This window comes from Ictidomys tridecemlineatus, chromosome 2 (assembly GCF_052094955.1).
Source record: "Ictidomys tridecemlineatus isolate mIctTri1 chromosome 2, mIctTri1.hap1, whole genome shotgun sequence".
Taxonomy (NCBI): Eukaryota; Metazoa; Chordata; class Mammalia; order Rodentia; family Sciuridae; genus Ictidomys; species Ictidomys tridecemlineatus.
The window spans coordinates 197,662,494-197,723,441 of NC_135478.1; the positions used below are offsets into that span (position 1 = coordinate 197,662,494).

The following is a 60,948-nucleotide window of genomic DNA, read 5'->3' on the forward strand; positions in this document are numbered from 1 at the left end:
TTTATTTATTTTTAGTTTTCGGTGGACAGAATCTTTTATTTTTAGGTGGTGTTGAGGACCAAACCCAGCGCCCCGCACATGCCAGGCAAACACGCTACCACCTGAGCCACCTCCCCAGCCCAGGATATATAATCTCTTGATATGCTTGTAGCCTGGCCTGAACTAGGACCACCTCATATGTCCCTCCTGATATGGACACTGATCATCCCAGGTTTTTAGTACCCTACCCTGTCCCAATGCTCACTTCTTTGTCTGCACCCCCAAGACACTTCTTGTGTCCTCCAGATATGGATACCGTATACTGAAACCACTCATTTCCCGAGGCTCAATATTCCAGAGACCACGGTTCAAATACTTTGCCACCAGTCTCAGCCTGGCTATACTACACAGGACTGTTTCTTAAGGCACTCCAGATGCGCACACTGCAAACACTTGTCTGCAACTTTCTCTGTAAGCCTATCTGCTAGTATCACTGTATCTGCCAGAGAGCAGCTTCCTGCCTTCTCGGCAGGGAGAAGAGCAGCAGCCTGGACAACAGGACAAATGTCTCTGCTATCCAACAGGCTACAGCTACCACACCAACCTCCTCCAGAGCTCTGAATCTCAGCCTTGAAAAGCACTCTTCCTTCCAACTTTGTTCATCCTTGGGTACTCTCTCAGAACTATCTCCTTGGATATCCTGTATCTGGGTATGGTGGCACACATCTATAACCTCAGGGCCTTGGGAGGTTGAGGCAGGGAATCCCAAGTTCAAGGCCAGCCTCAGTAATGGGACTCAAAAATATAAAGGGTAAAGCACCTCTGGATCCAATCCCCAGTAATCCCCCCCACCCCGCCCAAAAGATATCTCTTTATTTACATCTTTATAGTTACTCCCCATATTAAGTACTACCTTTATATTAAACTTTCCTCATTCCAATTAATCAGTTTTGTCTCTAGAATGAACCCTGATACACTGTTTTCAGGCATTATTTTATTCAAATATTTATTGAGTTCCTATGATGTGCTTGGCACTATTACAAATAATGATGAAACAACAGTGAACAAAATTCCTGCCCTGATGGAACATGTATTTTTGATAAGAAAACTGAGATTGGGAAGCAGTTAAAATAATGTGAGATGTCTCTTTTGACTACAGTAGACAGAAGGTACCCCCTCACATGTCAGAAGGCTAAGCTTTAAGATCGATCAAACATTTTTTCTGTTCTAGAAAAGTTGGTTTAAAATATCAATTAATTTGGGGCTGGGGTCGTAGCTCAGCGGTAGAGTGCTTGCTTGCCTAGCACATGCAAGGCGCTGGATTTGATCCTCAGCAACACATAAAAGTATATAAATAAAATAAAAGTATTGTGTCCAACTACAACTAACAAAAAATATATTAAAAATAAAATATCAATTAATTCAAAACCAGTTCAGACATTTTTACCCATAACCTTTTTAGTCATACTTTTTAAATCAAATTGCTTTTGCATGAACTTATCTTACATGTAAAATGTATATCATAATGAACTTGTAAAGTTTTACTATTCTTGTGGCCTAGTGCTTAATTCTCCTTCCAGTTATATAATTTGAGTGTCAGCATCCACTGGATATGCCATTACTCTGCAGATAGTTATTTTCTTAAAGTTGCTTAGCAACAATTATTCAACATTTAGCTCCTTTCAGCTTTTGCACTAATTGAAAACCTGAAATGGGTATACTATTTCAAATTGAATGCTATTGTTTCTTTGCTAAAACAGCACAAGTTAATGTTATAATTTATATAAAATTAAAACACTTCCTAAAGCCCATAACTGCCAATTCATCTCAGTATTTCTGCATATTTCTATAGGTCAGTTTTGGAGATGTCCAAACATAAAATCAGTTGGAGTAAGTGAATCTGTGTTCCAAATTCACCGATCTTGAGATAGATGAGGGGGTAGGTGAAAAATGTGGTTAGCCTAAATGAATTTATCAGCCTCTTTAATTCAATACTTTTATGAAAATCTAATTATATTATAAAGTTCTTAAAAGTATTTCCTTTATCAGGTCTCCCACCAAAAGAATCAATTAGGTACCAAAGGGAAAATGCAAACAATCCTTAAGAGTTGTTCACTGAAGAAAGGTTTTCGAAACACAACATAAAACAGTGCCAAAGGCTAGAAAATAGTTTTGTGCTTGTTTATCTTATTTTTTAAAATAAAAGTAAACATAATTGTTTTCCCTCTTAAAATAGACTATTTTTACAAATTGTATATTAAACAAGCTTATGAATAATTTCAAAATTGGGGTGTTGGATTATGTTTTTAAAGAAGATAATTAATTATGGTAAATGAAAACAAATCTTGTAGTTTCTCCTTACTTGAAATAAAATAATTTCTACTTTATTAGTTTTATTCAGTCAAGATTTGTTGTTTGGTTAGTGTTTTTTGTTTTTTTGTTTTTTGTTTTTTAATACAACAGTAGAATTCAAGCCCAGAAACTCCTCAGAATTTCCCAGAAAGCTTTTTTAAACTAAAAATGCCTAGGCCCTAGGCCACATAGAATCTTTAAGATTGGGTGCCTGGTACTTAAATCTAACGTATCTAGTGTTGGACCACTCCTCTTTAATAAACCGCAGAGTACCTCACACTGGGAGGGAGCAGTAGTTCCCTATCAGACCCATTCTTACCTCCCTAAAGCCCTGTGCACGGTCCATTTAGAGATTACTCTCTTTCTCTCCATGCCCTTATTTTAAACAAATTCTTTCCCACTCCACAAATATTTACTAGCTTAAAAATGTTGGTCAAACGAGTTAGTTGCACATATAATTTGAAGAATGACACTCATAAATATCACCCAGTATGAAATATAAAACATTGCCACCCAGGACCCCAGAAGATTCCATACACCCATTTCCAGTCACAACCTTGCTCACCCCTCTGGAGTTAACCACTCTTCTAATTTTTGTGACTGTCATTTACCTTTCTTTATAGTTTTACCACTAATATCTGCATTGCTCACAAGTTTTTTTATTTTTATTTTTTTGCCTGATGTTCTACTTGGTACAATTGGATTCATTTACTGTATTTATATTCAGCATCTTTCAGTCAGTATTGTATTTATGAAACTAATAGTTCATTAAGACTCACTGCTATATGACCATACCACAACTTGATCTCCTGTTGAGAAATATTAGTATTGCTTATGGTGTAGAGTTGCTAAAACAATTCTTATATGAACCTTCTTGTATAGAATGTTCTCCACACCTGCACAAGATTGTTTAGGACTGGTTTTGTGGGTTGCAAAGTAATATTAATAACAATGATACTGAACGCTTTATAGTATTTATTATGTTCTAAGTATTGTTCTGAATATTTCACATGGATTAATTAATTAATCTTAACAACACTAGAAGGGCAAAAACTGGTTCTTGAAGGAGAGGAAAACCAAGACAAAACTTTACTTTTTATATATCAAGTCACACGTGAAAGGTCAGAACTCACATGAACTTGACCGCAGTATCTGTACTCAAACACAATAATGAAATAATATTAATGCATTAATACTATAATAATATTCAGTGTAAGCATCTTTAAATTTACTAAGGAATGTCAAACTTTTCCAAAAGAGTTATGATTTATATTTGCATATGTTTATTTCAATTGAGGCCAAAGATACTTTTTCTATTTACTGATTACATGAATTTCCTTATTTGCAAATTTTTTATTCAAGATTTTTGCCAATTTTCTATTGAATTTTAATGGTAGGTAGAAGTTCCTCAGACATTCTGTATACTATGCCCATGGGCCATTGTATGTATTGCAACTCTTTATACTCAGAGGCTTATGTTTGTATTCTTTTGCAAACTTAACTGCTTTTGACGAAAGAAGTACCATGTTACTGTATTCATATCTTTTTTTTCTTTATATGTAGTTTTATTTTGTCTGAAGTCCCTTCCTACTCCTATATTTTGAAGATATTCCTTATCTTATTTTCTTGAAGGGTTATAATTTTGTCTTTCGGGGCTGGGGTTGTGGCTCAGCGGTAGAGTGCTGGTCTCGAACGTGCAAGGACCTGGGTTGGATCCTCAGCACTAACTAAAAAATAAATAAATAAAATGATATAAAAAATTTGCCTTTCATATTTTTATCTTTCAGAAACCACAATTCTATGGGTCTAGGGTTGTGGCTCAGTGGTAGAGTGCTTGCCTAGCATGTGTGAGGCACTGGGTTCAATTCTCAGCACCACATATAAATAAATGAATAAAATCAAGGCATAACAACATCTAAAAAATTAAAAACAAAAACAGAAACCAAACAATTCTAAACACAAAAGTTTTTTCTTTTTTTTCTCTTAAAAAAAAGTCAACTGTCAAGGAACCAGAACCATTTACTGACAAGCAGTCCTTGCTCCATGGAATATAACACATGACTGCCAGAAATCAAGTCCCTGTGTGATGAAATGCCACACTATTTTACTAACTAAAGCGATACTATTTGGATGTCTTGTATGGTAAGATCTTTCAAAATATTGTTCTTAAAAATGCCTTGGTTATTCTTGACTCTTGGCACTGCATACTAAAAAATGCTTGTCAATTAAAAAAAATATTTGGAATTTTGATGAACATTGTATTGCAACGACAGACCTTTTGAGGACAATTAAGATATTCACAATATTAAATCTTTCAATCTTTGAGCATAAAGTGCCTTTAAGTTTCTTTAGCATCCTGAAAGTAAAATTTTACAATTTCCTTCTGAGAATTTTGAACATCTTTTAGTAAACTGGTTTGTAAGTATTTAATATTTGTTGACAAAATATCTTTGAAAATTTTCATGCTGTTACCATTATGCAGGCGCACAACTGATTTTGATTTTGTGTAGCAATGTTTGCATCTAGAAAACTATTAAATTCTTATTTTCATAATTTGTAGGCTCTTTTAGATCTTCCACATACACAATAATATTATTTTAGAATATTAGTTTTGACTCAAAGAAGTACTGACAGACATCCTTTCCTTTTTCCCAGTCTCAAAGAGAAAGCTTTCAACAACTCATGTTTGCTGCACATGTTTGGTAGAAATCCTCTAATTAGACTGAAGTACCCTTCATACCTAGTTCAAGAGCATTTTCATCATGAATAGATGTTGAATGTTTAGCAAACACTTTTTCTTCACCTCTTGAGATAATCACTACTAAATCTCCTTTAATTTGATTATGTGGTAGACGATAGTAACTGATTTTCTAAAGTAAAAGAACTTTGGATTCCTGGCATAAACATGACCAGATCACAATGAATCATCATTTGCTGGATTTGCCTTACTAATATTAAGTTTAGGATTTTATATCTATGTTCCTAAATAAAATTGGTCAGTAATTTTCCTTTTCCACTTCATTTCATAGGTATTTGTTGGTCTCATAAAAATGGATTAGGGAGTATCCCTCTTTTTCTATCTGGAAAGGCTTAAGTTTGGGATTATATATTTCATACTATTTGGCAGTACTCATCAAAGGTGTTATTTAGGCTTGAAATTTTCTTTCTGGGAATTATTTTAAACCATTGATTCAATAATTTCATGGCTCCTGAAACATTCTTTTGATTATTTTTGTCAGCTTCCTCTTCTAAAAAATTTGTCCATTTTGCCAGGCTCAGTAGTACAACACCTGTAATCCCAGTGGTTTAGGAGGCTGAGGCAGGAGAACCGAGGTAATAGAAGGATGAGAGTTCACATCCAGCCTCAGCAATGTCAAGGAGCTAAGCAACTCAGTGAGACCCTGTCTCTAAATATACAAAATAGGGTGGGGGATGTGGCTTAGTGGTCGAGTGTCGCCAAGTTCAATCCCTGGTACCAAAAAAAATGAAAATTAAAAAAAAAAAAGTTGTCCATTTCTTCCACAGGTTATATATACATTCATTGGCTTTAAGTTGTTCATGTATCTATTTAATGATACAAAAGAAAGTTTTGTCCTATTTTGTTCTTTATAGAGGTTATGTGTGCCTGGTTTTTCTTGATTAACTTTGCTGGGAGGTCTCTGAATCTTTTTCAAATAATAAATTTTGATCTTTAAAACTTTTCTGCTCTAATTTTTATTTCCTTCTATTTTCTTTGAACATATTGTGTTATTCTTTTATTAAGATAGCTCTTCTCAGTAATACTCAGCCTTTCTTTGCTTCTGCTAGACTCACTAAAGTCTATCAACTTCATTCAAGGGCTCTTTTCGATGCAACCCATAATTTCATTTTGCATTTTCATCACTGTCTAGTTGTGCTTATATCCCAGAGTCCACTAGGGTTTCTTCTTTCACTCATGGGTTATTTAGAATCATGTTAATTTCTCCAAATATGAGGCTGCTTAACCATTTACTTACAGGTAAATGCCAATTTAGCATTCTCTTCCTAATAAATTGAACCTTTCATTATATGAACCAATTCTTTTTATCCCTAGCAATAAATGTTTCTGCTTTAACAATTTTTTCAGATGCTAATATTATCTATATTGACTTTCTTTTGGTTTGTATAACTTTAGTCATCATTTTACTTTAAAACTTTCTATGTATTGTTCTTTAGGTGTCATCTTTTGTAATGGCATATAATTGGTTTCATGTTTTAACCAGGTAACAATTTGTCTTTAACAAAATAACTTAGTCCATTTACATTTCATGTAATTACTGGGTTACATCTGTAAGACTATTTAGTACTACTATAATAATATGTCACAGATTGGTTAAGTAATAGAGGTTTATTTTGGCTCAATTCTGGTCAAAGGCTGGGGCTGCATACAGTGATGGCCTTGTGAGAACAGTCCCAAGCCAGAAAAGTCCAAGTCACCTCCCAAAGGCCTCTCCTTTAAACACTGTAGTCAGATTGTTTTCCACTCTCTCTTAATAACTCAGAGCAGGATGAAAGTCCAACAGTTTCAGAAAAGGCAAACCACTATCTACCACCTGGTTTTTTCCCCTATTCCTGCCCCTTCCTTCTTTTTCTATTTTATGATTATTTTCCTATTTTTACCTTCTATTACCTCAGAAACAATATACTAATTTCTGTGTAACCATCATTTTAAGTGGTTATACTAGAAATCATATTTATACTTCAGGTTAAAGCTAACCAGTACCCTTATTCTCTCAGACCATACAAATTTAGAGGACTTATTCCAGTCACTACCCTATCAACTTATATATTTCAATTGAAAGGTATTTTAAACATAATTTTTGAACTCCATGAAACAGCATTATTATTTCATATAGCAAATGCTTTTTTAGATTCATCCATTATTCACAACCTTTGGTCTTTTAGTCCATCTTCAATCACCTTCCTACAATATAAAGCATACCTTTTAGAATTTAAGAATACTTAGGTGGCAAACTTGCTCATTTTGTTGTCTGAAACTGTCTTTATTCAGCCATCATTCCTGAAATATATTTTTGAGGTACAGAATTTTAAGTCAGATGTTATTTTTCTCTTAGTCATACAACTGGTTTCTGGTTTCCATTATTGATCTTTAGAAGTCAAAGATCTAACTGTACGGAAGATTTATTGTGTACTGGTTACCACTTCAGCCCTCTGCATTTTGCACTACAATTTCTATTATTTCTATTTTTTTTCAATATTTATTTTTTAGTTGTAGTCAGACACAATACCTTTATTTTATTTATTGTATGTGGTGCTGAGGATCGAACCCAGGGCTCCGCATGTGCTAGGCGAGCACTCTACCACTGAGCCACAACCCCAGTCCACAATTTCTATTTCTAAAAGTGATGAGACAGAACATTCACACATCACATGAAGTATGTCTGTTACTTAGAGATAGGCGGCAAGGACAACAGTAGCCTAGAATTCATGACAAGCCTTTCCTCCAAGGGTCAGGAAAGCTGTCCAGGCCAGGAGTCTCATCTGCACATGCCCCAACTACACTGCAACTGAGGGTCCCTGGAAGGCACTCCACTTGGATTTTACATCCTGGTGGTGACCTCATATGCCCAGTTATAGTGTTGAAGGTCATGCCAGTGTAAGAGGGATAGAAACACAAACCACAGTGTTCTAGACATTACCTCTTTATCTCATGATCTTGCATTACCAACATATTCTGAGCACTTTTTTTTTTCTAGGAATTACCAACAAGAAAGCTGGGAAGAGCTGGGTCACCAAGACTACTAGGGACTTGTCCTGCTCTAGGTGATTTCCTTTGAAGGTTAATTGTGACTACTGTTTTGGCTACTTTAACCAGTTTTTGTCTTTGGCATTCTATCTTTTACTATGATGTGTGTAAGTGAGGACTTCATATCTATTCTGCTGAGGATAAATCTGTGGACTGGTGTTTTTTATTTGAAAGTTTCTCAGCAATTAATTCTTCAAATATTGCTTCTGTCCCCATTAGCTATTTGAGACTATCAGTTATATATTTGATTTTTATTATTTTATTATTTTTCCTGTATTCTCACATTTTCAAGCTGCTCTTCCACTCAGCATCCTGCACAATTTCTTCTATTACAGTCACTAATTCTCTTTTCAGTTCCATTTAATCTGTTAAACCTGTTCATTGAAATTTATTTTTTTTAGTTATTCTATTTTCCACTTGGAAAAGTTGTTTTTTCTTTTCTCAAATATGATAGTCATCTTTTATAGTAAATGCCCTGTTTCCTGGAGACCTTTTAAACAATCTTTCTTCTTAGCACATGTGTAATATTGTTTTAGTCAGCTTTTTTTGCAGCTGTGACTGAAAGATGGGACAAGAACAATTAGAGGAAGAAAGTTTATTTGGGGACTTAGGGTTTCAGAAGTCCTAGTCCATTAACAGCTGACTCCATTCTTTGGGGTGTAAGGTGAGGAAGAACATCATGAAAGAAGGGTATGGTAGAGGAAAGCAGCTGGGAACATCACCAGGAAGCAGACAGAGACTCTCCTCACCGCAGACAAAATATATACTCAAAGATACGCCCCCAGGGACTCGCCTCCTTAAGCCACACTGTACCTGCTTACGGTTAGCATCCAGTTAATCCTTATCAGGGGATTAATGCACAGATTAGGTTAAGATTCTCATAACCCTGTCTGGGGATGTGGCTCAAGTGGTAGCGTGCTCGACTGGCATGTGTGCGGCCCGGGTTCGATCCTCAACACCACATACAAACAAAGATGTTGTGTCCGCCGAAAAACTAAAAAATATTAAAATTTTTCTCTCTCTCTCTCTCTTTTAAAAAAAAAAAACTCATAACCCAATCATTTTACCTCTAAGCTTTTTTGCATCATTTCACATGAGCTTTTGAGGGACACCTAATATTTAAACCATAACAATTATAAAACATGTTTAGTTCTAATTTCTGAGTTTTCTGGTGGCCTATCTCTATTGCCTTAGTTGCTGTGCTAATTTTCCTTGTGGAGTTTATTTAAACTTGAGGAAACTGTGATCCTAGTATCCTCCATTGTTTAAATCTTTCAGGTACCTATTCTGGGACCATTTTATATAAATTCATAACTTGTTGTTTGAGTACATAGATGACTTGATTTGGGATGCTCTGAAACTCTGGACAAATACTGAAGCAGGTTTGCTTTTGGCGTTCTCTGATGGTATTCCTTAGGGTCCTGGCTTTGTGGGAAAACTGTACTTTATGAATCTCTATTTCAACTGGGCTCTAAGCTCTGTTTTTTTGCCAGTGTTCCTAAGGACAATCAAAACCAAACCTGAAATTCACCCTCAGGGCAAAAGGGTTGCAGCAGTTTCATTTAGTAATATTGGCCTCAGAATTACTTAATCTTTTAGAACAGTGCCAACTCCTAGATGCATCTAAAAATGCTTTTTCTATTTTACCTAAAAGTTTTTAGTTTTAGCACTGCTCAGATGAACATAGTCTGCCACCTTACTAAAAAAGAAATCTAGCATTTTGTAAAAATTCTACATATTACATATTCTCACTTATCAATATTAGAAAATTTCCAATGTCCTTTAAAATTCCTTATAAACCTAAGTTTATCTGGGTTCACTCAAGTGTCTGCTGTTGGCTGAGAGCCAGCTGATCCAGTATTGCTTTGGGTAGTGTAATTTACTATGCTTCCCAAAACCTGATCTGATCCTCTGGAGGGTCAGCTCAGGCTTAACATGGCAGTAGGGCAGGTTTCCAATAGTGCCAGTGGAGCTATGCCAGCTCTGAGGCCTAGACACTAAATTTGCATAATATCACCACACCATTCTTTTGAGCAAATCCATGGCATGGGAGTAGACTTTCTGTCTTTGATAACTACTGTATCCCCTGAATATCAAATGATCTTGGCATATGCAAGATTTTAATGTGTCTTTTTTTAAATTTATAAATCAATCTAACTATGAGAAAAATTTGTGTTTTTATACTCCCAAACATTAGGCAATAAATGACTCTCAAAGTAACTACGAATTATTTGAAGGACCATTTGTTATAAATACTGTAGAAACATTATTATATTTTGTACAATCTACTATGCAAATGATAATATAATACTGAATATTAAAGTTTCTCTTTAACATTTCATTGTGAATAAACAATGAGTCAGAAGGAGACATGCAGAATAATCATGTATGCAATTATTAAAGTGAAAATGATACTTTCAGAATGACAATCTAATAAACTTGTTGAAATTCTACATTTGTCATTATGATATACTTAACTGATATAGCAAAAGAAAATCTCTAATGCTTGAACATTAGCATTTAAAACAAACTTGTATACAAAAAATTCTCAATATTTCATTTTGGAGGCTTTCTTATTTAATGCACAAAATCAAACTCCATTCAGTAAATACTGCTATTCCAACAATGTCCTAAAGTTTTCCAGTTGTCTGCTGGTAATCCTGGTCCACATACTGTATTCATAAAAGCCAAAAATAAAATAATACGTAAGGATGAAATAATAACTTTTAAAAACCAATGGTAGTTAAAAGGTTCTAAATTTTATATTTTGTCAAACTTTACTGTATTTACTAAAATTTTGGTTTTGTAGACTCCGTGATACTAAATTGCCTGTTGGGTTTAGTAGTTTCTCGCATCAGTTCCTGTAACTGTCCAATTTGCTCATCACGAAAGTCATTAAGTTTTTCTTCTGGGAGGGAGGTGCCAAAACATGCTCTTTCAGTTGAATTTTGTCTGTATTCATTAGCTTGTTCCCATAACACTGATGCATATACCTAAGAAGAAGAAAAAGAAAAATGATTGATGTTCACTTATTTAATCATGGAGGACTTAATGAATTCTAATTCCAAGTTACCTATTTTTCTCTATCACTAAATTTTCTGCATTTGCCTAAAAAGATATAAACAATATAGTCATAGCTTTATTATTCAGTGATAATTTCAAATATAGCTTATTTTCAGCACAGGCTTTTAGAAAAATTCTTCAATTATAAATTAATGGTGCATGTGTGTTGGATAAGATCCCATGGATGGGCATTAGAAGCATATGTGTACCAGCCAAAACCATAAACTGTAGATACACAAGTATGACATACTTCTAGGACCATAGCTTTCATGAGAATTTCAAAGAGGGTCCATGAATCTTATAGGCTTAAAAGTAGGTCCCAAAATTGTCTATTTACCTACCTTCAATTAAAAATTTAAAATGTTAGAGAAAGAAACTTTTTATCCTTTCAGCCTTGAATATTTAACAACCATCTATGTCAGGAAAAGAAATCTGTATTTTTCATGTTGTCATTTTGGTCTTAACATATTCAACCTAATATTCCAACTACCATTGTTTTCAGTATCTCGTTTGAAACAGACACTTGCTCAAAATTAACCTTTTAATTGGGCAGGAAGTACCCATGCATTTCATTAGGTTAAAGATTATATGCATATGCTGAGATTATTCTGAATAATGCTACTACCCAGTCTGGTTTAAGACATCTAAATTGTTTACAAACACTAGATTGCTAGTATCATTGAAGCAGTTTTAATTCTAATTCCAAACTTGCTTGTATGGAAAGTCATATTTTCTTCATGCTTTCCAGAAATCCACTTCATAAAATAACAATATTGCATATAAGGTTTACCAATTCCTCTTCCAAGAATATGCTTCAGAGGAGCATGTCTTAATCTTGGCACTACTACCATTTTTGGATAATTTGGATATTCTTTGTTGTGGAGTGGGTAGGAGCTTTTTCTTTCATACTGTATTTCACAGGATCTCTGTTCTCTAACAGCTAGATGACAGTAGCATCCCTCCCCTTAATCTTTATCATGAGAAAGGCCCCAAACATTGCCAATGTTCCTTGGCAGGCAAAATCACCCCTGATTTGAGAACTATACTAAAGCGGTTTTCAAATTTGTGAACAAGTGCCATGCATAAAAATGTTCAATGGAGCATTGTTTATTAAAGCAAAATACTAGAAACAATCTATCCATACTTCAAGAGGACAAAGGACACATACCCTGAAGTTTACTCAAATAATGGACTACCAAGAAATAACAGCAACTGAAATAAATATCTTCATATCAACATGGATGAATCTTAGAAAACTTTAAGTTATTCATTTATAGAAATAAGGTCAATTCTCAAATTCACAAATATAAAAGGGGCTAGACAAAACAATCTTTAACAAAAACAAAATTGAAAGAGTCACACTTTGCAATTTCAAAACAGTGTGGAATGGGCATTAGGGTAGACATACAACAAACACCAAGGGAACTGAGCCAAGAATCCAGAAATAAACCTATAAAATATATAGCTCCATTGATTTTTAACAAGGGTGTCAAGGCTACTTAACAGGGGGAAATACAGTCTCTTTAACAAGTGGTAACAGAAAAATTGCATTTCCTCATACAAAAGGGTGAATGAAGTTGAATTCTTTCCCCCATATAAAAAAATTAAGTCAAAATAGATCAAAGGCCTAAATATGAGGTAAAATTATAAAACTTCTAGGAAAAATAGTACTGGTAAATATTTGTGATGTTTGATTTAGCAACTGATTCTAACAAATGACAGAAAGTCTGAGCAACATAACAATAAGTAAAGTATTTGTCATCAAAATTAAAAAATTTTGTGCAAAGATATCAATGTAAAAAAACAAAGAATGAAAATGTAATTTTCAAATTTTATATTTCTTAAGTTTTATATTCAGAATACATAAACAATTGTAACTCATCAACAAGATAACCCAATTACAAATGGCAAAGAACTACCATAAATATTTTTTCAGATATCCAACATTATTTGTAATCAAGGAAACACAAATCAAAACTACAATGAGATACAACTTTGCATCCACTAGGAGGGCTAGTATAACAATCCAGAAAAAAAGTGTTAGCATGGTGAGAATATGAAATGATATAGCCACTGCAGCAGAGTATGGAGGTTCTCCAAAAGTAAAGCAAATGGACTCAGATAAATTCCCCAAATTTCTGAAAGTCGAAATTCAAACAGGTATTCATATAACCCATGTCAGAACAGCATTGTTCACAAAGAGCCAATATGTAGAAACAAGGCAATTGCCTATCAACAGATAAAAGGTGGACAGACATGGAATATTCTAAAGGAATAAAGTTCTATACAAGCTAAAATATGGATGAACCTTAAAATCATTGTTAAGTGAAATAAGCCAGATACAAAAAGACAGTATTATCATTCCAATTATATGAAATATCTAGAATAGGCAAAAATTCATAGAAACAAAGAAAAACAAAGATTATCCGGTGCTGGGAAGAGATGGAATGGGGTGTTATTGCTTAATAGGCACAGTGTTTCTCTTTGGGTGAGGAAAAAGTTTGCATTCTAACCATTTTTATGTTTTTGCAATAGAAAAAGGAAATGTAAGGAGTTCCATTTCTGTTAAGGATAGATTTTGCTTTCATCAGACTCCTCTTGCAGATAACATTATAAACTCTGGTACACAGTACATAATAAACCAATAATCCAAAGACACAAGTTGAACAGAAATTAGAAAGGAATCAACTCTTTGAAGGACAGCAGAGGACATTAGGTTAGATTCTCATTTTTCTGTTTTGTCTGAAGGAAGATCCCATTTGGTGCTGAGAGGAGACTAGAACTTGGATAGTGGCCTGCAGTATCACTAAGGAGCAATCAGAGGACAGTTTGGAATACCCACAGCAGTTGGAAAATGAAAACGGAAAATGCAACTGTGGGTAAATGACAGAAAGATCAATAGGGGAAAGGGAGCAGGAGGTAGGGAAAGAGAAGGTAAAGGAGAGGTATATGATATATTCCATGCTTTTATGATTACATCAAAATGGATTCTACTGTCCTATATAACTAAAAAGAACCAATAAAAGGGGGCGGGTGCCAGGGAAGAAAGCTACTGAAGAGGAGCCTCAAATTCTGCAAATAAACTCTGCAAAAATCTCTGGCTATCTCCTAAACTACGCATGCTCCAGATGGAGTCAAGCTGCTTGAATCTATCAGAATGTGATTTTTAACGTACATAAAAGACAAAAACTGTCAGTTTAATAGTTAAATTATTTTAGAAAATAATTACTTAAATTATCAATTTAAACTTTATTTGGAAAAATCATTAGCAAACTAATTTCTGTTGTATAAATTTTAAGAATAAAAGTTTTTTTAGCATTTGTAATTAATAAAACTAAACCATTTCAATGAATAACATAAAAAGAGAAACAACCACATATTATGTGAATCCTGAATGAAGTATATTTTACCTATACCAAAAATAAACCTGCACCTAGTGAGCATCTACTCCGTTAATTAACAGGAAATACAGAAGGCAAAATAAAGTACTATACATAACTGTGGCAGTGTAACTAGCAAAATTCAGATTATGGAAAACTAAGTTTCAAAGGAAATTTTTAAAACTATATAAGTAATAAAGGAAAAATAGCAATATTATAATGAAAAAACCTAAAGGCTACACCTCAATCAGATGATCAAGCTAAATATCACCATTAGTAAGTGATATTGCCATCATAAGCCCCTGATCATTAGGCACTGAAAAGGGTGTATCACCTCTGTGGTTTAAGTAACTTTCTCAGTTTAGAGCAAACAAAGGTAATTTGACTACTAAACATGATATGGGATATTGGATTAACCTGGAACAAGCAAAAGAACATAGTGCAAAACTGTTGAAACTAAATATATTTTCTAGTTTAAAGTAATGTATCAATGTTAATTTCTTAGTTTTGATCATCATACTATAGTTCTATAAAGTTTTAACCAGGGGAGAAGCTGGCAAAGAGTATGTAAATTCTGTACCATCTTTGCCACTCCAAGTCTAAAATTAACTCAAAAGTCTAAAAATGAAAATTTTAAAGAGATTTGAGAGTTCAATGAATTACAATGTATCAATTTAATTTTTATTCAATCAAAAACTTTAAGAATTATTATTAGGCTGTGTGCAGATCAATGGAAGAGAACTTGCCTTAGAGGTGGCAAGATTCTGGGTTCAATCCCCAGTACTGCCAAAAACAAAAGAAATTAATTTTGAAGTCATAATACATACTAAGCATCCCCAACCTGAAAATCCAAAATGCTCAAAAGTTTCAGGTCTTAGAGCATTTTAAAATTCAAGTTAGGGATGCTCAACCAGCAAAGTCTATGCAAACCAAACATGATAAAAAAAAATGAAACACTTTTGGGCTCAAGTATTTCAGATAAGGGATACTTGACCTGTAATGGTATTATAGTTAACTTTTTAAAAGAGTCTCTGTTAGGGAAAGATACTGAAGCATCTGTAAATAAAACTATGTTTCTGATTTGCTTTAAAATAATCTGGAGTGGTATATATACACAATGCAATATTACTCAGCAATAAGAGAATAAAATTATGGCATTTTCAGGTAAATGGATGGAGTTGAAGACCATCATGCTAAGCAAAGTAAGCCAATCCCCAAAAAACAAAGTCCAAATGTTTTCTCTGATAAGTGGATGTTAATCCATAATTTGTGTGGGGTGGAGGGGGTATATAAGTGGAGGAACTTTGGATAGGGCAAAGGAGAGGGAAGGGGAGGGAGGAAAGGGGCCATGGAGATAGGAAAGATGGTGAAATGAGATGGTCATCATTACACTAGGTACATTTATGATTGCATGAATGATGAGTCCCTACTTTGTGTACAACCAGAAAAGAGAAAAATTGTACTCCATTTGTGTACAATGAACCAAAGAGCATTCTGCTGTCATGTAAAACTGATTAGAATAAATAGATAAATAGATGATAAATAGATAGATAAATAATCTAGAGGAAAGGTACAGGGGTATAGATACAACAAGACTGGCCATGAACTGATAAATACTGAAGTCAAGTGATGTATGAATGGTTCATTGTGTTCACCGAACATGTGTATATGTTTGAAATTTTTCCCATTAGTTTTTTAAAAGTATGTATGGACATATACATACATGAACATTAAAATAAAAATACAAAATCAATAGAATTAACTATGTATAAATACTAATCTAAAACTATTTCAATCACTTCTAAATTCCAACTATGGGCTTGAAATTTCTCATCTAAAAAACTTACTAAGTCCTGAAGAGCTAACCTTCACTTGTCTAACCACAAGCATGTAACTCTTTAATGCTTTATCAACCTTAAAATCATAATTTTTAATTATTTGTTTCAGTAAGGAATACAAAGCATCTTCAAAGTAAAATTTTATTTTGTGAATCAGCAAAGGAAAAAAGCAAACTGTTTCTTCAGATTCAAATATGTTCTATTCTTTATAATCTCAACTTCTAAAATACAACTAAAATTTTTGTGTGTGTGGATTCATCAGGGATTAAAGAATAAACCAGTTAGTTTTGAGGTTATCTTTGCTCAATGATACTATTATATTATAATGAAGTTATAATGATCACCTGCTTTTTCCACTATAAGCAGGTTCTTCATTAATCTTGTTCTTAATTAATCTTCTTTGATCCTCATTCTCTCCTATTTCCAATTAACCATTTCACTGTTTCTTCTGCCACTTTTAAAGTGTTCATCAGAAAACATATTAAGATTAAGGTTCTTTAATAAAGTCTAAATTTACCAGCAGTTCTTCTTATATTCCCTCGCATTTTCCCTTATGTGTATAAGACATAGCCAAATAATTTTAAATAGGTTTTGTGGGAATTTCCTCAGTAAAAGAATAAGATTTCAGAATTATCACTCTATCAAATAGTGAACCTCAATTTAGTTCAGTTTGTGTGCCATAAAATTAGCATTTGTATTCATAATATAAGTTGCTAGATTTGTGCTATTTTCCTTACAGGCTAGAATCAAAGAGGCATAAAATTCCTTATACAACTGCACACAAAAATTGAGACTGTTTTTAAAGAACTAATATGTGCCATGAATTCTCCAGTTGTCAATAAGGAAGAAAGATGGCAAAAAGAGAATAGGATTTGAATGTGGGATAGTGACAGAGACATAGAAAACAAAAATGTCATAGAAAATAAATTAATGGATTTCAGAAAATAGAGCTTCCAGGTATGAATAAAAGGAATATCAGGAAAGAAAAGCTACTGGCTCCATTCATATCTTAAATTATCCATATAGAAAGATGTAAAAAATTGATCAAATTAACGATGATATATCTATATTATGAAATAGTATGTGATAGTTAAAAAGAGTAAAATCAAGAATATATTGATAGAAGCTCCCAAGACAAATTAGAAAATCAACTTACAGGATATTAAGTAAATACAATGCAATTTTAAAATATGTGCAAATTTATATATGTAATAGCATACTTATGTGAAAGTAGGCTATAAGAATGTTTACAAAATTTGGGTGGGTGATCTTTCACATTTTGTCCTGAACACCTTTACCTCTGTGCTATTCTAAATTTTTAAATAATAAAGACTAACATAATTAAAGGGAAGAGAAACCTGGAAGAAGAGAAACTATAGGCGAAACTTTGAAATGAATAAGTTGAAGCTCTGGTTTTTCATGATTTGTCCTAATAACAGAGATCAAACTAATTTGTCTAACTAAAATTAATTAATTTAACCATAAGAAACAACAAAATTCAAGTTCCAATTTTTTAAATCACATCTCGTATTTGCTTTTCTTGGTTTCTTGAAAACAGAACTCCAATGCAATCACCCCAAAATAAACATTTTAATTGTGAAATCACAACATACGAACTGACAAATTGGGTAAATAAAAGTTTTGGATAGTTGCTTCACATACAAATTCATATTTAGAAAAACATTTTTTCACAGATCTCCTTTTAATAGTTGTTATGGTTTGGATCTGGAATGGCCCCCAAAGGTGCATGTGTTGAATGTCTAATTCCCAATGTAGCTATATTGATAGGTGGAGCTTTTGAGAAGTGACTAGATCTAAGGGTTCTGACGTCATCCATGGACTAGTCCATGACTTGTGGAAGGTAGTAGAAACTACAGGAAAGGGGACTTTGTTGAAGGAAATGGATCATTGGGGGCATGCCCTTGGGAACTTTACCTTGTCCCTAGATCCAGCCTCTCTCTCGCTGCTACCCAGCTGCCATATGAGTCATTCTGCTCTGCCATGCCCTTATGCCATGGTGTTTTGCCTCACCACAGACCCCCAAACAATAAAGCCAGCTGACCAAGGATAAAAACCTCTGAAACTATGAGTCAAGATAAATCTTTCCTCCTTTAAGTTATTTATTCCAGATATTTTTTAATACCATGGAAAGGTGTCTAACCCAACAAAACCAATGGTTTTAAATCTTTTATAAACAAGGCATTTTTAAAATATCAACTGTAGAGAACATAATTCAAGACAAGTTCTATGTACTACCTGTTCCATTTAAAAACCTGACATTTTGTTACATTTCGGATTAGGTCATAAAAATGCTACCCCAAATTTTCTACATATATTCGGAATTTGTCTAAAGAAACCTCTTTCTTTTAAATTACATAATTTCATTGCCAATTTTCCTAAAAGAATAAAAAAGATTAAAGCATGTGTTGCCCTTCTCATAATTCACTAGAAAGCTATAATAGTAGTAATTGTTTTCATAGATTTGATGAATTATTTGAAGTCCTTGAATGTAAACTCCCAAACAGAAGGACAACTATTAGATCTAGAAAGAAACAAATACCTTTTTCCCAATTTTATTCAATTATTGTAAGATTCTACTTAGCAACCCTGAACCAATAAATTTAAATTTGCAGCATTTAATCAAACTTTCCCTAGAGAACTGATTAAAAATGTCAGGCCTCCTTGCAGAGCAAAAACAACAAAAACACCCTCTTCCACAAGAAAGCCAAAGGTTACCTAAATTACAATAACTAATGTCAAAGACACTTTGGGTATTTGAAACACATCTGCTCAATTCATTAATACAGAATATTCATATTCTAGAAAAAAAATGAATTTGTTGCAACGAAATAAATTTAACTTCTTGGCTCTTTTTTGAATAGGTTTTATGATTTTCAAGTCAGTAAGGATAGATTCTCCATTTTTACAGCACAGACAGCAAAATAAATGTTATTTCTCAACCCCTAGACACTTAAATCACATTGATTCATAGAATACATACAGGATAGAAAATAATACAGGTGCCACCATTAAGTGTATTTCTCGGGTAACCATGAAGCAGGACTTCTCTGTAGTCAAGTTCCCCTGGTTTCTCTGCCCATTGCAGTAAAACCAAACTCAGGCTTCATCTGTGACTCTAGTGTTGAGCAAGAAAGGTGTTAGTAGCTACTTAAAGCACAAGGGGGAAAAAAAAAGAATAAAAGCAAGAACTTGGAAAGCTCTTGGCTAAGGAAACAGAGTAAGAAAATGTTAGAGAAGAATGACTCTCAAATATTCTTTCCTTGTCTATTATGAATTCTGTATGTCCTTGTCACTAGACATATACAAATGAAATATGCCTTAATGTCAAAACTAAGAAGTCAGTGCAAATAAGTACATTCTTATTTATGAAATTCATCTAAAAGTTCCTAGAAGCTTAATATTACATATTATATATAATTGTATAAATATTATATATAATTGTAACTTTATTTTATTTTTCTGGTACCAGAAATTGAACCCACAGTCACTTAACCACTGAGTCACATCCAAGCCCTTTTTATTTTATTACAGGGTCTCCCTAAGTTGTTGAGGCTAGCTTTGAATATGCAATCCTCCTGCCTCAACCTCCTGAGTTGCTGGGATTACAAGAGTATACCACTGCTGTCTGGCATAAAAATGATTTTAAAAATACATTTTCCTGCTCATTTCAAAAACTACTGAGGTAAATGAACCATACACTGATGCTTTTTATAGTACCTTCAATTTTTCTCTAAAGATATGATTTGCATAAGTTTCATAAAATTCGTTATACTCTAAATATTAAGCCTATAATACAATGATGCATTCACACAGGGTATTAAAAAATGATAAAAGCTGTTATCCAGCATTCTAATTATCAGGACATCTTTATTAAAACTACCAAACATTTACAGTACAATAATGAGCTCTGTACTGCCTACCTAGGGTTACGGTTAGAATTAAATTATAAACTGTTGGTATTTTTAAAAGGTACTTGAATCCATGCCATAATACCATGGAGTTCTAATTCTCCTTGCATTTATAATGTCGTTATGAATACTCTTCCCCTTACCTGGAATGTTCTTCTCATAGTTGGCTGCTGTTTACCCCTCAGGTCTCAGGTTAAATGTCTCTTCCCTGGATAGGCCTTCCTAGTTCATCTACTTAGTCCTACTACTCTTTCTCAGTATTTAGATTTCCTGCCTAGTACTTACTCTAATCAGACATTATTTTGTTTCCCCACTAGAAAGTCCATGAAAAATAAACATACATTTTCTTCATTACCAAATTTCCTTCATCTAGCATATTAGTTGCAAACAAAGACAGTGCTCAGTAATTATAATTCTAATGGTTAATAAATTAATGTTACCAAACATTTACCAAAAACCACTCCTAAGGAGGTAAAGGCATAATGTTAAACTGAAAGCTACCATGTAAAATGGTTAATCTTCTAGATTTTTATAAGGATCCACAATTTAAGATTACACTGAATTTGTAGATTTTACAGTGGTAGATAGAAATTTTACAAAGCTCTAATCTGAGCTTTCAAGTGAAAATTTTACCTTTGCCCAGAAATAGTTGTTTTACTTGAAGTGACAGAATCACTCCATTAATTTTAGAGAAAATGTCTGCAAATACCCAAATCTGAATAACAATTGTCAGTTTTTTCTCTCAGGTTAAAAGGTGTAAAATGAAAAAAAAAGTGTCTAATTTAGCTTGCTACTTAAATATTTGCATGAGTGTTTTTACTCAAATAAGCATCACATATTTGTAAAAGGCAGAAGTACTTTCTTAGTACTTCCCATTCTCATAGAATTTTAGACACATACTCAAAGGTCCATGTTTAATAAAATTGATGTGTATTACTTCATGAAGAATGTTCTTAAACAATATTGGCCTTTTTAAAACTGTAAGTGAAAATCAATGATGAATACAATAACTGCTGCTACAGTCCATTTATTGTACTTCTGGGGTTTTTTTGTTTTTGTTTTTGGGGCTGGGGCTCAAACCCAGGATCTAACGCATGATAGGCAACAAGCACTCTACTACTGACTATACCTCTAACACACAGCCTCAACTTAGGCAAAGGTATCAGCAGTTTTATCCATTGCTGGATTTGCATATCAGTTGCAATTCTAGAACACAACTTTTCCAAAGTATTTTTTAGGGAGCTCTAATATCAATAAGTGTTCTTCCTTATGAAAATATAACCTTTTTATTTAGGTGTATGTGGAAAATACTATATACTATATTTCACCCTTGACATTAATGAAGAAATTTTTCAAAGCACACAATTGAGAAAACACTTTAGAAATTTCACTTTTAGAAGAAAGATTTCAATTTACATCACTGAAGAGTCAACTCATTGACTGCATTTTTCAAATGCTTACTCTCAACACCAATCATCTAACTTCTGTAAGATATGGAATCAACAGAGATGACCATCAACAGATGAATGGATAAAGCAAATGTGTAATATCTACACAGTGGAATGAAAACTAGCCACAAAAAAATGGAAGAACTGGAGAACATTGTGTTAACTCAAATAAGTCAGACAGAGAAAGACAAATATCACATTTCTCATATACGGATGCTAAGAAAAGCCAATCTGAATGTAGAACAGTGATTATTTAGAGGTTGGGAACAGGCAAAGGAAACTTGAGGGAGAGTGGATAAGTCCTAGAATTCTAGGGCATAGTGAGTATCTATAGTTCACAATAGTCTATTATGTATTTTACAAATAAGTAAAATAAAGGAGTTCAAAGACTTCATATACAAACTTATAAGGAGATGGAAATGTTAATGACATTGATTTGATCAGTATATACTTCACACACACACTTACTTCACACATTATGTACAATTATTGCATATTAATCAAAAAAGTTTTTTAAAATGTTTAAGGACATGGTACTTACTTAAGGAACTAACCTGATTTGATAATTATGCATTATACTTATGTATCAAATTATCATACACCATAAATATGTACAATTAAAATAACTTTAAGCCTGACCATTAAAAAATAAATCACTTCTATCTGTATGTGTATACATATGTACATACATATTTTTCTTTATCAAGATGATATTGACAAAGCTAATTTATGATTTAATTGGCTTAAAGAAAAATTAGTGCTTATACATGAAGTATACATTCCTTAAACTCCTAGGTGGAAACTAACAGTAAATTTTACTCAAGTTCATGTGATTTGGGAGAAAATCTTCAGTAAATATAAGCTAGTTAAAGTTCCCTGGTTTTATTACAATATGCATGTATTCAGAATTGTCAGTGTTAAATATAATATAAAAGCACAACTTTTCCTACCTACATTTATTAGTAAGTATGTGTAGGTTCTCCCCTATATTACAAAATCTGTTAGCAAACAAAATTACTTGGGATAATGGGTAGCTGTTCAGTATCTAATGTAAGCAACCCAAAAATAATTGTTCTTTAAAAAATGAGTTAAACAAATATAAGTAAATAAAATTTTCATGTGAAAGATGGTCTCACTATATACCAGATGATTTTAACATTCTTGAGAAAACATTCTATAAATCATGATTCACAGATTTACCAATCTATAGAACACAGTGTGACAGAATAGACACAATTGGTTACATACTAGTTTTCTCTAGATATTAAGGTTACTTGGGGTTAAAAAATTCAAATTAATATGTATCACTAAAAATAACTAGAAATTATAAGAGAAACAGCAATACATGAAAGTTTATTATAAAGATGTATTTTTGACAAATAAAACTATAAGGAATATGAGTATGTTTTGTTAAAATGCAGAGTAATTTTTGTTCTAAAGTAAAAATTACTTGTTGTTCTACAGTGAAAAATAGGAAAAGTACAGGACAAAAATTCAACAAAGTGGCAAAACTAGAATTATGTTAAAAATAAGGTTCTTTCAGGAGTACTAGTTTGCCATGTAACTTTCTCCACATGCCTCTGAAGTTTTTTAATTATCATTCTTGTTAAATAAGCAAGTATTCTCCAAAGCTGTGATCCTATTTAACCAACTGTTCTAACCTTTTGATATTTTTGATAACTTCCAAAAATCAAATTCTAAAATAAGTCCTTTTGACCTGGATGGGCCCCTGGAATACCTCAAAAAGAATTTATTTTAATCCTTATGTAAAGAGAAATGTTAAGCTAATTAGGTTTATTTGATGTGATAAATTGCATAGAAAGCATTTTCAAATAGTGAGTATAATGCTGAACCTTCTTCAAGTCATATTGTATGAATGTGGTATTAATATGTTTCAGAAGTGGAATGAAATTCCTAGAAATCTGATAATCCTGGTATAATGTTATTATTCATAGCTGGTCATTATCTTAAAATTCAGAAATATTTCTGTATGTCACAGATATAAAACTACAATATAAATTGTATTATAATGGACTCTCCTCACACCTTTTTATTTAAGTTTATAAATAGAAATTTATTTTTTATAGCTCTGGAGGCTGGGAAGATCAAGGAGTAGGCAAATTCTATATCTGGTGAGAGTTGCCTTCCTGGTTCACATAGCATCTTCTGGTTGCACCTTCAATGTTAGAAGAAGTGTTAATGCAACTCTCTGGAGCTAAACCATTCTGGGGACCCTGTTCTCATGCCCTAATTACCTTCCCAAGGCTCTGATTACCAATACCTAATCACCTTGGGGATTGGGTTTCAAGATATAAATTTTTGGAAGGCACAAACTATCAGACCATAGTAGGGAGCAAGGGCAAATGCAATGATATCAGTTAAGAGCCTGTTGTAACAATACAGAAATTTTGAAAAGATAACATTTGTATGGGTGCTCCTGATGAAGTCATTATTATTTGTGATGAGGAAAGGGAAGATGAATAGCAAATATTAATATACCAATTACTACATGAGTATAAAAGGCATTTTCAGATGTTGTTAAAGTCATATTTATGTTTAATCTGCATCTCATCATCATTAATTTGAATTCTTGGCTACTTTATTTGCTGAGACAAGCAAGAAGCTCTCCTACTAAGTTCAAAAATTTAACAGTAATTGCTTCTAGGATTTATCATAATAAAGTGCAATTACAGAATATATGTTAAAGAAATTTGCACTTGTTCCTTATAGTTTATGTTCCTCTTCTTTTTTTTTTTTTTAATTCTCATCATTGTGCTCGGCCCATCTTATTTCCTATTGTTGTTTAGGGTTTTCAGCTCCTTCTTGGTGTTTTAACCCCAATAATTATACATGATTGCTCACACTGTTTTAGAGTAAATATGTGTTTAGATTTCCAGTGTCTATAACCTTCTCTGCCTGTGATTCCTTAAGCTCAGTGTTGCCTTCATGGTTTGTCTGCAACAGACAAAGGGAAGGAAAGGGAGGAAGGATGGGAAGAGGAAAGACACAGAATGAATCTGACCTATCTTTCCTATTCTTATATATGAACATACAACTAATGTAACTCCACATTACATACAACCATAATAATGGGATACTAATTGAAACAAATTATACTTATATTATGTATGTATAATATGTCAAAATACACTCTACTCTGTAACTCTTGTTACAGTTTAGGTGTGGTATCCCCATGTATATCTAGAAAGAACAAATACATTTAAAAAGAAATCAATAACAAAATGAGACAGAAAAGGAAAAAAGAAATTTCACCAAAATAAATTCTTTATAACCATGGCTACATTATTTTACAAACCACTTTCTATAACTACAATTTCCACTTGTGACGGCATACCCCAAAAGACTGTCAATCACTCACATTTTTTTAATGTGGTGCTAACACTTGAACCCAGTGCCTCACATGTGCAAGGCAAGTACTCTGCCACTAAGCTACAGCCCCAGCCCTACTCACATTTTATGGCAGAAAAATATCACACAAAATCTATTATAAGTATTCATAAAGAGCTCTAATAATGGATATTAATGATAGTAAGGAAACTGTTTTATGATATTAATATTTTAAAGAATTTGAAAGCGTAGTAAACATAGGGCAGTGCATATCATATGATAGCAAGAGAAATAAACCTAAGGTTTTAAAAATATTTTTTGTTGCATAATTACTTTTCAATCAGCATTTTCAAGTTTGAGTTTCTTCTTGACTTTTGGACCTTTCAACTCTGTCTATTGCTTCATTCATTTCTAATCATAGGGGTATACAGTTACTCTCTCATCTCTACAAATCTAGTGCTCCTTACTTTGCTCCACAGAAAGGTGCCCAATTATGACTTAGAGACATTAAGATCTATTTATTTCTCCTCAGATCTTTTAAGAAAGTCTATTTTAAGTTTTTTCATGGCAGACAATTGCTCTACTCTAGTAAACAGGCACCATGCTAAAAGAATTGTGAGCAACTATAAACTGGAAGAATTTTACCTTTAAAGGGATTCATGGAAATGATTCTGATAGGTACAGGTTCCTGATAAGATTAAGCTCATGCAATTGGACTGGTAAGAATTCCTAGAACTCTAGTCAAGAAACTGGTTCATAAATTTAGGTTGACTGGAAATTCAGGAAATGGAGTTGCCTACTGAATTCTGAGTAACTCTTAAAAATTATTATTTAAAATTAATTTTAAAATTGGTTTTAATTTTCCTAAAACAGACTTTTACTTAATTTCATCTTTTTAAATGATATGGGTTAGACTTGTGTTTTTTCTAGTTACTCAAGGATTTATTTTTTCCCTTTGGTAACATCTCTAGGTCACCAACTAGTCCAGTGTAGATGAAGGAGACTTAGATGAACCTATAATAAAGAAAGTTTGCAAGCTGTTAAAAAGAAAGAAAGAAAAGAAAAGAAAAAAGAAACTGGTTCATAAAATTTCTTGTTACAGTTTAGATGTGGTATCCCCCAAAAGCTCACATATGAGATGATGAAAGAAGGTTTGGAGGAGAAATGATTGAATCACAGCCTTAATCTAATCATCGAGTTGATCTCTGAAGGTATTAACTGAGTAGTAGCAGGAAATAGGTGGGGTGTGGCTGGAAGAAGTGGCTTATTGGAGGCGTGACCATGGGATATATATTTAGTCTCTAGAGACTCTCTCTCTCTGCCCTCTGATCATGTCACACTCTCCCTCATGAAGTTTGGCCTCACCTTCAGCCCCAAGGAATGGAGCTGGCCTTCTATGGACTAAGACCTCTGAAATCATGAGCCCTCAAATAAAACTTTCCTCCTCTACAGTTGTTCTGATCAGGTCTTTTAGTAACAGCAGTGAAAAAGCTGACTAAAACACTGCTAAGCCAACTTTAAGCAAAACAAGAAGTGTTTAAATAAAAAGGAAATCCTCAGACAGATTTTCATGCTCAGTCAGCTACTACTGAACCTGTCAGTATATATAGTTTCAAAAAAATACCTATGATCCAAGTCTAATCACCAACAATAACCTATTTAGTAAACAGTGCTATATGCCTGATTTGGGAAAACAAAATTGGTATCTGAAAAGATAAATATTTAATTTTAAGCAAAGACTCATGGATGGCAACCTGGTCCTTATAGTTTTCATTTTAAAAACTTACTATGAAGTAGAGAAAAGTATATAAATTATGAAAAAAATAGTATAATGACTTTTAGAACTTCAGAAAAGGTTTTATAATGAATGCTTGATTTGTCAAACCTATAACCCTAGGAGGACAATAAAAACCTCAGGGGTACATTTCTATCACCTGCTGGATCACAGGACCACTTACAGATTTCATTGCCATCTGCCATGGATATCAAAATGCTCTTGTAATTGTATGTTCTTCAGTTGAAAAACTTTCTTATGCAGGTAGGTCAATGCTGCAGTAGCTAAAAAGTTACTAGAAAATGTGTTTCCTTTATAGAGCATTCCTGAAGAAACTTCCAGTAATAGAAGTACTCATTTCACTAGATAAGTAATGAAACCAAGTATTATAAATAGAATGACACTACCATTGTCCCTATCATCCTCAATCTTCTAAGAATGTTAAAAAGATGAATTGCATTTTAAAACTGAAATTGGCAAAGTTAACTGGATTAACTAAACTGCTTGGCCAAAGGTATTGCCATTGGCTATGATGACAATTAGATCCACCCCTACTGGATAACACAAATTAACCTCTTATGAAATAGCTACTGGGTAACCCGTGCTACTAATAAAAGTCTCATATCTCTTGCTCATATAAACTCTAAAGTAACTCAGTATTACAGGCTTTAACCAAATTATCCCAAAGAGTATTCTCACCAAATAAAATAAACCTTCCATGATCCACCAACTGATGACTACCTGATTTTTCACCAATCTAGAACCCAAAGACTTGGGTCTGTTGGAAATAAAACTAGAGAAAGGCTACCTGTGAGCCCTATTAGAAGGGACCACACCCTTCTCACTCCCCACACTGCAGCAAAACTTCCCATCTTGAGACTTAAGGGGTCCCTCTTAAGTTGGAAGATGTGAACTTAAGATTCTTGGGACTCTACAACATGGAGGACATCAAAGTAAAATTCACAAGGGAGGTTTCTCCCCAGAAGCAGATGACATGCTAGACATAAGCAGCTTTCTCAAGGTAATAAATCAAGATTTCTGTTGTCATGAAACCTCTGTCCTTCCTTTCCTGTACCTTCTATGTATGCACAACAAGAAAAAGCTATAATCAGATTTTCACAGTTGATATCTTCAACAGATAGTTTAAATGAATACTGGATACATCATGTTAAACCTAAATCCCTACATAATCTTATCTATAACCTCTATTTGACACTATAAACAAATTTCAATTTCATGGACATTCAAGGTATGAACCACTGTTCAAATTATCAATCTGACTCTTTCTAGAGGATTAGACTTTTAGATCTTAGTATTTGGATTCCTTGCTTTAAAATACCAGTAGTCATAACCCACTTGAATCTAATGTATGAAATATGATATGTCAAGAGCTTTGTAATGTTTTGAGCAACCAATAAAAAAAATTTTAAAAAAAACATACAGTAAAGGTTTTCCAGTTAAATTATGCCAGAAACTGAATAAGAAAGCCAAAGCAAAAAAAAAAAAAAATTCAGTAGTTCTAGTTCTGTTAGTAGCCTTTCAATCATGCAATAATGCAGTAGTAGAGCCTTGAAGAAATACTACCACTGCTTCTCTGCTTATGACTCCTACTCTATAATGTGACTCACAGGAAACTGGTGCTGTCCCCCATCAAAATTTGTTATCTGTGGAGGACATAATAATGGTCAATCATATACACAGGCAACTCTCAACAGATTGAAATAAGAGCCCAGTGTGAATTAGGGATTTTACAACACCACTGTCACTCCATAACCAAGTGAAACGTGAACACTTGTCTACACCTATTATTTCTGGCCTACAGAATAAACAGAAAATTGGCTGTAGGTACAAATTCCTTTAAATGTACATCTTGGCATACAATACTCCTTTCCTGGCATGGCACAAATGTAAATGAGGTTATTATTAAAAATTTCTCAAACATTAACTCCTACAGCTGACTTGACTGCAAGGGCTATCTATAGCTGTCCAACAAACTTCTCTAAACTTGCTTTGGGTAAGTGTTTTGGATAACATGATTGCCCTTAACAGTATGTTGGCTCAACAGGGGGAAGTGTGCAATAGCTAACACCTCCTGCTGCACAGATAAACAAATTTAGTTCTGTAGAAACTCAAATCACAAGAAATTGACAAATGGGCACTTGGATCAAAACAAAATATTTCTTCAGCTCATCTTTGATTTCTCTGATTTTCATTTATTTGGTTCATGGGGTCTTTGACTTATCCTTTTTGTATTATCCTCCTAATAGTCATCATCATAGTCTCCCTGGTACACTGATATTCAGAAAATAGAGGAAGAATATTTCTAAAGATACATATTCAAAAAAAATCAAGTATTCAACTCTAAACAGAATTTCCTTAAAATCTCTATACTTCATTAGTAGACATACAAATTATTAACATTACTTAAAACAATATGCCATAAGAAATGCTTTTGGTTTTTCTACTTTCAATAATATAGTCTGTAATATAGTGTCCTCCTTTTCCAATTTAAAAAAAATGTATTACTTTGGTAAAATACACTTAGGGAGCAATTAAAACTACCATGATCATATCCTTCCTTCTCCAGTCTAATTATGGATTGACTTTTTAAAAGAAGAATAATTTACAGATCACTAGAGAGAAGTTACTTTGACAGTCTCAGGGGATAGTGATTCAGTCTATTTTAAAACATACTTTTGAAATTTAGTGGTATTTTTTGTAGTTCCAAATAATTAAAGCCCCTACAATTCTACTGTGGAGGTACATTGTAACTTTTTATTAATTTCAGCTTATTGCTTTTCCTAGAATGTCTGTAGGCTGATACATACAGTGTTAAATATGACAAAAGCAAAGACTGAAAGGAGAAGGAGAAATGGAGAATGGGATAAGATCAATTTGAATATACTTGAAGGATAGGTTAGATAGTAGAACATACTTGTTAAAATGGTTGTTCAAGTCAATTCAACAGAGATTAAAAAGCTCTGCTCTTATAGTGACTAGAAACTAAGCTGCCTGAATTTGGAGAAGGGTAGGATTTGGCAAAGAGAAAGAAAAGCATAACAAAAAATAAAGGCAACACTGAGTAGAGTCATGTATCACTCAGTGACAGAGATACATTCTGAGGAATATCTTGAAAATTTGTTATCTGTGGAGGACATAATGGTCAATCATATACACAGGCAACTCTCAGTAGATTTAAATAAGAGCCCAGTGCAAAGACTACAGAGTATGCTCACACAAACTAAGATGGCACAACATCACTAGGTGACATAATCTAATGGGATCATTATTCTATGTAGTCCTTTGCTGACTGAAACATTGTAATATGCTACATGAATGTACTTCGGTCTTTCTAATTTCTTTTATTACAAGTTAATGATTCTTTGATAAAGTCTAAGCAGAGAAACATTGCTGTTTTAATTATTCTTCCCTTTTAATCCCAACCAATCCAAATTATGAAGTAAAGTCTCACAGACTACACCGTTTTTTGGGTTTTTTTAAAAAAAGAAACGACAAATTCCAGCTAGGAATATAGATCAGTGGTAGAATGATTGCCTAGCATTCCAACCCCTGTATCACTCCCCCCCACCAAAAAAAAAAAAAAAACAACAAAGAAACTAGAACAAGTAGTAGCAAGTATAAATTAATGTTAGTACATACTAAATTCTACATACAGCTTTCCCACTTAGAAAAAAGAAAAGTCCTATGTGATTCTGCAAGCTGTATATGGAGTAAAATGGGAGTTCATAACCCACTTGAATCAAAATGTGAAATATGATATATCAAGAACTATGTAATGTTTTGAACAACCAACAATAAAGAAAAGAAAAGTCCTATTTCACTGTTTTTACAGGTTTCTATACATTGACCGTATTTGGTCTCCACCCTTTGCACACCACCTTTTGCTATTCTTTCCACAAATTCATTTTCAAGTTCCAAAGTTCAGCATTGCCCAATTCAAAAGCCTAGTATCAAACTCAGCTGTACCGTTCACTACAATCCCATATTTACAACTGCTAATTTTTTCCATTAGCCTTTGTTTTGCTGCTGTTGTTGTATTTTTTTGTTTGTTTGTTTTGGGCACCAGGGATTGAACCCAGTTGTGCTTAACAATTGAGCCACATCTCCATCTATTTTTTTTTATTATTTTTCATTTTGAGATAAGTTCTCATGAAGTTGCTTATTAGGGTCTCACTAAATTGCTGAGGCTGGCTTTGAACTTGCAATCCTCCTGTCTCAGCCTTCCAAGCCTCTGGAATTACTGGGTTGTGCCACTGCACCTGCCATTAGCCTATTTTTAACACATCCTTGTCATTACCTTTCATTTCCCGATGTCATCAGGATAGAACCATTCTCAAATTTTCAAACAAAAGTCAGCAAAAATGGCAGAGTATGGATCTCCAGTAAGCTATCCCTCCACAAAGCAACAAATAAACTGTCAAAAAATGGCAGACTACACTTTCTCCAAACTCTAAAATGGAAAGCTTACAGAAATCACAAACATTTAGTCAAGACAAAAAAAGCTGAATCTTGGTAAGACAACTTTGTGGCATTTTAACTCACTCTGATCCCTTTCTATTCTCCCCAGATAGGCAATGGCCTTTAAAACATCAGCCCACATTCCAGGCACAGGAACTAGAATGGAACTTACTCTCAAAGAACTGGAGTTGTTTCTTGTGACTTGTTTGGTGACTGCCTGGATGACAGGCTCAAAGGAATTGCCTTTATCTTGCTTTACTCTTCCAGTGCTGAAAGAAGCACCAGGGGGCCACTTATAAAAGAGAGGCAAAGGAACTGAATGTACTACTAGCCCCTGCTACCTACCTACAGGGATTGAAGTGGGGGCAGACAGACTAAATGTCTTGGCATGAAAGGCAGCTGAATGAGAAGCTTTGGGGAGTAAGGGCTTTGAAAAGCATTCACGAATTTCTGGGAATCTCAAAGATCACACCCATATCAACACATCTAAAATGTTGAAGAAGTTTAGATTCCAGTGTCATTTTTTAGAGGAGAGTGCCTCTAAGAAGTACTCCTGTTCAGCAGCCTGAACAGGAACATCTACAATGTACTTTCTAAGAGTTTTAACAAATTTTTTTATCATATTAAGCCACCCAAATTTTGGGATTATTTGTTACAAACTGGCATTAATTGCATGAACAATAGAGACCAAGAATCTAGGGAACCTACATGCATTCTACTTTGCTATAAAATAAGAACTTGTTTAAAGAAAAATGAGTGATTTCTTTATATGATGTTCAATTAGGATCTCTCAGCAAGTACATTATCTTTATACTGAATTACTAATAAAAACATTTAAAAAGAAGAAAACACAAAAATGAACTTTATGTAGGTAGACACATTTTTCAATAAATTATTTTGAGCAGTACATACTGGCCAACCTCCATCAAATCTTAAATTTCATAATATAATAATCACTTAGAAAGTGAATCATATATATTCAAATTTAAGTCTGCTAGAATACATTCATTTTAAAAAATAAATTTTACCTGAGTCAGAGAGTTTTAGTATTAACATCTGGGAATAGTAATGTAGAAAGAATAATTATGCACAAGTTTTAAGCTAAAAATGAATACAAAGTACATGTATGAAGACAATCTATTCAAATTATATTCAGATCCATGCAGTTATTCTTCTGAAGGATAATGCCTCAGATGAGGAATATCTGACAAAAGAACAGCCTGAATAATAAAAAAGATTCATTTAAAACAACAGAATGGTAAAATAATAGACAAATATGTGTTTTTTTTAAGTTTAACTGAAAAGATCAAAGCCCTGAGCCTGCATTCATTCTTAATATATATTTTAAACATCACAATAACAATAGCTTCACAAAATGTACTATAACATATAGCACAAAAAATATGAATTCAGGAAGCAACATCTCACAATATGCCAAACATAAAATATGAACTTCCTTGAACATGTTGCCACATGCCATGCTATAAAGTATCATATTTATTCATCTCATGGTAGCATCAAAATGCCAGTTACTACATTTGCAATTTACTGTTCTTAGCAATTTAGTATTATTTAATGTATGTTCAGATTTCCAAATTTTAAAATAAGCCCAGAAATGCTGAAATAAATAAAGGTAACACAAAAAATGGAATGTGTTATAGTCTAAATGCATACATTACATGTTTTCCTTGAAAAGTTCATAGCTACTCACCCATTGCCAATGACAAAATCCTACAGTAAATTCATATCGTAATCATTACATATCTGAATAGTATACTGTTCAAACATGCTTTATAGAAGATCTATTAATTATAACCAGTTCATATTAGTAATCTGTCAAAAATGCCTAGAGATATCGGCCTCACTTTACAATTTTGAGAAGATTCTATGAATCAGATTTCTACAAGTTGAAGTAAAACTACAAATAGTTTAAAACTTTTATGGTTTTATAACTATTTTATTTTATGAATTTGTAAAAGTTAATTTCTTTGGAAATAATTAGTCCTAATTAATCACAGTCATAAGTTTATGTTTTGTGTTCTGGGCTTCTTTAAAGTGATCTTAGACTATATTATTTATAAATTATTTTTTCCAATGATACAGCTTGTGTATGTTCCCATTCCAAAGAAGTTGTCATAAACTAGGAATACTGATAAGGTGTTTATGAGTTGAGAAGAAATGAAGATTTAAAAACAAACAAACAAAAGGCAAAAGGGTGAAAGCATTCATATTCTGTAGTGCTAGAGAATATAAATGCCAGCCTCCTATAAGTGCCCTCCCAATTAACCTACCCCCAAAAGAAAATATTTAAGACAGGTAATCTAGCAATGACTGGATTTCCATAAGCATTCCCAGGTTCAGCATGTAATTATAAAGCAATATACTTTGAACAATATACTCTTCAGATATGTAATGATTATTTATATGAATTCAGGTCCAGGATTTTGTTGTTGTTGGAGGCAGATGGTTAGCTATGATCTTTTCAAGGAAAACAAATACTATATGCATTTAGGTTATGATACATTCCATTTTTATGTTACCATTACTTATTTCAGCATTTATGGACTTACTTTAGCATTCAGAAATTTGACCACACATTAAATAATACTAAATGCTAAATCTGTAAAAGCAATAAATTGGCAATAAGAAACAGAACTAGGGGAAAGGAGGGGGCATAGTGTTAGAAATGACAGTGGAATGAGATGGACATCCTTATCCAAAGTACATGAATGATATGAATATACTTTGTATACAACCAGAGTTATGAAAAATTGTGCTCCATATGTGTAATATGGATTGTAATGTATTCTGCTGTCATATATAACAAATTAAAATTAAAAAAATTTAAAAAACAGAACTAGTCCCCCTCCCATCTTTTTTGGTCAGAAAATAGAATTCTCAAAATGAGGACATCATACAAAGGAATAAAAATTTGAGGAAGTCTGGAGAATATAGAAAAGAATTAATTTAGGAAGCTAGTAAAATGATCTTTAAAATTATTTTAGTACTCTATTAGACCATTAGTCTCCGTATTCACTAAATTACATATTGTCCCTGACATCCTCATGACTACAACATACAGTCTAAGCTATGTAGTATACAAGCAACAAACAATATAAGGGAAGAATGGATGTTCCCAAATGCCACCAATGGACCCCCTCACCACCATTCCATTTGCCATTGACATACGCTATTTGAATATGCCATAATTTGATATGCCATTTAAATGGATTTATAATTCATATTATCAAGTTTAATTAAAGCTAATTAAACAAACCTATAAAATGGACAAGATGCTTTAAAAGGTGTTTCTAAAGAATCTTCTGAAGACAGTAAGATTAATACAAACACAAGTAAAAGATGACAATAAGATGATGGATACTTCTCCAACTATGAATGCAAGCTCATCAGCCACAATTAATGAAGTAAAAATGATGGCAACAGTATACCCTCTGTGATCTTCCTTTCGAAAATCCATAACTCCAGTTTGAGGACAGACTACAAAATTCCTAATTAGTACTGCCAGGTCATCGAACACGAGGAATGTGTAAGAAACTATCACAGTTTAGAGAAGGCTCAAGAGACATGATGACTAAATATAATGTGGCTTCCTGGATAGAATCCTGGAGTGGAAAAGGTCACTTAGTAAAAACCAGGCAAATGTAAATAAAAATTGAATTGTAGCTCATAATGATGTATTAGTTGCTACAAACATACTGTACTATTTTAAAATGGCAATGTAGTCAGATCTAAAAAACTCAGCCCAAAATTTTTAAAAATATCAAGACTACTTAGAATGAAAATTTACATTCATGATACATTTTGTTAATGAACATTCCTTTCTAAGTGTCATATATTAAGAGATATTAACTAATGGCAAAGCATATGAGAATTTATATTAAATTTATATTCACATGAAAGATACATGCTTCAAAAGTCTGGAGAACATAATTCTAAAAAATGTTAGTCAATATAAAAATAAATAAATGTGAAACTATTATTCATACATAACCAATTATTCACTGTATTTACCCTAAATGTCAAGTGTTAGGGATACAAAGATCTCACAATTTCTGATTCAAAGTAGCTTATACTTCAGTTGTGAAACAGACAAGTAAAAAGGCAATTACAACACAGTGTAATAATGAAAAGGAATGAGAATATAATAATTGATATAAATAGAAATCAATGGAGAGTTCAATTGGTGGGATGAGAAACGAGGAAGGAAACAGAAAAGGTCTCCAGGAAGAGGTGACATCTATGCTGATTATAAAAGGAAAAGTTGGTCAGTTAAATAAAAGGAAGAGTTTCACAGAGACCAGTATATATAGTTGTTGAGAGCTACCTTGTCCAATATAGTAGTCAGTCATAAGACAAAATGTCTACTGACCACTTAAACTAATGATTACTGAGAATGATTGAGGAACTAAATTCTAAATTTTAAAACTGAAGTAATTTAGCATAGTAAAGAACATTAATTCTCCTTAACTTGATCGCCAAAGTTTAAAAATCAAAATTCCAAAAATAGATCCACAGAAGGGGAACACGACTGTCTTCAATCTTCTTCCTGAAAATTTCATTAACCAAACATTAAATCAACCACCATACCTACAGTCTAGAGGAAATTTGTCCTTAAAAATAATTTAGTACCCCTCTAAAATTGCCTACTGACCTCTCCCCCATGATAAGGGTATTTAAGTATCAATCATCTAGGTCCTTCTTTGTATTTTCATATTTTTGATGACTCCCAGCTTATGTATACTAGTAAATTCGTATTTTTTTATCCTGTTAAACTTTGTACTGTCAGTTCATTTTAGCAAAGTCGAATGACAAATATTCAAAGGGAAAGTTTAAACTTCCTATGTTAACTTTAAAAATATATAAACACAATAAGACAAAATAACAAACCTATTAGAATGATCCAGAGCATGGAAACCACCAAAAACTGGCAAGAACATGTGCTGAAGGAATTCTCATTTCTTGGGGCTGGGGTTGTGCGGCTCAGCAGTAGAGCGCTCACCTAGCATGTGCGGGGCACTGCGTTCAACACCACATAAAAATAAAATAAAGGTTATGTGTCCAACTACAACTAAAACAAAATACTTTAAAAACAGAATTCTCATTTCAAATGGAAAATTCAAAATGGAACAGCTACCCTAGAAAACACTTTGGTGGGGGCTTGCAATGTGGCTCAAGCGGTAGCGCGCTCGCCTGGCATGCGAGCTGCCCGGGTTCGATCCTCAGCACCACATACCAACAAAGATGTTGTGTCTGCCGAAAACTAAAGAATAAATATTAAAAAAATTCTCTCTCACACACACTCTCTCTCTCCCTCTCTTTAAAAAAAAAAAAGAAAAAGAAAACACGTTGGTGGTTTTTTACAGAAATAAACATATTTATGGTAAGATCCAACAATCATATGATTTGGTATTTACCCCAAAGGGTAGCAAACTTATGTCCACACAAAAACCTATGTCCAAAGGTTTACAAGAGTTTTAGTAAAAATTGCCAAAACCTGGAAGAAACCAAGATTTCTTTCAGTAGGTGAATAGATAAGTAGCTGTGTAACATATGAGGAATGGACTGGCAATTGGTGCTTTAAAAAACAAAAACAAAGTGGTGCATGCCTGTAATCCCAGCAGCTTGGGAGGCGTATGCAGGAGGACAGCAAGTTCAAAATCAACCTCAGCAATTTAAGGAGGCACTGAACAACTCGTGAGACCCTGTCTCTAAATAAAATACAAAATTGGACTGGGGATATGACTCAGTGGCCAAGTGTCTCTGAATTCAATCCCCAGTAACAAAAACAGAAAACAAAAACAAAAACAGAGCTGTGAAGACAGTATCTCTGACTCCATCATGCCCAAAGTCATTAATTATAGCCAAAGAAGCTATAGGGAAACTATACTATAGTGACCTTGAGGACGGGTCTTTCAAAATATTCAGGGGGGTGGCCAGAGGAAAAAATAAGAAAGAGTGAAGACAGTGTTCAATATCTGTGGGATACCATTAAACAAACATCCACATTTTTGGAGAACCCAAAAGAGAAGGGAAAAAAATGGTTAAGTGCATAGAAAACATATAATACAGCAAAAAACATCCACACTCTTAAAGAAGATATAAACACCCATATAAATAAACCCCGTAAGACCCCAAATAGTCATAACCAAAGACTTTTACCATGACACATTACAACAAACTGTCAAGAGTATAAGACAAAGAAAAAAAAAAAAAAGGCTGTCAAGCATGCACAAAGCATGGGTTTGCTCCCGAGAACTGCTAAAGTAAAGCAGAAAGGAAAAAAAAAAAAAAAAAGGAAGAAACCAATTTGAAAAGCTACATTCTGTATGATTCCAATTATATGACATGTTAGGAAAGGAAAAACTATGGAGACAGTAAAAACAACAGTGGTTATAAAAGGTTGGTGAGAAAGATTAATAGTCAGAGAACAGAGGATTTTTTTTAAGACAATGAAAATACTCTATATGATACCATATTGAAATATAGGCCATTATTTATCTAAATCCACAGAATTTAACACCAAGAGGAAACACTAATGTAAGATACAGGGCTCTGGGTGATCATGATGTGTCAATGTAGATCCATCAATGGCAACAAGCATACCACTGTGGTGGAGAATGGTGAAAATGCAGGAAGCTATGCATGTGTAGGACCAGAGGATACAAAAGGTATCTCTGTACCTTACTCTTAAAGTTGCTGTGATCTTAAAACTACTCTTTAAAAAACTGTCTTAAAAAATAAAATAAACAGTCACCTGAAATCTGAATTACACATCCAACAACAACAACAAAAATTTAACAAACTTTCAGTAGGATCTGAGTTTATAATATGACCAGTTATGGCTTAGAGTTTGGGTTTTTTTTTTTTTTTGGAGGGGGTGAGGTACTGGGAATTAAACTCAAGGACACTCGACCACTAAGCCACATTCTCAGCCTTATTTTGTATTTTATTTAGAGACAGGGTCTCACTCAGTTGCTTAGTGCCTGACCATTGCTGAGGCTGGCTTTGAATTTGCAATCCTCCTCCTGCCTCAGCCTCCCAAGCCACTAGGTGGCTTAGAGTCGGTTTTTTTTTTTTTTTTTTTTTAATCAAGGGTAGAGTACTTAGCTGGCATGCCTGAGGCCCTGGGCTCTGTCCCCATTAAGAATTTTTTAAAAAGTGTATTTCCAAATAGCATAGAGAATTTTTAATGTTTCCAACAAAAAAATGATAAATGGGATGATATGTCAGTTATCCTGATCTTATCAGTAAACATTGGATACATGTACTGTCACATTGTACCCCATAAATATGTGTAATCACACATATGTGTAATTATACATGTCAATAGACTCTTGTTCAGTGGTAGAATACTTGCCTAGCATGCACAAGGCCATAGGTTCCATCCCCAGTACTGCAAAGATGAAAAACTTGACTAAATTTAATATTTTATTTATAAAACTAAAGCATGCCAGGCTGGGGTTATGGCTCAGCAGTAGAGCACTCACCTAGCATGTGCAGGGCCCTGGATTCGATCCTCAGCACCACATAAAAATAAATAAATAAAATAAAGGTATTGTATCCAACTACAACTGAAACATAAATATTTTTTAAAAAACACCTTTTTTTAATATCACAGTTTAAACTGTGCCCTAAATTTGTCTTTTTTTTTTTTTGGCAGTGCTGCAGTTCAAACCCAGGTTCTCACACATGCTAGAGCTCACTCCATCACTGAGCCACACCTCCAGCCTCCTGAATTTTTTCATTTTTACTAAAGTATTAATGGTTTCATTAGCATTGGTATACCTTCTACTTTGTACTTCTACTTTCTACCACAGACTAGTCTAGCAGTGTTTAAGATGCAATTAACATAAATTCTTGATTTAATAAGTGGTTAAATCTAGAAGATACCCATTGATAACCCATCTCTTTTCCAATTCTTTTCTGACTCAATGTCACCAACACCTTTCTTTTATGGACAGGGCAGAAGATCTGGTTAATAAAGTTAATGTATTCAAACACAAGTGCCTCCTCTGGTATAGCATAGAATAGTCACATAAGTATTTGACCCTATTGCCCTACCAACTACTTAGACTAGGCCACATTTCAGACTAGTACACAAAACTTCCATTAAGCAAGCTGAGTAGGGACAAGAAAATCATAGGAATTTAGTCAGCTTTTCCATGCTGCAAATTAAAGAACTGACAAGAACAACATAGAGGAAGAAAAGTTTATTTTGGCTCACAGTTTCAGAGGTTCAGTCCATAGATAGCCAACTCCATATTATGGGTCCAAAGTGAGGCAGAACACCATAGTGGGAGAGCATGGTAGAGGAAAATAGCTCAGGACATGGCAACCAGGAAGCAGAGAGAGTTCCACTCTCAGTTCCACTCATCAGCGACAAGATATAAACCCCAAAGTCATGCCCCCAGTGATTTACCTTCCTCCAGCCACACCCTGACTATGGTTACCACCTAGTTAATCCCTACCAGTGGATTAATCCACTCATTAGTTTATACCTCTCATAATCTAACCATTTCACCTCTGAAAACTCTTGTTTTATCTCACACATGAACTTTTGGGGGGAACCACTCATCCAAACCATAATAAAAGGTTAGGTAAAATACATAAGGGAAATAGAAAATATAGAGAGCAAATACAATAGAGTTTGTTCCAACAATACTGTTTTTGTCATTTAATAAATTGTACAAATCTATAACTATTTTTTACTCTTTTTGGCACCAGTCAACTAACAAAAATGTTTATCATGAATAAAAAAGCCAGTGTGGAATTTCCACTTCTCAAAAAATTTGAGAATAAACATTAAACACATAGACTTTTACACTGACTACATGAAAACCAAAAGATACAATCTACTCAGCATCAGTATTTACTTTAAAATTCTGAATTATTTTAAAACTGTACAAGACTACACATATAGCTACAGTTAGTATATTTACATATTATGCTGAGAACCATGATTATTTCTAGTGAGATCAAGTAGCTATTCACCTAAATTAATTTCACTCATTTTTATCCTAAATATTTTGTGCATATGTAAGTAAATCAATAGTTGCTAAACTGTTATCAAAAGAACCACTTGGCAAAAAGTTAAATATTAGCTTCATATCAGTGATACCAAAAGCTCTATATAAAAAAAAATCTAGTAACATCAAGGAACTAGGAATTAAACCAGAGAGCTTGCACCTAATAGACAAAAAATAGGCTCAAATCTCCATCATGTCAGATTAGGCACCAACATTCTTAATAAGACTCCTAGAGCACAAGAATTAAAACCAAGAATCAATAAATGGGATGGATTCAAACTGAAAAGCTTCTTCTCAGCAAAAGAAACAATCAGTGAGGTGAATTGAGAGTCTACAGAATGGAAGCAAAGATTTACCACTTCCACATCAGATAGAGCACTAATCTCTAGGATATATAAAGTACTCAAAAAACTTAACACCAAAAAGATAAATAACCCAATCAATAAATGGGCCAAGGAACTGAACAGACACTTCTCAGAAGAGGATATACAATCAATCAACATATTGAAAAATGTTCAATATTTCTAGCAATTAGAGAAATGCAAATAAAAACTACTCTAAGATTTCATCTCACTCAAGTCAGAATGGCAGCTATTAAATCCAAACAACAACAAATGCTGGATGTGGGGAAAAGGGCACACTTATACATTGCTGCTGGGACTGCAAATTGGTGCAAGCAATCTGGAAAGCAGTATGGAAATTCCTTGGAAAACTGGGAATAGAACCACCATTTGACCCAGCTATCCCACTCCTTGGTTTATACCCAAAGGTCTTAAAATACAGCATATAATTAAAAAATCACACTTTGGCAATTAATCTGTACCCATGTAAAAAAGCTGTATATTGTTTAAAATTTCATGAAAAATCTATTTTGTCTTATGAATCACAAACATTAGCTAAAACATAGCACGTATTTGGTGGCTATCTACCTTGCAAAACAAAGGTTTTTTTGTGAGAGAGTTTTTCTTCTTCTTCTTCTTCTTTTAACCTATGAATCACAAGTAGGGCAGTTTCTGAAACATGGTAGGCATTTAATAAAAATGTACTGAATGAGTGAATTTCTTAAATTAAGACCAGAAGGGCTGAGGATGTGGTGGTTCCATATTGGATCTCTTGCCCAGCTTGCATTAGACCCCGAGTTTATTCTCAACACCACAAAAAAAAAAAAAAAGAAAGAAAGAAAGAACAATTAAGAGAAACAGTGACAGAGAATGAGGCAAGAAACAAAACAGTAAAGATACCATGAGATTGTCATTCAAATTTCTTGGCATGTTAACACAAAAGAATACAGATTAAATCAATTCCTTAAATTTCTAAAGTAGAGTTAAATAAAATTTCACATATTAAGTCTGATATTTTTACCTTTAAAGAGTAAATATCTGCCCTCGATTTCTCCTAAACTGACTAAGAAAAAAGATAATTACTCAATTTACAATGCTATTCAGGAGAATACATGAAATCTTCAAAAATGGATGTATATAAGAAATAGAAAAATTATTTACTTCATTGTAAAATCAGTGAATTAAAACATTAAAAATGGAAACAGCATATTTATATTATATAATACAAACATGAAAATTGTTAGCTGGTATATGAAAAGACAAATATTGAAGATTAAAATTGAAATATAAAGTTTCCTTAATTTTATCTGTCTTTCTAGACACAAGGATCTTCTGCCATCATGTGGAAATTTTTGAAATTACACATGCATTTAAAAAACTACTGTATATCACTAGAGTATTAGTTTACCCCTAATTTCCCACATTTGAAAAGATGAATCCAATTGTAACCTTGAAGTTAACTATTACTAAAATTTAGTGAAAATGTTTGTGCACAAGGTTCCACTTCTTCCTGAGAAAAGATGGTGTTCGCTTGCACCATAAGGGAACTGAATAGAAGACACTACTACATTTGTTATTAAGATCTATACCAGTTGTACTTCTTCTAGGTCTCTTCTAGTTCATGATCCTAAATCCTTTAATGACTTTCTCCTTTACTCTCCCCTATGTCAGTCACTTAAAATACTTTACTGAATAGAAAAAAGAAACAGGATCAAGCTACATTAACTTGTTCTGAATAAATTGGAACCAAAGAGGTCTGATACTAGTTTCATAATTAAAAACTGAACCAACTTTCCATACAGTCACATGCCCATTAACTACACATCTAGACCAAAATATAAAGTAGAGTGCTTGGAATAAGCCAAGTGTCCTGTGAACTATAACAATGAATTCTTTTGTACTAATGAAATACAATTTTAAGAATTTAAGCTTTTGCTTCAACTACTAATCTTTATGACGACTACTGTTCACAAATTTGTTTAACTTTTTATTGAGATATAAACATTAACATAATCACTCATTTTTCTTTGGGGGAGATGATTTACTGAGCATCTTTTATACACAAAATACTGTCTTAGTAATTTTAAAGTACACCAAAATAAGTAAAACATCATTTTATCCTTTACATGTACCAGTGGAAAAAAGGTGCACGTACTCATAACATGATGACGAAAGTAGTAAGAACCAAAACAAAAATAGAAAAATAATGTCTTGGAAAATTAGAAAACATTGAGATTTGCTTTTCACTGGAAGACTTAATTAAGAAAGAGAGAAAAGGCAAAAAACTCAAAACGCTAAACACCAAAAAGACAAATAACCCAATCAACAATGGGCCAAGGACCTGAAGAGACACTTCTCAGAAGAGGATGTTCAATCAATCAACAAATATGTGAAAAAATGTTCATCATCTCTAGCAATTAGAGAAATGCAAATCAAAACCACTCTAAGATACCATCTCACTCCAGTCAGAATGGCAGCTATTATGAAGACAAACAACAATTAGTGTTGGTGAGGATGTGGGGAAAAAGGTACACTCATATACTGCCGGTGGGACTGCAAATTGGTGCAGCCAATATGGAAAGCAGTATGGAGATTCCTTGGAAAATTGGGAATGGAACCACCATTTGACGCAGCTATCCCTCTCCTCAGTCTATACCAAAAGACTTAAAAACAGGATATTACAGGGACACAGCCACATCAATGTTTATAGCAGTACAATTCATAATAGCTAAACTGTGGAACCAACCTAGATGCAATAAAATCATGGCATTTGCAAGTAAAGGGATGGGGTTAGAGAAGATAATGCTAAGTGAAGTTAGCCAATCCCAAAAAACCAAATGCCAAATGTTTTCTCTGATATAAGGAGGCTGATTCATAGTGGTGTAGGGAAGGGGAGCATGGGAGGAATAGACAAACTCTGAATAGGACAGAGGGATAGGGAGGGGAAGGAGGGGGCATGGGGTTAGAAACCATGGTGGAATGTGATGGACATCATTATCCAAAGTACACGTATGAAGACACAAATTGGTGTGAATATAATTTGTATACAACCAGAGATATATGAAAAATTTGTGTTCTATATCTGTAATATGAATTGTAATGCATTCTTCTGTCATATATAAGTTAAAAAAAAGAAAGAAAGAGAAAAAAGGATTGGTGTTGTTTTGAAAGACATTTTAGGGTTTGGCCTTGTGGGAAAATAAAAAGATTTATCCAAATGAATTGCTACTTTCAGAGACATTCAGTCGAATGACCAGAAAACAGAATTCATGACAAAGAATACTGAGATGTAAAGTAATAAGATGAATTTGGGCCAGATTTTGCCCCCCACCCTTTTTTTTTTTTCTTTTTGGTACCAGGGATTTGAACTCAGGGGCACTTAACACTAAGCCAACATCCCTAATGCTTTCTTTCTTTCTTTTCTTTTTTTAAGAGATAGGGTTTCACTGAGTTGTTGCTTTGCACCTTGCTAAGCTGCTGAGGCTGGCTTTGAACTCATAATCCTCCCACCTCAGCTGGGATTACAGGCATGTGCTACCGTGCCTGGCTTAGATTTTGCACACTTTTTTACTCTATGTTAAAGAGAAGTTAATGGAAAAACAGATGAATTTTCACAAAAGCAATAAAACAATCAAATTTGTGTCTTGTAAGAAAACAACTAATAGACTAAAGGTAAAAATTACTTATGAAGTTATTACAAACACTTGTAATGACAATTGGAATGGAAGTGATAGATCAATGTTCTAATACTCTAAAAGGAAATCAAATCAGTAGGATTTGGCAACTAATTGTATGTGGAGGATAAGAGAGAAGTTCATTTTTAAAAATGAAAATTATATAATTTGTTTTTAGCACTCTCAAAAAACACCAAAAACTTTCACCTTCTCATTATTAAGCTCCTTCCTACCCCACACTAGAGCTAAAATAGCTAATGTTTATTGAAGTTATTATGTGCAAGGCACTTGGGCAACTACTATGCAGATACTATCTTATTTAATCCTTAATCTTAGAATTAAGAACTGCTGGTATACCCAATTTACCCATAAGGAAACTGAGGCTTGGGATAGTTAATCAAATAAGCCAACGTCACTCAGAAAGTGGCAAAATGGTCAGATACTTATTAATGTATTAGCTGACAATAAATTTAAAATGGAATCTCTCAAAGGTTAAGTATATTTTTAATAGAAACTCAAAAGACAAAAAGATCTTCAAAATACAATGGAATGGAGCCATATGCAGGAATGGCAAAATACAGGGCAGACAGGTTGGGAAGGGAATTGCCTAATCATAAATCTAATGGCTAAAAGAAAAAGAAGTTTTTCCTCCTGTACTCATACTCCAAATCTGTTTGTCCTGCTATCAAAAAACCAATATTTTCAACCACTATTCTTTAAGGTACAATGAGTTTCATTCTATCATATACAGATTTATAAACAGACACATAAATTCCTTGAAGTTACTAACCATCTATTAATATACCTCTCCCCTAAAAAACAGTAGGAAATGAGTAAATGAGTAAACAAATGAACTCTGTTGGACTGCTTCTGTCTAGACTCCATGGCACTGTGTGACCAACATCCTCACATTGTTCAAACATTTTGAGTAATTTCTCCATGTCCCACCCTGATCTCAATCTCAAAACCTCTGCTCCTGATCCTTTGTCTCCTTCTCAATTTTGAACTTAATAATGCCCTATGGATAATTCTTGACATTCAACTTGTTAAAGCAGCAGACAAACATAAATGGCCTCATTTTAGAAGTTATTTCTCCTAAATCCCAGGAAATTAATTACCAAGAATTTTGTGACCCATTAACAGAAATTCTTCCTCAGTTACTAAGGTCAAGATTGACTTTCCATGGAATCTAACAGAATCCATGTTTGATAGTGAGAAGGCTTCTCTTTTGATGAACAATCTAGTTGGCTGTGTAGAAGATCTGAGAGATGTGTACAAGTTCCCAATGCTCTTAGCTTTAACCTGTACAACCTTAGAATAACATGGGTTTGACTGCACAAATCCACTATATGCAGACTATTTTTGAGATCAGCAACCATTTGAAAAAACTCTCAAATTAAATGAATAACCTAGAAATATCAAAAATTGAAAAGAATGTTGTGAGTGCATAAAATATATTTAGATAATATATAATTTATTCCCATAAAATATACACAAATTTTAAAAATTAAATTTATCAAAACTTACACACCAACACTTATAGAACATATATGACACCATTTGCAGAAAAGAAAAATTCAAACAAATGTAAAGATGCAGTATTAAACTCTAACTCCTAAAATTAACTGTAATATACATATATGACTATAATAATTTCACACCCACCTCCTATTGTTATCACAGTGAGATCATATTGATAGCATCCATCTTCACATGAGAAAGAAACAGTAAAAAATGTTTGTAGCAAAAAGTGCTCTTTGGCATTTCTCCTCTATTTTTCACTTATACAATACATATAATACTCAAATGTGTTAATTATTTATGATATTATAAAGCTTACAGTCAATAATAGACTATTAGTAATTAAGTTTTGGAGGATTGAAAAGTTATATGCAGATTTCTTACTGTACTTGCTAACTCTCCTAAACTCTCTTAACCCCAAGTTTTGTTCAAGGCTTCCACAGAGTCTTGCAAAAGCAAATCAACAACAACAACAACACACACAAAAAAACAAAAAACAAAAAACAAAACCCTGTATTTAACCAACAGTGCAGTACAATATTCAGAATGGCAATCATTTTTATCTCATCTTTTCATTATAAAACTACCATGTTTTACTATATTAAGAACTAAATAACTGTTTTTTGGTTAATTCTTGTTAACATTTTAGTATTAAAACTAAGAGGAGGATGAATTATCATTAGTATCTTCCAAATATTAAACAGAGCAATAAACTGATGGGTATAATCAAACTACTGCAAAAAAGTAAGCCAATAGACCTATTTAAAAGCACCACATACATACACAGGCTAGGATAAAGAAAAAATTTTAAAGAAAATAAAGCAATTAACATTTGGAATTCCAGTTATGCTTTTAAAAAGAAAAGATAAAACCACTAAATAACTTTTCAAACTTTTCATAACTTCACACTAAGCCTGCTAAGAAGATAAATTACAAAAATATACCATGGCTCGATCTAAATATACGAAGTCTTGCCACTCCTTTAATTTAGGGTGTTAAGCACATTTTGATGGCATTTAGTTGAAAAGAATGAAGATAAAATAATCTGGTATGTCTCACTTATCAAAAGTGAATTTGTTCTTCACATCAAACAGAAATTAAATTTTCTTCTTTTTAGACACATGCATCAACACTTGTAGGCATAGCCTATTTAAAACAAATTTGATGTATGCAAATGCAGTTTTACACAAAGAAACAAATTATGGGCTGATTATTCACTTTACAAAGGATCCAAAAAAAGAATTCCTTTAAATAGTAAGTTTGCCAGTATGCTTAAAACATAATTACATTTTTAAAAAATCAGTTTATAAACAAATTTTCAGAAATATACTCAAGTATAAAGTTAGTTAAAAGGGTACCAATCTTCCAAGAATTCCTATTATTAGTCTTTGTCCTAAAATCTTGACAAATATAGTAAATTAAACTAATGGATTAAATACCATAGCTGAAAATGGCATTGAAATGTATATTTAATAACTATTCTCATAATCACCAACCTACTAAATTATTTTAAAATATATTCAGGAGGCAGGTATGGTGGCTCACTTCTATAATCCCAGTTACTCAGATACTTAGGCAGAAGAATCACAAGTTCAGTCAGCCTGAGCACCTCAGTAAGACCCTGTCTCAAAAATAATATAATATACTGATGTTGGGGATGTAGCTCAGTAGCAGAGTGCCTCTGGGTTCAATCCCTGGTCCTGAAAATATTTTTCAGTGACTGGAAAACAACAGAGTTAATATGTGTAAAGGTGACTCCAAGAAATCTAAGCTACTTTTGCCTCCTTTGTACATGCAAGCAATAAGTACAGGAAAAATTAAAATCCAGAGATTCCTCATTTGTTGCAGTTTTCTAAGAAAATCCTGTGAGGAGGAAGACAATGGCTAGGAAAAGAAAATACAAATGTGATGATCCAGAAATGAAGCTTTTAGACAAGCTAAGAGAAGCAGGTAGAAGGATCCTAATACCCTAAACTACCAATACTGGTTCACTTCTTCCTGTTCTGTTCAGAATGCCATCTAAAGAACAAATTCACAAACACTGGCATTTCAACTGAAGACCTCCAAGCTGGGTGAGATGTGGAGTAATGTGAGTGACAGCAAAAAACAGCCTTACAATAATAACATGGTAACACTGAAAGAGAAATATGATAAATATGTAGCCACTTCACAAAAATTTGATGGTGCAAAAGGGATAGCAAAAGTTGCTTGGAAGAAGAAGAAGAAGAAGGAGGAGGGGGAGGGAGAGAGGGAGGAGAATGGGGGGAGGTGGAGAGGGGGGAGGAGAAAGAGGAGTTTGGAAAAGGAGATATGATGAAGAAATAAAACTGAGCATCTGTTGCCCTGTGAATTCCACAAAGTAGAGAAAATACCACAATACATCTCTTTGAGGAGATGGTGTTAGATTTCCTTAAAGTTGGGTGCAGTGCTACATGCCTATAATCCTGAAGACTTAAGACCCTGAGACAGGAGGATCACAGGTTCAACACTAGCCTGAGCAATTTAGGGAGACCCTGTCTCAAAATAAAAAATAAAAAGCACTGGTGATGTAGCTCAGTGGTAAAGCACCCCTGAGTTCAGTCCTCAGTACCTAAATAAATAAAAAGAGTGAATTACAAAATTAGAATGATCATATTGCAGTTTCTAAAAGTGCTCTAGAAATATCAGGTATTTGCATGAGGTATTCCAGGGTGTTTTAGCATTTTGAAACTATATTAATGTTTTCTATAACTCCAGATATCCTATAATAATAAGTTCTCACTCCATATCTGTCATTTAGTCTTATAAAGGCATTTAAAGATCTCACAGATTTTTCTTTTAAAGTGGTGTAACTATGGTTATTGGCCAGAAATCCTAAAGTTATTAATTTTATATCTGTATCTATAAATTATAAAATAAATTAAGCAACACAGACAAACCACAAGGACCAAGTTTGGAAGTGTGAAGTGTGAAGCAGTAAGTATGATGCCTTCTGGAGGAATCACAGTCCACAGTGTCTGCTGTGACCATAGATAAGTATTGTCTCATTCATGTGATTCCTGCTGTTTTTGTATATGTGTATCTGCTATGCCACCTACCACCATTCTTAGCTTTGGAAAGGTCATATGAAAAGTATATGATTTTTTTTTTGATTAGGCAGAAAGAATCACAAGTTAGGCAGAAGAATCACAAGTTTCATCAGCCTGAACACCTCAGCAAGGGATAGGGGAGAGGGAACTGATGAAGAAGGCTGGCTTTCCTTTTCTAGAAGTCAGATATTTACATTCACTTCCATGGAGCCCTTTTTTTATATATAGTTACGTGAGATAGGTTTTTAAATACAGACCTGTTCAGCAGCAGCAAAGTGAAGTCACTGTATCAAAGCTCAGAAACATTTGGTATTTAAACATTATATTCTGGTTTTTTTCTATATGTTTATAACAATAAAGTGTTTTTTAGGGAAATAAGTCATACCATTAAGACTTATTCAAATAAAGTGTGAATATTTTTGTGTTTTAGAGCTTAGAAAACAAACATACTTTAGAAATGCTTCAAGTTATAGTGGTATAGGAGACAAGAAGAGCAAAAAATTATAAATAAAGCATTACAGTCCTACCTTGGGAATTAAGGTAATTAAATTTGTACACAATAAGATGAATTTGAAATCTCTTAGGCCAAGAAGACTTAGCTTAATCTATTAACAGGTATGATGATGATGATGATGATGATGATGATGATGATGATGATGATGCTGTATCAGGAGAAAGAAGGTGGTTAACATAAATAAAGGATTGGGGAGAAACTTGCTAATATGTGCTTAGCACTGTCCAGGAAAAAAAGAACATGAAGCTAGAGGACCCACAAAAATGATTACTAAAGGGATGTTTTCTTCTGCAGACACAGGGAGGCCTAAAGAAAACTTTTTCAAGCCCACCCACTTGTCATTATTTTAATTCCATGTTTACCAGGCAAACTTCTAAGCACTAACTCGTCTCCTGGAAAGCTTCACAGCTTCACAGAAATCCACAATCTCTCTCTTTTTTTTTTTTTTTTTAAGGGACAGGGTCTTACTGAGTTGCTTACCACCTCACCATTGCTGAGGCTGGCTTTGAAGTCGTGATCCTGCTGTCTCAGCCTCCCAAGACACTGGGATTACAGGTGTGCACTACTATTTGCAGTTTTGTAAAGTTCTCAAAAGCAAAAGCTCTTTTTCAATAAGATAAACTTGGCAGTAAAGCATGACCTACATGGACATGAAATCTTCACTTGTGAATAGACAAATATTTTCTGAAGGTATATTAACAATTACAGAATACTACCTTAGATCCCATTGGAGTGTTTCTTAAAATTCACTACATACCCATTACCTTTGGAAAAATCTAAAAAACACTGAATTCTAAGTCATATCTGAAAAAAGGGCCCCTGGAAGTGAATGTAAATATCTGACTGCTAGAAAAGGAAAGCCAGCTCTATTAATCAGTTCCCTCTCCCCTGGCAGCAAGAAAAAACAAACTTGTATTATGGTTTATATTTCAGTATTACATAAATTTAATTAGCATAAGTCCTATGGCAAGAATCTGATCATATTTGGGAATGTTGGTTAGTCCAAGTGCAGACTTACAAAATCAAGATTACCAGGCCTTGTAACCAGAATCCAGGATGGCAAATATCTACCTCAAATCTTTCCTAAATCTCCTGATTTCCAAGCCACAAAAGGAGCCTGTTTACTTGTCTTCCATCCTCCCTAACTAACCTATCAGAAGATAAGCCAACAATTAACTTATCTTCCCTACCAATCCTACCAGTCATCCTCATTCAATCTAATATAACTTAGAAAAGGTAAAAAACTAAATGAAAAAAATAAATTACAGTAGAAGAGAATAAAATTATAAAATAGCATTTAAATTAAGTCTTTATCAAACTGATTTAGTGGAGAATCACTGAATGTGTATGACCTCTGAGAAACTAAACATGAGAAGATTCCCCATACTACTTAAAAAGACCTTATACCAGAAAAATGACCTTAATGACACCAGATGATCATAGTTCTCTTCTAATCTTAGTTTAGAATCTTAGGATTCTAAATGTTTCTACTAATGGTAAGGTAAAGTTTAACTCTGATCCTATACATGTTTTCATTCATGAAACATGCAAAAGACCAAGTCTAAAATATAAAACGTAAAGGGAAAATTAGGAAATAAATGAATAAGGTTGCTGGTATGTGATTCTAAATATGTTTCTCTCAAGTCCTTTATGAGACAAGACTGGTGACAAAAATATTCAGTATATCCGACTGCAATTTTTTTTTTTTCAGTCCCAAGGATTGAACAGAAGGGTGCTTGGTTACTGAGCTACAATCCCAGCCCTTTCTACTTTTTTTAAATTTTGAGACAAGATCTGGCTAAATTGCCCAGGCTGACCTTGAACTTGCAATCCTCCTGCTTCAGCATCCCATGGAATATATTAATAAGGTGCTAGTATTTAGCTCTGAATGTATCTGCCTCAAGTTCTATGTGACACAAGACTGGCAACAAAAATATTGAGTGTACAAAACTGTGATTTTTTTTCAGTGCCAAGGAATAAACAGATGGTTATTCTGCCACTGAACTATATATATCCCCAGCCCTTTCTGTGTTTTTTGGTTTTCTGCTATTGTTGTTATTGTTTTTGCAACAGGGTCTGGCTAAGTTGACCAGGCTGGCCTTGAACCAGCAATCCTCTTACCTCAGCCTCCCAAGTAGCTGGGATTACAGGTATATACCACTGCACCTAACCCAAATGCATTTTAAAAATAACTCTACTGGCTTTCTTATAATTACTAAAGTAACATGTAATCTTTGTAGAGAATCTGAAAACCTTGAATTATAATGAAGAAAATTAAAATCATTCTTCAACTTATCACCCAAAGATTAAGTGTTTACATTTAATTATATCATGAGCAGTGTTATGTGTCATTCATTCTTCTAAAATAGCACTTCCAATAGCTGCCTACAACCTGTCCATTATATGGTTTTGTTATAATTTCATTCTTCAATAAATGGATATCTAAACTGCATTTACTTTCTTACTTTTACTATATCCACACAGCATAGCAATTAACATTTTTGTACCTAAATCACAGAAAGACTAGTAGATGCCCTTTTGTCCATTCTTTTAAGCTATTAGTGTTTCCCTACCAAGCTAAATGAGTTCTCTTTATATTATTAATGCTATCAATCACATATTCTATTAGCCACAAATATATTCCATTTGCCTTTATATTTTAACTATTTTTAAATTCAGGAGGTAGTAAATGCTATATTATGTGTTACTATATTTCAAAGACAAATGAAATATACTGTTTTTATTTTTTACCAATTCTATTGCTATACTAACATACCCATACAACTAACAGAAAAGATTAAAGGGGAAAATCAGGGTGTCAATAAAAAGTATAAAGTAGGTTAAGCCATTTGATTCAACAGGTTGAACAATCTCACAGTGTAATCATATCTTAGGGGTAAAAGAATTTTTTGATCCATCTGTAATTTCAGGGGCAAAATATTATTTTTCTCTACTAAGACAACTAAAGCCCAAAAAAACCTTTCAGACAATTACACAGAAAATAAATATGTACCTAATTAATATGAAAGTCTAACAGTTATATCCCAGCAATTTCCATTCTCCTTTTGTTGCTGGAAAGAAAAAAGAACTTTGAAGCAGAAATGAAAGGCAAATAGCACCTTATGCTAATAAACATAAAATAATTTTTAAACATTGTAAGACACTACACTAGAAGTAAAGAAAATTAAAAAAAAACATTAAGAAGCTTCCCTTTCCCTCAGCAATAATTATAAAAATGAAGAATCAAATAGACAAATTGGTAAAGAAGCAAGATTCAAAACAAAGTATGCAATCATTTTACACTGCAAAAGTTTGTTTGAAACATTAATTTCCAAAATCTTAAGTAGCCTATCATGAAGTAGAAACACAAGCTTTTTTGTTCTAAGAAGCAAGATGATAAGCCACTATCATCTTCTTTTCAATAGAACTTTTCATCTTTAAAAGAATTTAGAGTTTTTAGGTAAAGAATGGCAGACTGGAGAAATTCTGTGATTGAGTCTATTTCTTATCAGCTCTCTCTTCTAAAACTCCACTGCACTGGTGGGAAGGAATTTTTAAAAGGAGTAATCCATAATGACTAAAGGAACAAGAACAGAGCCATTAGCAGCTAAGAGACTTCAGAAAATTTCTGAAGATAAAAAGCAGGCAAAAGAATATAAGTAATGAAGCAGGTAGACACGGGAAGCCACAGAACAAGGATATAAAGGAGAATGTAGCTGAAGAGAAAGACAAACCACCAGAACCAACTGAAGGAACACCAGATAAATAAAGAACTCTGAAGAGAAAAGCAAATAGAAATTAGGTTAATTGAAACTATGTAACCAAAAAGTAACTTCCTAATCAACCACACCTACCTATGTGGGAGTTTTCATTTCCTATTGCTGCACTCATAAATATGAACAGATGTTTTTAGGTCTTTTGGGTTTAGTCTGAGAAGAGGAATAGCTGGGACAAATGATGGTTCCATTCCCAGCTTTCCAAGGAATCTCCATACTGCTTTCCAAATTGGCTACACCAATTTGCAGTCCCATCAGCAGTGTATGAGTATACTTTCCCCTCGAATCCTCGACAGCACTTGTTGTTTGACTTCATAATGGCTGCCATTCTTACTGGAGTAAGATGGTATCTTCGAGTAGTTTTAATATGCATTTCTCTGATTGCTAGTGATGATGAGCATTTTTTCGTATATTTGTTGATTGATTGTATGTCCTCTTCTGAGAAGTGTCTATTCAGGTCCTTGGCCCATTTATTGATTGGGTTATTTGTTTTTTTTTTGGTGTTTAGCTTTTTGAGTTCTTTGTATACCTTAGAGATTAGAGCTCTATATGATGTGTGAGGGGTAAAAATTTGTTCCCAAAATGTAGGCTCCTTATTCACCCTACATATTATTTCTCTTGCTGAGAAAAAAAAAACTTTTTAGTTTGAATTCATCCCATTTGTTGATTTTTGGGTTTAATTCTTGTGCTATAGGTGTCTTATTAAGGAAATTGGGGCCTAGCCCCACGTGATGGAGATTAGGGACTACTTTTTCTTCTATTAGACGCAGAGTCTCTGTTTCAATTCCTAGATCCTTGATCCATTTTGAGTTAACTTTTGTGCATGTTGAGAGACAGGGATTCAATTTCATTTTGTTACAGCATACTACAGGTACACAGCCACATCAATGTTTATAGCAGCACAATTCACAATAGCTAGACTGTGGAGCCAACCTAGATGCCCTTCAATGGATGAATGGATAAAAAAAAAATGTGGCATATATCCACAATGGAATATTACTCAGCACTAAAAAATAATAAGATCATGGCATTTGCAGGGAAATGGATGGCATTAGAGCAGATTATGCTAAGTGAAGTTAGCCAATCCCAAAAGAACAAATGCCAAATGTCTTCTCTGATATAAGGGGGGTGACTCAAAATGGGGAAGAGAGGAAGAGCATGGGAAGAAGATTACCTCTACATAGGGAAGAAGGGTGGGAGGGAAAGGGAGGAAAAAAAGGGAATTGCATGGATGGTGAAAGGAGACCTCGTTGTTATAAAAAATACACGTATGAAGATGTGAGGAAAAAAAGAATAGCTTTACTCTAGGTAGAGAGAAGTGATAGGAGGGGAGGGGAGTGATTGGGGGGATAGGAAGGATAGTAGAATGAAACAGACATTATTATTACTGTGTGTATATATGTGAATGCATGACCAATGTGATTCTGCAACCTGTAACTTCAGAAAAATGAGATATTATATCTCATCTGATTCAAATGTATGATATGTCAAGATCATTGTACTGTCATGTGTAACTAATTAAAACAAATTAAAAAAATAAAAAAAATATGAACAAATAACCAAAATTCACAAGACATCTGAAACAAGACTAAAATAAAGAATGTCCCTACAAGAGATAAATTAAAATTCAGAAAAGAATATACAGCTCTGTATTATAAGCTCTTCTACACTAATTTTTAAATCATATGCACATATTATTGATATTTTCCAAAAAGTTGATGGGAATGGAGATATAGTTCAGTATTAGGGAGAAAAAAATTTGAAGTGTATATTAACTGAAAAACAAAAAGAAAAGAAAAAGAGTTTAACAGAGTAAAATGAACCTACAATCAATTCTAATATTTCTGATATAAAACTTCAGTTGTATTTCTCATTTGCATTAAGCAGCCATAAACTGTTACATAAAATAGTTGAACAAGTAAAATTAATATTATTCTTCTGTACAAATTCTGAACAAAAACTTCAAATGTGTAAGACTGCATGTTGTATACATACATACACAAATATAGATGTTTCTATAAGAGGTGGCAGGACCTTTAAGAGATGAGTCCTACTGGAAGGTTCTCAGGTCACTGGGGGGCACTGCCCTTGGAAGTGATTAAGGTAGTTCTCCCGGGAACTTGAGTTGGTTCTTTTAAGAGCTAGCTGTTATGAGAGTAACTCCAAACCCTGACTTCTCTGGCTTCCTGTCCCGATGTGATCTCTCCCTCCCAAACATGTTCCCACCATTGTAATTTCATCCACCATGAAGTCCTCACCAGACACCAGTCAATGCTGGCATAATACATTGATTTAGATAAACCTCTTTTCTTTATAAAGTTACCCACCCCTAGGTATTTCATTATAACAACAAAAAGACTAAAACACATTTTATGTTGCAAGAATATACTATTTCATATCTTCCCTATTATCATTTTATTCCTTTTTAGGCCACTAATTAAGCACCACAATAGTTCTAAAATCTTTTAAAAGTTCATACCTTGATATAGAAAATATACGTGTGACAGATCCATTCAATAAACCATCACCATTCAATAAACCAAAACAAACAAACAAAAAGCTGTAAGTAACATACAGAATAAACAATACAACTAAGAGGTACTCAAGTGACCCACTCATGCTAAGTAAATATATTCTCCAAACATAGAATCAATTTACTAAACAGAGAGGTAATTCATTCCTTTTCTCCCACAAGCTAAAATACAAACTTTAAATCAGAATGTTCAAAATCAACAAAATGAGGTCCCCAAATTAGGTATAAGAGGCATACAATTACAAAAATTAGAAAAATACCCATCCAACTCTAATTATACTAAGTTAAAGAAACTCTAAATATATGTGACATGCAACTTAATCACACATGGCAGCCAGCTCTACTAAAGTCCTATTCTTGACACAGTAACTGACTAGGTCAGTGCTCAGCTCAATCATCTATGTTGCCTTCATCTTCATTCCTCCTTGCTCCCATAGCATTTAACAGACATTCTTTGATACTGTGTTATAACTGCCTATTCTACACTACAAAACTTTGAAAACTGTGAAAGTAAAATATATTAACTGTTTATTTTTGTGCCCCATAATATGCCTACCACATTCCTGGCGATAGAAAGTGATTAACACTTTTGCAGAATGCTTAAGCCTTTTTACTTTTTTTCAGAAACAGAATTTCTACTTATAAACATTCCCCACCAGATACTGTGCAAGGCAAATATTTAGGAAAAGCAAGAGAAGCCAGGCATGAAGGCAATCTGCATAAATAAGTGGGATAGAAAAAGGAAAATTAAATGTATGGCTCTCGAATAGCTATAGAAAGCACACTACTTTTTGCTGTCTCACATTCTCTCACCAACATATTTTATTTACTATTTAATCTTAACTCTTATTCTGAGTCCCTATAAAATAAATAGTAGACAGAGAAATTAAAAGCATTATCTAAATCAGCTATTTTTCATAAAATGAACAAAGTCATTACTTTAAAATGCCATAAGACCCTGATCTACCAACACAATTCTACTTCTTGCCTCCTAAAAGACTTGGGATTAAGATTATAATGAACATTTTATAAACCAGTTATCAAACATTATCTTAACAAATCAGAAACATCTCTTCCTAAACTTTCAATTTTTTTCTCTTAAGAAATTATATAAATTCAGAATTTTCTCTGTAAATACAGATTTACATGTTTACTCTTAAGATGAAATAAAATACTTTCCATCACTTTCCTCCAAGTGGTCCTGAAACAGAAACTTCTCCAGCTGAATTCTTTCTGAGATATGCCTGTTTTCCATGATCTCAAATAGCACTCTTGACCTTCCCCTTTTCTTTTATCCAGTGGTACTCATACCCAACTTTGCTCATGATTCAAAACAAATTCAGAATTCATTCAGGTCCAAAATTAATTTTAGAAGTATATGAAAGAATCCGAGAGGCCAAATTCCACACAGCATAGTTAAAAGCCTGCAACAGGGATAGGAAATAGCTTAGTGGACACAGGCAAAATTCTTCAATGAACACTAAAAATAGCTGGTCAAGTTAAAGGAGAACTTAGTTTCTAAGTCTCTGTCCTAAAATATATGTTAATTACAAAAAAAATACAAACAGTCTTAATCCATTTTTTTGTTACTATAATAAAATACCTAATGCTGGGTAATGCATAAAGAAAAAAGAGATTTATTTAGCTCCGTGTTTTGGAAGTCCAAGAATGAGGGTCTTCTGACTATATCACAACATGGCAGATAGCATCATGGTGGAAGAATGTGTGAGATCACAAGCAGACAGGACACAAGAAAGATTTAAGAGCCAGGTTCACTATTTTTATAACAACCCATTCTCACAGGAACTAACTAGTGTCCTAACAAGAATTGTATTAATATGAATGAAGCTGGGCAAGGTGGTGCACGCCTGTAATACTAGCAGCTCAGGAGGCTGAGTCAGTAAGATCCCAAGTTCAAAGCCAGCCTCAGCAATGGCGAGATGCTTAGCAACTCAGTGAGACCATGTCTCTAAATAAAATACAAAAATAGGGTTAGGGATGTGGCTCAGTGGTTGAATGCCCCTGAGTTTAATCCAAGTACCAAAAAAAAAAACTATATTAATCATTTTCATGGGTGATGCTCCTAGTGAGCTAATTACTTCCCACTAGGCCCCACCTCTTCAAGGTTCTAGAACCTCTATACATCATCACAGTGGGGACCAAGCATCAAGCATATGAACCTTTAGAGGACACACTCAAACCTTATCTAAACCACAGTATTAACAATGGGACACCTGGCAGATACCATCTTAACCAAGTTAATCACCGTTACCAATAATGTCATGTTGATATGTACCTTCTGAAGTGTTGAGGATACTTCATTCCTATAGTATTCTCAATAATGGATAACATCAATCCCATGATCATGAATAAACATCAAAAAAACTCAAAATGAGAAACATTCTACAACGTAAAAGGCTAGTACTTTTTTCAAAAGAGTGTTGAGGTAGTGAAAGATAGGAAAAAAAAATGATCAACTGTCACAGATTGGAAGAGATTAAGGAGAAAAGATGACTAAATGCAACATGGATCCAGATTGAACCCTGGACAGAATAAAAACATTTATGGAAATCTTGGCAAAATATGTATAATTAATAATATTATAATACTGTTAAATTTCTTGGTTTTGATAAACATACCTTGGTGATATGTTACCAGAAAGAGAAGCAGGGTACAGATGTATGGGAACTCCATATTATCTCTGTACCTTGTCTAAAATTATTGCAAAAGAGTTAAAAACAAAAAAAGCTAAATTCCTACCAAGCTTCCTAGGTTGTTCAACAATTTACTCAGTTCTTTTCTTACACCCTCTCTTCCCTTAGCTTCTAAGTTCCCACTCTTTCCTACATTTTCCCTAAAAATTTCCAACTATGACTTCTAAAAGTAACCTCATTTCTTCCCAGCACAGAACCAAACTCTCCTGTCTATCCACAAACAGAACTCACTTAAAAGAGGTCACTTAACAAACACCTTAAATATATAATAGTTTCAGTGTAATTAATAATATTCTAAGCGCTTTTAAATACTTTTTAAAAAGTTAAAAGTCGGCAACAAGGGTAGGATGTAGCTTAGTGGAATACATTCTTAGTGGAACATACACTAATTTTCAGATGCATACTATAAATACTATTACTTTACAGGTGAGGGATAAAAGACTAGAAAAATTAAATGATCTGACTTTTAATAATATCCAAGCCTGAATCTGAATCTAGTTCTGCCTCCAAGAGCAAATTACCTTATTAAAAGAAAGTGGTCTGCACTTAAAATATTAAACTTCCCTGGCTTCAGGCAAACAAATTATATCAACTACACCATGATTTTTATGAACTTTCTAAATGTCACAATTAATCTAAATGTCCGTCTTTAAAACTTTAATGGTTCAACAATCAATACTGGAATTCAGTGAAGAAGCTCCATGTTTACCCTAGTATAAGCTCTATGATTTTTTTTTAAAGCCCAATTCAGTCATCTCTTCAGCCATCAACTTTTTAGACATTAAAACTCACCTCTACCATGCTTTCAAATACCTGAGACGTACTCTAATCTCCAAATCCATTCATTTCTTAATATTTACCAGTAAGAAGAGGAAATCCTGTAGGGCCCCCAACCCACGAAAAATTTTAAATATTTTTTTTTCCTTCGTTCAGAAAATAAAGTCACTAATCCCTAATGCATGTGTCTGCTCAAGACTGGGCACAAGAGTAAAGTAACAAAGCCACGTGACTCATGACTGGAGAGCCTAAAGAAACCAACTTCCACCTTGCTTAACTCCGACCAGCATTTTCCTCCTTCACCACTAATAATCCTTAACAGTCCTTTATCTGATTTCTGTATCGAGTAAGAAATTCACTAAGACCCTGAGATTTAAAAAGTAATAGATCAGGAAAACAAACCTCTAGGTGTGGAGACTGTTATGAAATAACCATTAACTTATTAACAGGCGTTTGCTACCTGCAAAGGCAGTGGAGCGGACCGAAGCCGGCAAGCCCTCTGAGCGTTTGACGGTGATTTAGTCAATTTTATGACCTCCACCCTCACCTCTTGGACAACTAGTATCTGCAAGAACTCAAAAGGCTGAACCGAGTTAGACACACTGAATCTGCTCCAGCCAGGAACCGGAGGGCTCAGGATGCAGCTTTATCAAGTGTAGAATGCCCCCTGTTTAATCTGTATGGGTTACTGGGCACGAGCTGGGACATGCGGACTCTGAAAGGGACAAACGGGAACACCACTTAAGGAAACCCCAAACCGAGGCGAAGAAAAGGGGGCGTCACTTGCCTCCCATTCCTGCAAGAAACGCTGGGCCTCGTCAGAACCAACGGTCTTATGTCTCCTAAATTCGTCCTTCACGTACTGGTCACCCAGAGATTTAAGGTCCGGGGGCAGAACCCGGTGTAGTTGCAAGATCCGCCTATATAAGCTACGGACACGAGAGACGTGCGTTCCAGGCATTTCATCACGAGTGGACCGCCGGCTGCGCCTGCGCAAAAGGTCGTCGCGACCCCGCCCCCCTGAGAAATTGCCTCTGGGTGAACCAGAAAGAGGGCGGGAAAAGGCGGGCGCACATGACCTCCATCCGGTTTGGTCCGCTCCTGAATCTGGTCCTTCCGGAAACTCGAGGTTTGCTGCGTACGGAAAACGGGCCGGCTCCTTGCTGGTAGAGGCATAACTTTCGTGTAGTAGCGTCTGCGCTTCAGGGTTAGTTCTCCCGCGTTGTGTCGCGCGGAGAGAGGCGAGGAACCAGAATCTGGAGCGTGCGGTTGTCACCTCTCTCTCCGTACCACCCCACTATCTTTTTTTTTCATGTTTGTTCTTTCCTTATTTTTAAAGGTCTGAGAAAAACTTTGTAAAATCAGGCTACTCCAAAAAGCCTTCCCGTACCGAGGTTAACCCAAGCCACTTAAGGTTTCTTAAGGGTATTCCTGAATTAAAGTAGGATTCATCTTTTCCTCCACTAGCCCAACGGCCCACGCGCACTGCACAGTGCTGCGCTTGAGCGCGTCATATGTAACCAACAGGTTACATATTAAGCCCTCAAGTTTTGTTAGCCCAAGTTGGCTGTGGAAGAATCTTGGGAGGAGTTTTAAAGGTAGTGTTTC

At 33.9% G+C, this 60,948-nt stretch overlaps 1 protein-coding gene across 1 annotated transcript; it reads right to left on the reverse strand.

Annotated features, from left to right (window-relative positions):
* Positions 1-8,696: 8,696 nt before the first annotated feature.
* Positions 8,697-60,392, reverse strand: Sdhaf3 (succinate dehydrogenase complex assembly factor 3). The gene is made up of 2 exons (XM_078040384.1): positions 60,128-60,392; positions 8,697-11,109 (listed from the first exon to the last, which is right to left on the reverse strand). The coding sequence occupies exons 1-2, from the start codon at positions 60,299-60,301 to the stop codon at positions 10,906-10,908; spliced, it is 378 nt and encodes a 125-aa protein (XP_077896510.1). The 5' UTR covers positions 60,302-60,392; the 3' UTR covers positions 8,697-10,905.
* Positions 60,393-60,948: the final 556 nt, after the last annotated feature.

Coding starts and splice junctions, on each gene's coding strand:
- Sdhaf3 (XM_078040384.1), bottom strand. CDS start 60,301: ATGCCTGGAACGCACGTCTCTCGTGTCCGTAGCTTATATAGGCGGATC. Junction 11,110..60,127: donor GTTTCTTGCAGGAATGGGAG/GCAAGTGACGCC, acceptor TCTTCTTCTTAG/GTATATGCATCAGTGTTATG.